General features: G+C 36.7%; 1 pseudogene across 1 annotated transcript; it reads right to left on the bottom strand.

The window, feature by feature from the left end:
- Positions 1 to 33,357: 33,357 nt before the first annotated feature.
- Positions 33,358 to 35,368, bottom strand: LOC306638732 (adenylyl cyclase-associated protein 1-like; annotated as a pseudogene). The gene has a single exon. The product of its transcript is annotated as an adenylyl cyclase-associated protein 1-like (transcript).
- Positions 35,369 to 72,089: the final 36,721 nt, after the last annotated feature.

Raw genomic sequence — 72,089 nt, 5'->3', positions numbered from 1 at the left:
TATTGATTGGGTTCTTTGTATTTTTGCTGTAAAGTTTTGTAAGTTCTTTATAAATTTTGGAGATAACTGCTGTATCTGAAGTGCATATGGAAAAGATTTTCTCCCACTCTGTAGGCTCTCTTTTCACACTCTTGATTATATCCTTTGCTGAGAAAAAGTTTTTTAGGTTGAGTCCATCCCACTTATTGTTCTTGCTTTGATTTCTTATGCTTTGGGAGTCTTATTGAGGAAGTCTGATCCTAAGCCAACATGATGAAGATTTGGGCCTACTTTGTCTTCTATTTGGTGCAGGGTCTCTGGTCTAATTCCTAAGTCTTTGATCCATTTTGAGTTGAGTTTTGTGCAGGGTGAGAGGTAGAGGTTTAATTTCATTTTACTGCATGTGGATTTCCAGTTTTGCCAGCACCATTTGTTGAATGGGCTATCTTTTCTCCATTGTATGTTTTTGGCTCCTTTGTCTAGTAGGAGGTGGCTGTATTTATGTGGTTTTTGTCTCTGCGTCTTCTATTCTGTACCATTGATCTGCCAGTCTATTTTGGTGCCAATACCATGCTGTTTTTGTTATGATTGTTCTGTAGTATAGTTTAATGTCTAGTATTGTGATACCTCCTGTTTCACTTTTTCTATTCAGGATTGTTTTGGCTACTTGAGGTCTCATGTTCTTCCAGATGAAGTTCATGATTGCTTTCTCTATTTCTATTAGAAATGTCATTGATATTTTAATTGGAATTGCATTGAATCTGTATAGTGCCTTTGTAGAATAGCCATTTTGACAATGTTAATTCTGCCTATTCAAGAACATGGGAGATCTTTCCATCTTCTAAGGTTTTCTTCAATTTCTTTCTTTAATGTTCTGTAGTTTTCTTTGTACAGGTCTTTCACCACTTTTGTTAGATTAATTCCCAAGTATTTTATTGTTTTTGGTACTACTCTGAATGGAATAATTTCCTAATTTCTCTTTCAGAGGATTCATCACTTATGAATAGAAATGCATTAGACTTACATGTATTGATTTTATATCCTGCTACTTTGCTGAATTCATTTATTAGTTCTAGAAGATTTCTAGTGGAGTTTTTTTTTTTTTTTTTTTTTTTTTTTTGGATCTTCTAAATATAGGATCATGTCATCAGCAAATAGTGACAGCTTTAGTTAGTTCTTCTTTTCCTATTTGTATCCCTTTAATTTCTTTGGTCTGTCTAATTGCTCTAAAAAGTGTTTCAAGGATGATATTGAATAGAGGTGGTGAAAGAGGGCATCCCTGTCTTGTTCCAGTTTTTAGAGGAAATGCTTTCAGTTTTTCTTCATTAAGAATGATGTTGGCCATGGGCTTAGCATAGATAGCCTTTATAATGTTGAGGTATGTTCCCACTATTCCTATTTTTTCTAGTGTTTTAAGCATGAAGGGGTGCTGTATTTTATCAAGTGCTTTCTCAGCATCAATTGAAATAATCATGTGATTCTTAACTTTAAGTCTATTGATGTGGTGAATTACATTTATTGATTTTTGGATGTTGAACCAATCTTGCATCCCTGGGATAAACCTCACTTGGTCATGGTGCACTATCTTTTTAATATATTTTTGTATGCAATTTGCCAGTATTTTGTTATAGATTTTTGCATCTATTCATTGTATTATTTAGTTCTATAGTTTCTTTGTTCAGTTTTTATTTGGAAGATCTATTCAGTGGTGAGAGTGGTGTGTTAAAGTCCCACACTATTAATGTGTTTTGGTCTATTTGATTCTTAAAATTGAGAAGGGTTTTTTTGATATACATAGATGCTCCATTGTTTGGGGCATAAATATTTAAAAGTGTTATATCTTGCTGTTTTCTGCTTCCCTTAAGCAGTATGAAATGTTCTTCTTTATCCCTTTTGACTAACTTAGGTTTGAAGTCCACTTTATCTGATATGAGGATGGAGATCCCTGCTTTTTTATTGGGTCCATATGCATGGTATGTTTTTCCCCATCCTTTCACCTTCAGTCTGTAGATGTCTTTTTCTATGAGATGGGCCTACTGAAGGCAGCATATTTTCGTGTCTTTCTTTTTATTCCAATCTGCTAGTCTATGTCTTTTGATTATCGAATTTAGGCCATTGACATTCAAGGTTATTATTGAGATATGATTTGTATTCCTGCTCATTTTGGCTTATTTTTGGTTTTTTACTTGTCCTTTGATTGGCTTTTCCTTTAGGGTAGTTCCTCCCTTTGCTGACTTGTATTTTTGTTTTTGACTTCCTCTTCCCAAAATATTTTGCTGAGAATGTTTTGTAGGGCAAGCTTTCTATTTGTAAATTCTTTTAACTTTTGTTTATCATGGAAAGGTTTTATTTCATTGTCAAATCTGAAGGTTAGTCTTGCTGTGTATAGTATTCTTGGTTGGCATCCGTGTTCTTTCAGAGCTTGAAATATATTGTTCTAGGCCCTTCTTGCTTTTAGAGTCTGGGCTGAGAAATCTGTTGATATCCATATTGGTTTCCCTTATATGTAATCTGACAGTTTTCTCTAGCAGCCTTTAACATCCTATCTTTATTTTGAACGTGAGGTATTTTCATTATAATGTGTCTTTGTGCGGATCTGTTGTAGTTTTGTGCACCTGGTGTTCTGTAAGCCTCTTGTATTTGATTTTCCATTTCATTTTTCAGGTTTGGGAAATTTTCTGATACTATTTCATTTAACAGGTTTTTCATGCCTTTGATTTGTATCTCTGTGCCTTCCTCAAACACAATAATTCTTAAATTCGGTCTTTTCATGATATCCCATAATTCTTGGAGGTTCCGTTCATGACTTCTTAACATCTTCTCAGTTTGTTCGATTTTATTTTCAAGATTGAATATTTTGTCTTCATTGTCTGAGATTCTGTCTTCCATGACGTCTATTCTGTTGGTGATACTTTCTATTGGGTTTTTAATTTGGTTTATTGTTTCTTTCAAATATTTCTGTTTGTTTGTTTTTTTTTTTTTTCAGAATCTCAATCTCTTTATTGAAGTGTTCTTTTGCTTCTTGCATTTTCTTTTTTAACTGTCTACTGGAATGGTCTTGCATTGCCTGCATTTGCTCTCTTATTTCATCTTTTGCTTCATGGATCATTTTAATCATGCATATTCTAAAGTCTTTTTCTGTCATTTCTACTGCCATGCTGTCATTGGAGTCTATTACAATAGCGTCTTTGTTTGTTAGGGACACATTCTTCCCCTGTTTTTTCATATTGTTTCTATATATTCCCCTCTAGACTGAAGATCAGAGATACTGAAGTTTGCCCCCTGCAGGCTTATTATGACCCTGCAGTTTTCCACTACCTCTCCTTTGAAGGGGAGATCAATACCAGTAGCACCCAATACAGAGAAAATGCAGCCCTGAACCAGACAGCCCCTATAAAGACTTTAACATTTTTAAAATAATCAGGATCAGTTCAATTACTATTTACAATATTTTTAGTTGTGAACAAGAGGATGGGGAAATGGTGTAGGATATAAGTGAGTAAATAGAGGTACTTGTCAAAGGGCCTCCAGTCTCCTGTAGGTGTCTCAGGAAGGGAACCGCCCTTCCAGTGATGATGGCCATGCCCTCAGGAATAATTCAAAGTGCCTGCACCAGCCTCCAAAGGAGCTGGGAATCCCTAGCTAGGATGCATTGAGTCAGCACAGAGGCAGGCGCAGTGTCCCTCAGCAGTAGCGGGGCAGGTGGGCAGGCAGGCTCAGCACTGGCCAACCTCAGTGTGGGGATTGGGCTCAGCGACATCCAGACCTCGATTCCATGATTTAATTAATGGAAGCCCATTCCTGATATTTATCAAGTTAATTAAAAAGCCACTATTTTCATAAACAATAAAGCCATTTCTATCATTTGTCTTATAAATTAGCCAAGCCTTTCATGTCCAGTGAGACCAGGTAATAGATATAAGTGTAGCTGTCATAGCTGCCCCTGGAGTGTGGCCTTTCTAATGTACCATGCGCTGAAAGCTCTTTCAAGTGTCCATTTTTAATTAAACTAACTGACTATTCCTAGAGTTGAAGCTTAAGCTGCCCGTGACATAAATGATGACTTATTATAGATAAAAAAGTATTTAAGAATAACGATAGACATGTAATAATTTCCAAATTTTAATAAAAAGTGATAGTTGTAGATAAGAGTTGTGTGTCCTTGGGACGGGGTAGAGGAGTAGAAAAAGAGGCAATAAGAAGGAAAGGTCAAGAACCGTGCCTGGGTTTGGGGTTTGGATGCTAAGCATGAAATTAACTGTAACAAATGTGCCCGTTAGGTATGGGATACTGATGGTAGGGAAGGCTGTACAGGTGTGGGGACTGGGAGTACATGAGAAATGATCTATTTTGCTGTGAACTTAAAGTTTCTCTTTAAACACGTGATTTCCTTAAAATAAAACACAAAAAGAATTGCATCTGGAACAGGTTTTCAGGGTCAGAGTGTTCCAGCAACTATCCAGACTATCCCCCACTTACCACCTCTATCATTTAACCTACTTCTCAATGCTTAGGTTCCTCATCTATAGAATGCTGAAAATAGAAAATACTGTATGAGATTGCTATCACAATTAATGATTTAATATTTTCTAAGCTATGGAATTTTGCCTAGCTATAGAAATGCTCAGTCACAAATGAAGAAAATATAATTTGGTTGTCAGTCTTATGCAGTTGCTCCCGATTTTAGAAAAAATAAGATAGATGTTCTATTTTTACTAAAATCAGGGGAAAGTGGAATTTGTTAATGAACTACATGGTAAATATACTTGACTTTCATGAGTCAACAAATTAAAAATTTAGTGTCCATAAGTAATACGGTATATTCAATGTTAAATTTAGTATTATAAAATTCAGAAAACTTTGGACTCCAAGAAAGGAGGCAGGATGATGGTGGTTATAAATATTACTTTCTTGTGTCTGGAAAGTTGGGAGAAAAGAGGCTGTAATGAGTACAGAATCTGCTATCTTGGGTGGAAGTCTACATTTTCTTCTTCTTGTTGTGTTTTCCAAAATTTTTATAACAAGCATGCATTACTTCAAAAATTCTAATAAAATAATGGATGTTTTATTTATAGATGAATTTTTAAAATAACATATATTTCTTTTTTAGAGGGGATACAGTAACCTATTGATTATTTAGATCATTATTTATTTTAAACAGAAACATTAAAATATAAATTCTGATTTCAAGCTTGATTAGAAATCTGCTCAAAATCACACTTAAAGAGCTGTATTTGTCAAAGTTGTTGTATGCCTGACCTGAGTGTGCAAAAGTTGCTGAGGCAGCTGCTCTGCTCTGGGAAGTTGCTAGGTTATTTCCATGGAAACAATTGTTTCAAATTATTAACAATGTAAGTTTGAGCTTAGAAGGCAAAGAGCTAAGGTTGGAAGAAAGAAAGAAAAGAAAGAAAAGAAAAAAACTGAGGATAAGAGGAGACATTTTCTTAAAATCAAGTTTTATTCTCACTGCTGGGTTTTGCTTTGTTTTTGTTTTGTTTGTTTCAAAGATCATGAGCATATCTATCAGTCAAGTCATTCATGCAATTCTTAGAAGACTCAAAGGACGAAATCTATACAAGTCACTGCTTTTCCCAACTTACTCAAAGGGTCTGCAGATTCAATAAGGAAGGGATACATGGAAAGTTTCCAGAATTCTCAAGGGAAATCCTAGGAAATCATTTGTACATTTACAAATTAATTTGTTCAACTCTTACTGAGCCTTGTTACATAAAAGTGAGCAAACCACAGAAATAAAATGTATGATCATTTTTCTCTAGGAAGTTCACCAAAAGTGAGGCAGACAAAGAATCAAATAGAAGGTGCACGTCAAGGTTAATGGGTTTGCACAGGAGGGCGTCAAAACCCTGTACTAGCAAAGGATATTTCATAAGAACAACATGGAAGCCAGAATTTGTTCACTACTATTTAAGCAGAGGTTGGCCCATGTCTGGAATATTATACGTTCAATAAATATTTGTTAAGTGAACAAATAAATGGAACTTATTCATCTAAAGTTTTAAAAGACGGCAGCTCATAGTGCATGTCCCAGTTGTGTTTCCAGGGTTCTGCCTGTTTTCAGAGTCCTTCATGAGAACATAGAAAGTACATATACGGCCACCAGCCACTGATCTAGTCATTATTCACTCCATATTTATTTGGTGACCATTTAGAGATCTTCCACTATGGGAATACTGTGGAGGGCTTGTGACAGGAAGACAATAAGAAAGGACCCCTGACCTCATGGAGTTTATTGTCTCTGAAGGAGGAAGAAGCCTCTGACTGCTATAATTTAAGGTTGCATATTATCCATCTGTTGAATAAAAATTGTTTTGAAGATACAAACAATGAAAGCTAATGTCTGTTGGGTACCATGTCATGTGCATTGTACTAAGCTGTAATGTGTTTTCTCATGGTTCTCACAACACTAAATGACTGGTGTCTTTGTTATTCTTATTTTATACATGAAGAAATCAAGTCTTAGCAATATACCCTGGGTCATACACATATGATGTGGCATAACCAAGACTCAATCCCACACTTAACCTTGACATTACATCAATTAATAGAGGACACATAAATCTCATGCTGTTTACATTGGGCTATCAGATTCTAAAAGGCTCATTTCAAAAACTCTTACAAAGATCCAGCCTTCCAATACCCATCTCCTATCCATGATTACAGGAACTCCAAGTCCACTCTGAGGTCATGGATTCTTCCTCTGTAAAGAAAGCAGGGCTAGACATGACAGTCCATAGAATCCAAAATTTGGGATAAAAGGAATTTGCTTCAATCACATTGCCCTTCCAGCATGGACCGGACTCCAGGCTGAAGTCTCTCCAATTCTGCCTGCCAAGAAGTCCACTTCTGGGAACTGTCCTCACCCCCATTTACCTGGTCACCATGGAAACTATTATGTTGATCTCTCATGATTCTGTCCAGTGGCCACAGTGGTCCAGGCTGGGGCACATGACCATAACTGTGCTAGACAGAGACATGGTGTGATTACTTTGTCCCCATTGGTCAATCGCTGTCTTTCTTAGTATGTTTAGAACTGGAGCCAGCAAAGATTAGATATTCTCTGAGTGCTCAGACTATAAAACGTAAGTGCAAGAACATCTGCTGCTAGGGCTCCACACTTACAGTCATATAACTTCAGCAAAAGAGATAATGAAGCACACTTAGAAGAAGACATTAAGGACAGGCTCCAGGCTATGATGGCATCTCCCTTTTCCTTTCTGTCATCTTAGCTCTGTGCTGCCTTTCGGAATGGGCAAAGAGAATACTTTTCAACAAAACAAAGTAACAAAACTCAGCCTTCCTGAGGCCCACCTGCATCTCCCTTTGTGAGTTTCCCTAAGATATCCCAAGACCCTTAAAATAATGGTTCCTTTATTTTTCTAGTTCCAGTTGTTTTTGCTTTTGCCACAGTGAACAATCTGGAGTGTGACTGGTTATCAGCCACTATGCTTCTGCAATCTTCCTTTGCCTTTGGGAGGAAAATTACATTGGCCTTGAATGAGAGATACTTTTCCTCTTGGGCAACAACTATGACAACCCCCACTTCCCCAGTGATCTACTGAGTGCTCCTTTGTGTTGGACATAGTGATAAACACCTGAAAACAGCATTTCCTTTAATCCTTGCAAGTACCCTCTAAGATGAGATGTTATTATAAAATTCATTTTGTTCCTGAGGGAAAAAAAAAACTAATTTGCTTTAGATGACAAAGGCACAAATGAGTAAGACATGACTAAGCTCGGCTTTGGCACAAGGCCAGTGTGATACCAGATTCTGTGACTATTTTCTTTTAGTATGCAAAGAGTGTTGATCAGAGAACACCTTCCCCACTCCATCTCACAGCACCCTTTATCTTTGGCCCCAAGTGTTGAGTTTCCTTGTAGACCAATGGATGTTGCTAACAACAATGGCTGGTTTCCATTAATGTGTGGCCTTTTCCTTCTGTCTTCTCTATTGCTTCCCATTCAAGGGGAAGGCCTGAGTTTACCTGTTCATGGTGCTGCTCCTCTGATTCAGTCCACTACTTGCCAAACAGGTCCTCTTCGTGGACCAGGCTGCTCCTCCCAGCCACAAGCAGCCTCATCAAGTTTCCAGGAATTCGAGATGTTGATGAATATAACAGACTCCATTTAGATCTGATTTAGCTGAGCAGCAGCTCCCTTTGGCTTCTCACTGTCTTAGTTCTTGCTACTCCTGAAAGAGAGAGAAAGGACTGATTCACTAAGACAAAGTAGTTGAACCCAGTATCCATGTTAACTGGGTTTTCACAAGAGTGAACCCCCCCCCCCCCCGCCTCATCTAAAACATAGTGGTATGGTTTCCCCAAGTCCAGAGAGTGACAATTGCTTAAAGTCTGTAGCTTCTCTACATGTGTCTGCTATAAAGCTCACATGGCAGATGCTATAGGTAGAACTTGCAGTAGATTCCTAACAGGGATGGATGCAACTGCATGACTTGGTCTTTCTCTCAGGCTCAGTGGATCTGCATATTAGAGACTTTCTGAAACCACTCAGCACTGATGCTGGATACCTTCCCAGACTCACAGAATGAGCCCTTCTGGAATATGATTGCCCTACACAAAGGGTTGGTCTTCCCAGTTGCTTTGCTCCATCCAGCTGGATCCTTTCCTTCTCCCAATTACTCAAGGTCCTGATTTTACCTTCCACTTCCTGGAAACGTGTTGATGCACCTAATTAGCCGAAAACACTCTCTGTTTAGTTAGACTGTCCATGCCAAGCAGAAAAATATTATTAAGAACAAGTCGTATAAACTCTTAAACTGTATCCCACATCCTGATTTGGGCTTTGGCAGGAAGTCACACGAACATGATGCAGCTAATGCTCAATTACACAGGAGCTGGAAGTCTAGACTTCAATTTCTTCTTTCTTTTACTCACTACATCTTTTCCACTTGTCTTTGGACAAACTTGGCTTTGCCATCACCTCAGATAGATGTTAGAGGGTAGAAATAAACTGTGAATCTATCAACTGCATTGCTATCAAGAAAGCTCTAGAAAAGATTTGGGCAGGAGATCAAACAATTAAAATGAAGATCAGGGACTTTAGTTATTGCCCTTTTCCTTGTTTCTGTCCCCATGTTTCCATGAAGAATGGCACAGCATATTTTATTTCATTCTGTCTGTACTACCAAAATTGAGCTTTCAGAAATCTGGTTTATTTATGTCACTTCAGACTTGGGAAATGTTACATTGAAAAGGGCAGAGCCGGTTATTAAGCAAGGCCTGCAGGGGTCATCTCACCCTCTCTGGCTTGCCTGTGCTAAAGGCAACAGATGGCTGCCTCAGAGCATGAACAAGCTTCCTCGGCCAGAAGCACCTCAGTGGGTTCCTCTGGAGAGTTCCTTAAATCAAGGAAGGATCACCTGAGTTCTCAGAAAATGTAAAAGTCCAGAAAGAGTAAACAATTCCAAATAAGAAGTTGCTTTTCACCAAACTATCACTGAACTCCTGAATAGCCTAAGATAGGGAGATGTTCTACTGTTTTCAAGACTACCTCCTTTTTAGCAGATCTAAGCCTCTGCCATAAGGTGATAGAATTCCTCCATCCAGTGCAGAGTGAGGTGAGGGGGTCCTGGGCACAACTAGCTTCAAGGTTTTCTGGCTATATTAGATGACTGGACAAAATTTCTCAGTTAAAAATTAAAGCATGCAAGGTATCTATATTTTAATATTCAAGAAACTTTCACAAATGATATATAGACTGAAGTAATGCAAAATAGGCAAAGACAAAATATATTTCTTAACTTTAAAGGTCCTTTGGAATTTATGTATTACATGAATTAAAAATAAATTATTTAAAACAAAGGATATAGAAGGAGGATCTAATTATGCAGAGGTATTAGACATTAAAGGATGAGTAGTTTTTAGTTTCACAAAGAATCCAGGAGCTCAGATAGGTCTTAGCAGTGTTTTCTTGTTCATGTCCTATCTCCACACAGGTTTTTCACTGCAATTTAGGCATTTAGACAGTAGGTGCATTTATACTTAAAATACTTTTTAAATTTCAATGAAGAGCAGGGTTGTCTTTAATCCCTCAAAACCTGCTTTATATTATACACTTTGCATCTCATGCTCAGAATAATCATGCCTCTATAGCCCTGTGTTAGGCAGTGTAGTATCTGGAATCATAGTATAGTTAGTATTAGAAAAAATGCATCTTATTAGTTGCCACTCATGATCACACTAGGAGTACTGAGATGGCTTCAAATATTACTTTCGGGTTGCCATTGTTTGTCTTCAACCCATAGATTCATCTTCCAATGAAGAGCCTGGGTTCCTTCCTTTTTGCATTTCTTGCTTCTTTCTCCATTTTCCTTCCTTTGCAAAGTATCATGTTCCCAATTCTCTTGCCCACTTCCCTTTGGGTCAAGGGGAGTGTTATTCTTTTCCTCTTGTGTTATAGGTAGACATTGGAGAAAAATCAGTATAGACAGGTCAAAAATCTCTATCTTATACTAATATTGATCACTTCCCAAGCATAACTTTGATGCAGTTTGCTGCTATAAAGTCCCCTCCTTCTGGGAAGGATAGGAAATAAAAGGTATAAGAATCACAGAACAAGGCATGGCCATACCTTTAAACTTTTAAATCAATGAAACCAATAAAAAAATTCTCAGAACAAATCTTGTCCTTCAGATACTGAAGTATTTTTAAAATACTCACAAATATTTTGGCAAAATGTGTACTTTAAATTTAAAACCTAAACATGGACATATATTTTAAAAACTATATACATCTTGACAGTTTATTTTGAATGGCATTGACATTACTTGCAAAAAATGTACCTGTTTCTTCTTAAGCAAAAATTTAGGCTCAATTATAAGGGCTTAGGGAACTGAATCAGCCAAACTGCCACTCCAAGAGCTAAACCTTCCAGCTCTTGTTGTGAACAATGGCTTGTGCTGAACTAATCTTTCTATCTATAGCCTTGTGCGTGAAGTCATTGCTATCAGCATTTTCTTCAAAGCAAGAGCCAAAGTCCTTGCATTAAAACAAAATATGTGCAAATTGAAATTGATAATTTCTTGTCATTTGATGTTCATATAGAGACCATTTGATGTAATAGAATGAGCACAGGAGTTGTGATTAAAGGATCTGGATTTAAGTGTGAGCTCTGGGTCACTTGATATCTTAACCTGAGTTTGCTTATCTTGAAAATGGGATAATAAGAATAAGATTATTTTGACATCCAAAAGAAATGCGGATTTCAACAAAGGAGAAAACAAACACATATCACAGAGATAAGGAAGGAGAGAAATTCTTTTGGTTCTTTTGCCTGCATGTTATATCTGAAGCAAGGACTATAGACAATTATTACATGACAAAGGTCCATGCCACTCAGAGTGCTTAACATGTATTATCTTGAGTTAATCCTGCTACCATTGTCCCAATTTTGCAAATGGGAAAAATGAAACAGAAAAAAATAAGTAATTTGGTCATGATTATGTAGTCAGTAATGACAAAGTCAAAATTCAAGCAAAAGTAATTTAACTCTAGAGTCTTGTTCTTACCTATTGTGATATTTCCAGTTATGTAAGCAAAGATGACTTAAATTTTCTGTAATGTATGAATAAAAGTTCCTGGCTATGGGTAGTATTCTAAGCTACTGACAAATGACATTTATGAAAGTTATTAGGGAATAACCACATAGTGCTAGACAAGCACTGGAATGCCTTACAGCACTTAATGTTAAGACTCACAGAGCAAATAAAAGTGTTGTGCAAATAATTTAGTACTTGGGATCTGGACCCTCAGGCCCTATCTTTTTTCAGGAACATTGAACTGAACCAGCTTCCCCTTGGATTCCAACTTGGTTTGTAATAGTAAGTAAAGAAATAAGACCATGATAATAGTCTATGATAATTATTTTTAAAATTTTTGATACCAGGGATTAAACTCATGGGTGCTTAACCATAGAGCCACATACTCAGCCTTTTTATTTGTTATTTTGAGACAGGGTTTCACTAAGTTGCTTAGGGCCTTGCTAAATTGCTGAGACTGCCTTTGAACTTGCAATCTTCCTGCCTCAGTTTCCTGAGCTGTTGGGATCAAGGCATGTACCACCGTGTCTGGTTGATAAAATTTTTTTTAAAAAGGATACTGATTTTATCATACTGGTGTAACCAATAAGTAGTCACCATTTGGACACTGGATATAAAACTACTTTAGTTAAACAGGTAAGAGAGAGAGGTAATGACCTCAGATTGTTGCATATTACATTATTATACACATTTGATGAGGGATTTGAGATTAGATAAAATTTATGAACTTTTCCTAATTTAAAATCCTTTACATTCTTTGCTCTAGAGATTCTCATGTTCTTGTTATTACTTATTCTGCAATTTTTCTTCACATTCCCTTCAGGCTGCCCCAGTGTGTAGTTGGTGCTTGATATGTAGTAGAGGCTCAATGATATTTGTTGAATGAGAAAATGAAAGCAAAAATACCACCATACCACAGTAATTAGGGTACACACCTGATATTAGCATTTCTGAGCTGAATTCTCTTGCTCTATGAGAGCTCTTTGAGATGGGCATTTAAAAGATGTCATCAGGTGTGTGTGTATGTGTGTGTGCACACATGCACTTGTGTATACACCTGGGTGTTTAATGTAGGAACATCTCCTGGAAAAGGTTAACTGCCTTTGTCTGGAGTTCAGGTTTGGATCCATGCAACAAGGATCATTTCCTGACTGTGTAAACACTGGTGCCCATTTCTGATTATTATCTCATGAAACCATGGTTAAGCTTTTGCCTCAGGTAACTATTTTCATTTTAAAATTAACTTGATACATAGCATTTCCTTGGTGGCCTCCTGGAAACCACACTAAAATAAAAGGTTGGTTTTATTTTTTATTAATTTCAAAAGCCCACAAGAAAAAGGGAAAAAAAATCATAGCAAGAAAAATAAAAAGATGAACATTAAGTGACTTCACAATAGAGAAAATCAGGGAACAAACCAAATTCATGAAAGTCTCAGGAGTTGGTGACAGCAGGTTCCCTAGGAATTAGTTTTAGTAAGACTAAAGAAAATCACTGGTTGAAACAATTAGATCTTCAGATTATTTGCTTCTCCCACCATTCTATAAAGTCAGACAATTATCCCTATCCCACCCTCAAAGAAGTCTGAAGATTATTTTCATAGAATGATCTAACAAAGAGTCTTTCCCTGGGAATCACTGGTCGGCATAGTTAAGGGTGGGAAAACCTGGCCAAAAGTGATGTTATTTCGTGAAAAATTATGTCGAGTGTTTATCACTTGTTCCCAGTTCAGCTCCCATTCCAATACTCATTAGGCAGGATTTTGATGAATGTGACCAGCTCTCCATTGATTCAGAATGTTTCATGTCCAAAGAAAGGAATAAAAGAACGTGCAAAGGAGGAGGAAATGAGCCAAGAAGTGATTCAAGAAAAATCCAAGGTCATGAATTTTTAAATGTCCTAAGTAGTCAGCACAATAAATGAAAATTGATCCACATTTAGATGTATTATTTTGAAATTTAAGAACACTGGTAAAAAAAAGTTACTAAAGATTATCAGAGATTAAAGACAGGTCACTTATGGAGGATAGCAGTTCAGAACAGCTTTGGACTTTTCAACAGCAACACTGGGAACTAGAACAAATCCATACCTTCTTATTTGTGAAGGAAATTCATTTTAAACATAGAATTTTATACACAGAAACTCTACTGAGTTTGAGGATAGACAGTAGAAAATTTTACATACCTATGTTCTCAGAATGTCTGCTATTCTAAGCAGTCTTTGGAGGAAGCCATGGAAAAATGTGCCCCAATACAAGGAATTAGACCACGAAAAAAAGGAAGAAACAGGATCTAAGGATCAGAATCAGGAACTCAAGATGAAGGCAAAAAAAAAAAAAAAAAAAATCCCCAGGTTAATGGTGAAGAGAGAACCCAAGAGGACTGCTGTGAAACACTGAGACCACATTTCACATTGGAACCAGGCCTAAAGCTGTGAGAACATGTCTCCAAGAAGATGAAATTGATGATGTCTACATACATCAGGAGAAGACTTCAGGTAGCTGGAGAGACTGTGCTGAGGAATTGATGCCAAGTGCATAGCAAAATAAGTAAACATAATACAATACAATTTTTAGCCTACAGAAAACAAATAAAATGCATGCAAGAAATGAAATTTTAGTATACTATAAGGCTTGCCTGTGAATAATGTTTTCATTATCATTCTAAACATCCAATGCTGGTTCAATCATGATACAATTTTTTCTAAAAAACAGAGCACAAAATGTGGTGGTGAGAGATTTAAATCCTCTTCCAGCGGACTCTAACTGTTAATACCAAAACCTCTCCCAAATCAAGAAGTGGTACAATAATGTGGAGGTCGATTAAAAAATTAACAGTCAAACCAATTTAGAGTGGTTATCTCTGACAAGTAGGAAATGGGCAATGGTTTGGACAGAGGAAGCATAGTTATAGTTTAATTTTGTTTTAAATAATTCTTATGGACATTTTTACTCTTCAAACTGTCAATATATATATTTGATAAAAACTAAAATTAAAAATGACTAGACAAAAATGAAGACCAGCCCAGAATAGACAGCACTTCAGCAAATAGGAATAGGATTAGCTGGATTTAAGGGAGGCTAACTGATTGAAGGGCAGCTTTACAGGACCCACGCCCCTACAAGGAGTAAAGTCACCACTGAGAATTCTCAGGCACCTTTTGGTACTAAGTGGTAAAACTATAATAGATAGGGCAGACTTGCACTTAAGTTCTCATTTCGTTAGAAAAAATAATTGTAATAAGAGAGTCTAATTATCACTATCCAGCATGGCTTCATCTGTTCTTCCTCAATCCTCCCAAGTAAGAGCACATTGAAGAGACAGGCGAGGAACATCTTTCAAAGTCATGACTTTGGCCATGAATACATCCAGCATAATAGGCAGAGACCTCTATGCTTCCCAGGATCAGGATTTTCTCATCCATTCGGCAGAGTCATTAGGCATGTAGATCCAATGAAAACAAGATTAGAAGTCCTGTTGTTGTACAATTCACTTGGAAAACAATCAGTAGTTGTGGAAGACCAACTCTGTAAGCTCTCTTAGATATGGAGATGCAAAGGAAGACAAGGAAGAAGAAGATGATTTCAATAACTTATTGACTTACTCAGCAATAAGGAAAACTTGTCCTTAGCCTAAGGTTCTGATTAAGATTAGGTTATAAGATTAACTGGATGGAGAAATATGTGTTCCACATGCTCTTAATATTCTTCTAGGGCTCTCATATTGGTTAACAAATTCCAAGAATCTATGTATGTAGGATGTCTACAAGGGACTCAAGCAGTATATGTATGGAATGGGGGAGGAGGGGGCAGGGCTAAGCAGTCATGATGTCATCATCCACGATTTTAAAGATAGTTCAAAGGAATTTTGTTATATAATTGTGATGCAACAAGGTTAAAATCAGTCACCCTCAGGCACAGTCAAAATAATCTAATAGTGAGATACTTTATTTCTTGGGCTCAGTAGTTACAGGTTGATGTTTGAAAGTATTTTGTAATATAGCAAACAGAGGTACAATTTATCTATTTTAATAGATGTAACCTATATTATTCTAAATATTACTATACCTCTTTAAATTGTGAATAACTATATGAGTAGAAGCTAACTCAGGAGACATTTAAATCTCTCTCCTGAGAGAAGCCCCATTCCTTAATACCAATCTCTGAGTTCAGTCTTATGTGACTTCAATCAATATCTCAGAATTGGTCATTATTTTAAAAGTGCAAACATTGTGGTATCACATGCAAGATTTTTTCCTAGCTGCTAGTCCTTCTCAGAATATTTATTTATCTCACATTTTGAAAATGATGCATAAGACAAACTCGCAGAGGGACTAGGCTGATGTTTTATTCATTGAAATTTGTTATTAACTTTGTATCAGATGTCTTTCAATGTATATTAGAAGCACTTGTGATAGAACTATTTTTCCAAAAATCACAGATGAAAAATAAGTTCAATTGCTTCTCCCTCTTTTCCTATACTCTGGTGCCAAATCATTGAAAAGAAAAGAGATAGTACAAGGAAAAAAAATTTAAACATTAGTGGTAAAATGAGTAGCTCTGCTGGAGAGAGAAAAGAAAGACAAGGGTATAAGCTAAGAATTCCTTCTCTTGACAAGAAAGAATATCCAAGTAGATGGCTGTCATGGTTTGGAGATGCAGTTTTTCTTTAGCTGAATTCCAGGTGGAGAAAATATTCAAAGACCCTCCCCCAGGCCCTGCTCCTGGGGCAGCCCTTCCATGGCAGTTTCATAAGCTGCCATGAGTTACATAAATTGTACAAAACAATTTCTTGTACCCACAAGGTCAGACTTACTTTCAACAGAAGTCAGACCCAACTCTTAATTAAAATTTAGCTCTCAGGAAAAAAGGAAAGTTCATGAGAAAATTATAATTTAGGAATGGTAGGAATTCTATATTCTAGCTGGGTTTAGGGTCCATTTTTTTATACCAAGAAAATTGTTCAACTACAGGTTCTCAGAATTAGAAGGGAATGTGAACTCCTTCAGTTGCTTCTCCTTCCTCACCTCTCCACCTTACATGACATATCCTCTTTCACATCCTTTAACAGATCAGACCCATGTGAATGCCCAAAATGTCAAGGTGTTCTTTATTCAGAATTCAGTAAAAGAAACCCTTTGACTGTGTTATGTAGGTAGCTCTTTCACAGTTTCAACTCCTGAGGAAATAAGGCAGAAGATGTTGCAATTAACTTAGAATAAGTTTAAGAAATTTGGTAAATAACCTTGTTTTGTCTGCCTTTATCCATTCCTAGTGGAAGGTAACACTGTTCTCTTTCTCATGGTCTCTGTGGAGCTATTGATCAAGGGGTCTTACCTATCCTACTACAATGGTGGTCATGTGACCTAGGCTAGCCCATCAGAACCACCCATCAAAGATGAGCTAGAATTGTTCAAACAATCCAGAACAATTCAACATCTTTGTGTGTGGCAGTGGGGAGGGAGGTTAATGTAGATATTGGGAGCCATGATGCTCTTGTGGAAACCTGGACATCCACCTTCATTACCACTTGGAGCATCCTGACAGAGAAGAAACTGATCAGAGAAACAATCAAGAGAAGGAGAAACAAAATACTGTATGAGCACTTGCATCTGACTGTTTTTCATTAAATCAGTGCATTGTCTTTTTATTGAGTCACTCTATACATTCCCTTTCTGAGGAATGTACTATAGACTGCCTTGCAACTCCCAAAATAAAGCACCTATCTAAAAAGACTGATGAGAGGCAATACCACTGAAAATAAATATCATGTGATAATATCTGGTAAAACCTATTATACTTCTAAGTGGGGTTTCAAAGAAACCCCAGACAGCCTAATTCTTACAAATCTTCAAAACAAGACCAGACATATCACTAGAAAGAAAAGCTACAGGGAACCCTAGCCAGCAGGGAGAACATGGGATAAATGAAAAAATCTCTTCAATCTCTGCTTCTGATAATTCCATAATAATTGTCTGAAGCTGTTCTTAATTAGGCTCAATTATGGGATTAGTTTGATTATATAGTGAAGCATTGATTTACAGAACATAACCACTGAAGGCCTAGGTACTAAATATAGTAAATGTGTTACAATCCTGGGTAATGAAATTGCAGCAGGGAGTAGAGGGGAATATTGATCTATTTATAATGAATTTATGTCCAAATTACTTTTTATTTCAAGTTAATAAGTATAATGTGGGTAGGGAAGAATTTATTTGGAAGTAGTGGTTCATTTCTCACAGAAATGTATTGGTTTGTTTGACTTGAGGACAAATTCAGTTTCAGGAGCCTCTGAACTTGCAGATTTCTGAAGAGACAGGCTTAACGAAGCATATTGGAGAAGATGTAACATTCTCCATTTCCTCCATTAATTTGGTACAAAGTTTTCTATAATTTCCCTTTAAGAAACTTCTCAAATTGGCATATGTGATAATTTGCTAGGAGGTACAAACACAGTATAATCTGGAAAGTTCATTAGATTTGTTTCATAGCTGCAGCTAATTCCTAGGGTGTATGTTAACCAGTAGTTCAAGTTTGAAAAGCTGAGGGAGGTATTACAGCTGAGGGAGGTATTGAAATATTGATACATATTTCAATCATATAGCAGAAGCAATAATATTGATAATTATTAACATTTGCCAAGAATTAGAACATGCCAGGTTCTGGGATCAGCAATTTATTCTTCTCAAAATTGTTAGCCACATTTTATAAATGAAGAGACTGATAAAATAAATAAGCCCATCTTCTGAAGCAACAAGTTTATGTTCAGTTTTAGAGGAAAATGTGCATTAATTTGCTTATGTCATTAAAAACATTTTTGTGGAGAATTGTATTAATGGTTTGAGTTCTTCACCATTCCTGTAGACATGACCTTTGCCAGTAACTTTTCAATTACCTCTTTTATAATGGTGCAGAATATGTCATTGCCCCTGACGTTGGGTTTGACCAAGTGACTTATTGTGGTTGGTGAAATGTTAGTAGGCAGGATATGAGCAAGGGCTTCCCCACATCGCTGTTATAATTCTGCTTCCTCACTTGAAAGATATAAGACAGAGATTCCAATTGAGCTTCCCCAGCTAAGTCAAGACCATATCCATCAACTTCCAGCTGCATCAGATGTGTTGGGGTAGCCCAGATAAAGATGAAAATTCCCCCAACTAACGGGCAGAGGGATGAGCTAATTTTTTTTACTATATGCCACTGAGTTTTGTTTAGTTATTCAGCACTAAGTGATACAATATAAAAACAAAAGGCATTGTAAATTAAATTCAAGAATGCAAGTTTTGCTTCACTTTCTAAGCCAAGTTATATGAAGTAAAACAGTTTGTACTTTTGGTAGGAAATTGCCACCTCATAGTGAGATATGTTTTACTGTGCAATTTAGGGGTGATAGAAAAATATGAGAAAGATTGATGCAGGCTTTGAGTGAAGGGGGAATCAGGGATAATGCTGCAGTATTAATTTGAATGAGCAGGTGGGAGTGATGTTTCAACAGAGCTAAGGAATATGTGTTAGATGGTAAATTAAAGTTGTTTGTTGAATACCTAAGTGGTGTTGTCCAGCAGATATCTGGATATAGTTAAAATCTACATTTCAAAGAAGAGATCTGGGCAGGATGTATGGTTTGGGAAATAATATAAAGGATATGTTAGGTTTGAGGTAACTGATATGCAAGTGAAATGCTACATAGTGAAAAACACAAACCAGAAGCTCACAGGTATGTCCTATATGAACTTGTGTCTGACTATGATTACTAAAAACACATAATTTATGACACAGAGGCCAACACTACAACAAGGCATGAAAGTTCCTCCATGATCTGACTATTGACACCTCCCATGGCTTCATCTTCCGCTCCTCTCTTAAATAAACCATATGATTCTTAAAACACTGCAGCTACTGCCTACCTCCATTCCTTTTTCATATTGTCTCTTCTTAGAATGCCTTCTCACTTTCCTTTACCCTCTCTTCCTCTGTCCCCAACTCTGTCCCACCAAGACTGAGACCAGTGGCCATCTCTGGAAATTTGACTGTAATCATTCCTGCCTCCCCACAGGGAATTCTTCCTGGGCTTATTTTCTCATGTATCAAGGGATTTTCTGGTTTGTGTTTCCCTGAGAATACGTCTCCCTTACCAGATGCCAAATTCCTTCGGGGTACAGACTCAAGCACAGTGCCTTGTGATTATTTGCTTAATCGATGTTTTTTTTTTGAATGAATAAATGAATGAATGAAAAGTGGTCAGTGTAGCGTTATAAGATGCAAAGTCAGGTGCTTGGTAGTAATTGAAGTTTTGCAGTAAATAAGACAACCACAAAAAGATGTGTGTGTTTAAGGACACATGGAAACAACATTTAAAAGGAGAGTAGAAGTAGAAGATCAAAGGAAACTAAGGAGGAGAAGGCAAGTATGGAGGAAGAGAGAGAACATGGTGCTGAGAGGAAAGGCAGGAGGGCAGAAGCTGGGGAGTAGAAGAAAAGATCCAGCTAGATTTACTGACCAAACTGTCATAGCTATTTCAGAGAGGACAGTTTCAGTGGTTTGACAAACACTCAAGGTGGATTGAGGAGTGAATAGAGGAAATGTAGCCATGGAGATGTATAGAATGATCTTTCAAAACATTTGATCAAAAAGGCTACAAGAGAGAACAGTAAAGTAAGAATAAAGGTCAGAATTTTTTTAAAAGAAGAAGAGATATAACTGAAGTGATAGGGGCTGCAGAAAGACAAGTACTTGAAAATTGATGGTTCAAGGTCTAGAAGGTGTTGGAAAACAATGGTACTGAGCCAAGGATTCCTGGTGCCCAATTCAGTGGCTTCTCAAGATTGTTTTTTGTTTTTGTTTTGTTTTGTTTTAATCATTCTGGCATAAGGAGAAAAAATTCAAGATGTGAAATAAGATTGTAACTTATGATTCCACTGCAGAAGTAGATGCCATAGCTAATAAATACTAAACTTGGTGCTGGTATGAGCTTGGAGCTGGTATTTTAGGCTGCATGGGAAGGCTAGCCTGAAAAGGGATTAGTGTACAAAATTCGGTGTCAGATACATTTTAATCCAATTCAGATCCAGCAGGTATTAAATTGTAGGAACTTCTGCAAGTTACTAAGTTTTCTCATCTGAAAAAAAGAAGGGCTTCACTCACCTCATGATGTAGCTGAAGTAGTGAGTGAGTCACATGTGTGAATGGCTTGTCCAGAAACTGGCACTCAGTAAATAATTTAAGGAACGTTAGCTATTCCCATTAGTCTTATTATTTCTGGAGTAAGCATAAAATCAGTACCCATGCAATCCCATCAATTTTTCACACCTGTTGGTATGTTTAACACATACTCCAAGAATTAGCTATAGCCCTTGCGAGGACAGGGATATGTTTTCTAGAATATGCACTCTAACAGAACAGATTCTAATAATTTTTCTCTCCCAACTTAGTATATGTAGGACATTGCATGATCCTCCTCTGTTGTTTCCATGGAAAGGGAGACATTAGGAAAGCACTTTGCCAAAGGCATTTTTTTTTTTTTTTCTTGCAAAACAGCAAGGAGGGAGCAATTGCCTCCTACTCTTCAAACCTATTGCTCTTTCAGGAAATATCTTTAAGAAGTAAACTAAGGCTCTTCATCTTAGTTCTGTCATACCTCTTACCTAAGGTTTGCAAAAATATTTCCAAAGCCCTTGGAAGATACCATCTTACTTGCCAACCACATCTGTTGAATACAGAGAAAAGTGATTCTCTTCCCAAAGTTGATTCAGCAAGAGCTAAGTTAATATCCAAGAAGGCAAGGGAATTAATTCTTTGCCCTTGGAAAGTGAACTCCCCCTGCATATATTATTTGAAAATAATTCCTAGTTGGAATGGAGTATTAAAGACTCCAGGGGCCCGTCCTCCACCATGTTAAGAGGTTGGAATGGAATCAATGTGAATGCTAAAATAAAAGCTGTTATTTAATGGAAGAAAAATTGAAGGTTTGAATAACTAGTATTATAGCCACAGCCTATACCTAAAAGCATGTTCATACAGGGCAGATACTGATTACAGCAACATGCTGTATTTGTGCAATCTAAGAGAAAAAAGTTGTTATTGAAAAGGGGAAGAGAACAGACCTTAGGAAATAAACATCAGACATGTTACAACTTTTCTTTCTTCATCTGAGTTTAGCACATTTGTAAGATGCCACTCTTCATAAAAATTGACAAAACAGTGCAGACATTTTACTTTTTGGAAAGTTGGATGTCATATGTCATGACTAACATTCATCAGTGATTGGTTAAATTGGGCAGTTGGGCCTGTGATGGCATGTCTGTTCTCAGCTTAATAATTTGTTTATTTAACTGTCCTTGTTAGAGACAATCCATCAAAAAAGGAGACGTTGGTTTAAAAATTAAACTTGAGAAAAAAGAGTAAATACAAATACAGAGCTTTTTGGTCAATTCCATTCAGTTTTCAATATTATTTTGAAGCATTAACCATAATGAAGGTAACAGATACTAATTAAATAAACAAAATACACACTATCATAAAAAGGCTAACAGACTCAACCTATTAATTTTCTGATGATTAGATTTAGCTTTCTTCTCATCCATTAGACATCTTTACAGTGTTCTGTAGATTTATAAAGTAGCCAGAGAAGTGGTCAATACTTGATAATTATGCTTCTTGAGCATTAAATATCTTGTAAACATGCTAAGCATACACAGATTGATACATATGATGATTGACTCCCACATTTTTTAAAGGTTTTTGGAAGGAAGGAGATCTTCAGAAGTGAACCTTCCCCTATGCTCTCCTGTAAGACATCGTTAAAATACTTTCACCCAGTGATAATGAAGGCTGCTCAACCCCTCCACAACAGGAGTGCCAGCTCCAAAACTGTCTCATCCCTCATTGTTCTACTCTAATTCTTCTATTGGCCTGTCTGTGCATTCAATCTTCCTTTAAGTTGTGTCCTTACCCAGTGCTTATGCTTGGGTCAGAACGTGCCCTGCTAAATCAGCCTACTCTCTTGGTGGGTAGAAGATTGTGAGAAGAAAAGTAGAAATGACCATCATTATTTTGTGGGCTCAGTACACAGCAGACATTTTGCTAATCATGTAGCATATATTATCATCATTTAACTCTTGTAGAATTGTTAAGTAGTCATTATAATCCACATTTTTAAATGAGAAAATTGAGCCTTAAACTAGCAAAGTAACTTGTCCTAAGGCATAAAGGGGAAAGTGGTAGGGCTGAGACCATGAAAACCTGCTCTTTTCACTTTATTCAACTGCCTTGAGGCATTCAGGATTTAGACCCGTTAACTAACTTGGTGCCAAAGATAATAGTAGGATGCTAAAGAAATATCTTTATTGGTTGATAGAATAATATGAATAGTAAAAGAAGCTAATAAATATTTGTAATTTAATTAGTCCAGGACTACAGCAATTTCAAAGACACCAAGATCACACAGCTCATAAATGGCCTAATTGGGATTTGAACCCCTGTTTATCTAACTCTGAAACCCATATCTTCAATTTCTGTGCCATGGTACTTTTTCTAAAGTCAATGTCCCAGGAAGAAGAAAAATTGATAAGAAGATCGGCATGGTTCATGACTGGGCTTTATTCTTCCAAATAAGGAATGTTCTTTTCCTCTAAGATCTGTCTCTAGTACAGCTTGTACTCCCAGGTTACTACTTGACTGGTTTGCCCTGATTGTTTAGACACTTAGCCATGTTCCTGTCATGCTGTTTGTCATTATTACACATCTCATTGGAGTTGATTTCTCCCACTAAGCAACCAGTGGATGCTCCATCAGAATCACCAACTAACCTTAGGAATACAAGGATCTCTACTGCTTTTGTGACTAGCTCTACGCACATTCATATTTAGATACATTTTCCTTTATCCACTTACTCTTCCACCCCTGTTTAGATGCAGGGCCCTACGGTTTTGTTTCTTGTTCTATTTTTCGTATAATGGTTAACTCATAGTCTCAGTCAGGATGAGTAACTACAAGTTAATATAACTTGCCATTTTTGGTAAAAGAAGAAAAGGAAGTAGTTGGCAAAGGCATTTATGAAGTGAGATAACCTTTTAAAAATCTGTAGAATGAGTTTGGAAGGTTTCCCTCCTTTTCTATTTCCTGGAATACTTTGAGGAGTATTGGTATTAGTTCTTCTTTAAAGGTCTTGTAGAATTTGGCTGAGAATCCATCTGGTCCTGGGCTTTTCTTGGTTGGTAGGCTTTTGATGGCTTCTTCTATTTCAGTGCTTGAAATTGATCTGTTTAAATTGTGTACATCTTCCTGATTCAGAATAGTATGAATCTATATCATGCAAAACCATAGAAATGAAAAGATGTACCTCATTTGTGTACAATGAATCAAAATGCAGTCTGTAAAAATAAAAAAAAATTTAAAAATGTTATGAAAGAATAAAATAGTATGGGAAAAAAAATCTGTGTATTGTGAACTGTGAGGGTGACTACATCCATGGACAATTGTGAGTGAAACCTGGACTATAAAAGCCATTATCTTCACCTACCAGGCCATGAATAAAATGTGAGAAGGAAACACATGTAAGTCTGGATTTCTTTTTTGCTTCTTCTGTGCCTTACACTTTGGCAGACTTGCCAATGGAGAGTAAAATATCCAAAGAGGTCACTTCAGGAAGGCAGAGGAACAAAGAGCCTGGATAATTCACACAACAAAAATTGTCTCTCAAAGAATCAGATGTGTGATGTGCTGCCTAATTATAGGAAATGGCAAGTTGAAAAAAACATGTAGTCACGAAACATCCCCCAGAAGATATCTGACAGTGTCTCAGAAATCTGTTTCTGTTCCAAAAGCTGTCAATTCTTAGCATGGGAAAAATAGGGAAGAAAATCAAATTTTAAGTCTGCTGGTGAGTCATGGAAATCAAACCTAATGGACAAGGAACTGCTTTCACCTGCATTATGACACTAGTTGTCTAAAGGAAATATCCTAATTATCGCCAGAACTATGTGTTTGAACGTTATTTTTTTATTAACATGTGGCCATTTATGGAGTAGTTTACCTAGAGCTACAGTAAATGCATTTCTTTTCCTTCCCTGGGTTCCCAGTTTATATGAAGAAAACAAGCTATGTTCCCCATTAAGATGAAAGGACAAGAGGACACTGAATATATAGTGCTAGAAACTTTAAACAACCTGAGGAAAAGTTTTGAGTGTCAGGCAGAAAGATCCCAAATTAAGGTCTCAGTTAGTAACACCTTGTAACAATGGTCAGGACTTTCATAGAGTGGTGTCAAGGCAGCAGTCTAGCCCATGAGAACCCAAATATCCAATGACAAAAAAGGGTTCAGAGATTGAAGATCAACCCTGACTACACATTGCAATCTTCTAGGGAATCCTAAAACTATTCATGCTTAGGTTCTACCCCAGATCAATTATAATTCTCGAAGTGGTCTTAAAAGCTTTCTAGCATGTGACTAAAGTTGAGAACTACTGGATGAAGTTCTGTAGTATGTGGGCGAGAAGGAGGTAATGAATCTATACTTCTTTTGAGGTTCTCTTGAAAGTCGTAGATCATTCATCCACTAGACTAATTATAGCTGATCAGTAAATACATGACAGATGCATGTAATGACCTACATTTAATGAGTACTATGAAAGATCACTCACAGATTCCCATGGGAGCCAATAAATCTCAGACTAATAGATGCTGGTTAGAGATCCAGCAAAACAAAACAAAACAAAACAACAACCAGATTTAGATGAATCCAGAAGCAACTGTATTTACTGTTTGTTTTCTTTGTTAAAGGCATTGGCCTAGAAACACTAGGGGAAGGGGTGCAGAAATATATTCAGCAGTCCCTTTAAGAGTTCGCAATCTACTAGAGGCATTGTATATGTACAGAAATACTACATTAGGAGAGAAAGAAAAATGCTTAGATGGTTAACACAGATGACTTCTGCTGCAGTGGTTCAGAAAGGCGAGAAGTCCTGTCCAGCTGGGAAAATGAAGGACAGTTCTACCAAGATGGTAAGATCCTTGTGTCAGAAGGGAGATATCAAAAGCACTGGAGTAAGTGTAGGGACCATTGCTGTGAAAACACCCAAGTGGGAAAATAGGCCAGGCACAATTAATGCCATGTACCTTTTAACAAATCTAGTTTGTCTGATTTTCTTTTCAGTCTCAAGTCCTGTCACCTTACCCCACCCTTATTTAAAGAAAGAAAAGCACAACCATATCTATAAGAATTATTGGAAATAAGGTGATAAGCAATACTGAACAAAAGGTTTTATTCCTTTAGTCTGAATCTGTACCTCTTCAAACATCATGGATTTGATATATCACATCATAGTATCACACATCCAATATCAGCTAGACTCATTGACCTCTGGTCCTCTGCAGTCCAGCATGATAGGTATGAAAGCTTGACTGATACTTCTAAATGTGGCTAATGTTTTTCACACATGTTCCTTAAAAAATGAAATAGTACTACCATTTTGTGCATTTAAATGCATTTGCATTTCATTCAAGGGAAATGAGTTTTCTGTTTTAATTTCATCTCAGTTCCATTTAATTAAAGTCTAGCTCATTTGTCTTTGAACACTTTCTTAAGTGCTGGAATTTTATTAAATCATTCCATGTGCATTTGAAATTTGGAGAATTTTCAATCTACGAATAAATGTACATCTTAAAGTGATCTATAAAAATGTATAAATGCATTCTACTGTCATGTACAATAAACTAGAATTTTTAAAATGTAAAAAATGATTCTTCAATCTGTATAATCCCTCTCCACCCTTAAGTTAATAGAATGTTTTGTAATTCTCAAAATATTTTTTCATGTATTATTTTACAGGTTTTTGTAATAGTTCCACCAGACAGATAAATCAGGTCCCATTTTCTGTGCTTTACAAACAAAAAACTGAGTTTCAGAGACATGAAGTGATTTACCCAAGGTCACAGACAATTAGAACTTGATCTCATGTTCACTAATGCTGCATATTTTAAATGTATTATCATTTAATTGTGCTTCCCTTGAATACATTTTGTCAAGAAAAATTTGCAATCAAATTCTTTCTCAAGTCTGCTGAAGAGCATATAATTTGGTTAGCATATATATTAGGAAATTGAAGCTGAATTCTAATCATGTTCCTATTATGTCACAGGCACTTGGGATGTACTTACTGACATTATTTTTAATCTTCATGGTAAGAGTTAATTTTATAGAAGAGAAGATCAGACTCACATTTCTGGTAAGTTTCTGCTCTCTCTAGTTCTCCTTCAGGCCATGGCCATTTTGGTAATCCCTCATCTAGCCTGTTCCCTGGACCCTATGGCGATGGGTCCTATCAAATCACCCCCAAATGTTCTCCAACAACATTATATTGATGACATTGAAAAACCAGTATTGATCAAATATTTATTCCTAGAAAACACCATATAGACACTTAAATACAAGGAGTATGAGTATAGTATTTGTCCTCCAGAAGTTTCCCACCCAACAAATGGTATATTGCATACATAACAGCAAAAAAATAGGGATAGATATGGTTAGAAATCTTCAGGGGATATTTTGTGACTACCTGTTTATCTCAATTTGTCTATTTGAGGTACACACACACACACACACACACACACACACACACACACACAGGTTCTTTTCCCAAATAAATATTTTTGCCTTTGGGCTCTAAATACCATCAGGATCAGAATAGGAAGAAAATCAATGTGGGCTTAGATAATAGAGTCTCTAAGAAAGGAGATGAAATTTAATGAAAGGATTCACATAATTGGAGCTGAATGAGAGGCAATTCTGTGTAGGAGCAATTCTAAGAAGAGTTATGAAGTCACAAACTTCATGGCACAGTAGGGGGCAATCCTGTTCTCTGTGATGATTTGTCGTGAAATTTGAAGTTTGATATGTTCACTAGATTCTAAGATCATTCTTGCATTTGATTTATCAGTAAGAATTAGATTTGGCTGCAAGTAAAAAAATTCAGTGGCTTGAGCAAATAAGGACTTCTTTTTCTTATGCAGAGTGTTCCCAACTTATACAGTTTTGACTTATGATTTTCATCTTTATCATGATGTGAAGGCAATATGCATTCAGTAGAAGCCGTGCTTCAAATTTTAAATTTTTATCTTTTCCTGGCCTAGCAATATGCCCTATGACACTCATAATACTCAACAATGGCTGACAGCTCCCAGTCAGCCACACAATTATGACGATAAGAAACTGACATTATACAGTTGTGTTGCCAGGTATTCAAGAAGTTGTATGAGCTATTCAACACTTTATTGGAAAATAGGCCTGTGTTAGAAGTTTTTGCCCAACTATGAGATAATATGTGTTCTGAGCATGTTTAAGTTTGGCTAGGTAAGGTAGGATGTTCTATTGGTTAGGAGTAATAAATGCAGTTTCAACTTGATAATTTCAACCTATGATGGGTTTACTGGGATGTAACCCTATTGTAAGTTGAGAAGCACCTGTAAAATACAACATATGATCATCAGAAAGTGGTTGTTGGTGCTGTTTCAGCTGCTCAATGATACTGCCATATAGTATGTTAGCTTTTATTTTTATATTTGTATTCATATGAAGGCTGCTTCCATTCAAATTATCAATCTTCATTTGAGGCAAGAGAATAGACTACAATAGCAGCATCTTTCCTTTTTCTCTGAGAAAGGCAAAGTGTTCCCAGAACTATATCTAAAAAGACTTCAACATAGATCTCATTGTTTAGAATCATGTTTTATAGCCCTCTCAACTGCAAGAAAGGAAGTAAAAATGAAACTATTTGTCATCTTTGATTTAGATCATATAAACATATAACTGTCCCAACTGAAATCAGGATTTTTCTAGAAGAAAAAAGGGAGAAATGAATATTGAGCAGGCCAGTAACAGTGTCTGTAGCAGTTGTAGTCTCTTTGATTGCAATAATAGAAATTCACTTCAATTCCCTCAGTTTATTGGAATTTATTGCACTAAATCCTAGAGAGATAGGCTGGGCAGTAGACTCAACAGAGCCTTGCTGGACCTCATGAATGTGGGAACTGGGATGCTAGTGAAGTACCACAGTAACCTCTTGGCATTGCACAGCTTTAGTGGTTGGGTAATGTTTCATTCTGCACCAGCAATAGGTGTATATTGCTTTCTATTCACAAATTCCATTTGAACCTCTATGTATCTTCTATTACTTCCTTTTCCTTCTCTCTATTACCATGAAATTTTTTCTTGAACTCCAATCTGACTTGAGTAACCAAATGAAATAGAGTGTTGCCCAGTTAAATTTGAATTTCAGATAAATAGAAAATGCATTTTGGCATGAATATAATCCAGGGAATATTTTTCTGGAAATGATTCAACAAAAATACTTATTTCTACCCTGTGCTGTTGCTTAAAGACAGCAGGTACAGTTTTACATCCATCTCTCTCTCTCTCTCTGTCTCTCTCTCTCTCTCCTTCTCTCTCTCTTTCTCTCTCTCTCTTTCTCTCTCTCTCTCTCTCTCTCTCTCTCTCTCTCTCTCTCTCTCTCTCTCTCTCTCTCTCTCTCTCTCTCTTCCGCCCTGCCAGAGATTCCATAGCATCTTATTTTCTAGGCACCAGATCATATTCCACAGGAATTTTTGCCTCCACAATGGCTGGAGTGTACACAGAATAAAAGGTTCTCTTCTATGGAATGTACACAATCCCCTCACATTCTTTTCCCTTTACTGAAATTCTTGCTTTTGTTAAGTTTGATCTCTTTATGAGAGCTCCAATTAATATAGAATATCTTTTAGGTGTAAAGAAGAGGTGGTAGATGCTGGACTTAATAAGGAGAATAAGACATGGTCATTAAGCTCAATATATCCTAAAATCTAGGTTGCTTTCCATTTTATAATCTACTGAAAAAAAAAATCTACTGATACTCTGATCCTGACAGTCTCCCTTCTGATTCTTTTAAATCCTGGTTTTCAAAATCACCTAATGTAAGGCAGCATCTTCATGAATCCCTTTTCTAGTTGCCTTTTTCTTGACTAACTCATTCTTTTACTCATCTTCTTTCTGCTTCTTTCCAACATCACTTTTCTTTTAGCTTCAGGACTGCTGACACCAGCAATATTCCTACACCAAAAACAAAGGCCATGCACTGCCCTGGCTCATTACACAATTATCATCACAAAGAGTAATGGCAGATGGACAACACAGTTCTTCTTGTCCAATCTTCTCCCCAGTGCAGCAGCCCTCTCTTCAGCTTCTAAGAAGGCTTAGTCTCTATGTCAGCTCCGTATGAGATAGATGACATTTCATAACTGGATAATCTAACTACGATAAATCATACCCACTGGTGGACTGAACATTCTCCTATAACATCCATCCTCAGAATACGCGCAACCTTTCTTCCTTGTGCAGTTGTTCTTACGTAGAAGTTACTCATCAGGTTCCTTGACCAGATTTCCTTCTCCCCTCATTTCTTTGACTTCTCCCTAAAATGTCCAGATTCCTCCACATCCCTGTTACCCTTCTTCACAATTACCTTCAGCTTAGCCATTCCCGCACAGAACATGAAGCCTTCAACAAATACTCTGCCATAGGAACGTTGCCTTCTAGCTCTGATAATTCATTACAATGAGGAAATTAATGAATTGAGTTTTTCCTATCTGAGAACAGGACATAGAGGAGAGAAAATGGCTCTGGAACTAGTTCAATTTGTGCTTGTGTTTCAACTCTGCTATTTATTATCTTGAGACTGTATACAAGTTTTTTTTTTTTTTTTTTTTTTTTTTTTTTTACCACTTATAGCTTCAACGTCCTCTTCTGTCAAATGTAAGTAATAATACCTGTCTCCTAAGGGATAAAGAAAAGTACCTAGTGTCCTGAAAAAAATGCTAAGTGAGGGCTTTGTAAAGAATTCTTTTCTTCTCCATTTATCCCCAGTTAGGGGAACACTGAACAAAATAACATACTCATACAACATCAAGAAAAAATTGCAGTTTTTCCCTGAATTCCTGATATGAGTGATAAGTTCATACTTAACGTTTCTCTGCTAATCCAGCTGCTTTTCAGAGCCCTAAAAGACAGGTCTAGGGCTCTAATGGTCACATATAACCTGCCATCCCTACTTTCTATTTAGAGCTACTAATTCAAATTGCCCTCCTTTGCTCTGGATACAGATGATCTCCAACCCTGCAAAATGTCATGGAGGGATTTCTCCTACATCACTCAATTCTGAAATTATTAGTTTCAACAGGCATTAGCCACAAAGAGAAAGGATGCTTGTCATTTCTCCTGTCACTTGAATAAACAGTATATGATACTGCCAGGAGAATGGATCATTACAGGTAGTGAAAGCAGCATACTAGTAACTAGATAATAATGGGAAGATAGCTTCTGCTTCTCAAATGACAGAGTTCACCCAGGGCTATTTTCTTAAAGGAGGTAAGACATTAATATTCTAGTACTTGTTTTACACATCCATGCTGAACCCAATCAATTTTTAAACTAAATCCATTTCTTATTGTATTTTAGGAGATCAAAGTCTCATTTTCCCCAGAGAAAATAGAACTTTAAATAGTTGTACATCATGCAAAAGAAAACTCTCTTATTCTATGCCCTAACCAATGTGATGTATGGTGAAAATCATCTCAGAGTCTCTGCTAAAAAAGTTTCTGTCATGTTCCTAAAGTCCCTGGTGATGAAATCTGCAAGTTCTATTTTGATATCAGTGAAATTTGTTTATTTGCTCTCCACCATCTCTTCCTCTGGGGAACACCTCGAGCTCCCTTTTCCACTTCAGAACAAATCCTGCTTGCAATGTGCCAGAATGGAAAGAGTTTAAGGAGGTGGTGGCCACATGGTGGCTCTGGGATTTGTTCCAAAACCGTGCCTTGAATGGTACTGACAAGAACTGTGTCCACTTGGGATTTGGGAAACAGTAGTAAGAGTAGAACTGCATTTACCCTCGGGCAGTTTCTAAGTGACATCAGAGCAGTCAGTCAATCCAGCCAAACATGCAACCCTGCTGTTTACTTGGCAACAGCTCATCCAAGCCCTGTCATATTAGAGCTGGGCTTGGAAGATGCTCAAAACTTGCTTATGAACTATTGGGCACGGGAGGCAATTTTCTGGCTGAATATATTGTCCTAATGGCTTGAGTGCCTCAGTAATGATCAATTTAAAATTTTGTGCAGACTGATAAACAGTGCATACACATTTTCTCTTGCCTGTTTTGTCTTCCAGTGGTGAGGCAGCATAGGTTATGCACAGAATTATGTCTGAATCCTGACCTTAGCTTTGCCACTCACTGGTGAAGAGGCTGTAAGCAATTTCTTTAGTCTGTCTAAGAATCACTTTTCAATTTATAACACAGACACAATGATACCTTTGGCATAGGTTTTGAGTATATAGGTTTTATATATATGTATTTTTATGTATACACATAAAATATGTATGTAAGTTTTGATGTTATACACACACACACACACACATATATATATATATATATATATATAAATCTCTAGACCTATGAGAAAGGTATATTCACACATAAAGTACTTAATCATTTACTAAGCAATTTTTTCCTCATGTATCCATATATTAATCCCTAAAAGGATTATAAAAGACTCAAGTAATATATGCAATTAATATACTCAAAGTCAGCCATATGCACTCAGAAAAAATACAGCTTGAGAAAGAATAACATGAGAAGTACTAAAAACTCTTAATTTCACACTCTACCTAGCAGTAAGGGAATGGCCACAGCCATGCTCTGGCCAATATATGTCTATAAAAGTACCTAGAAAGCAGCTTATGTAGTGTCCTTGAGAGAAGTTACATTCCTATTCAGCTTGTATGCCCTTCCCCCTTTTCTACCTACGATGTGAATGTGAGGCCTAAGCAGTCATATGGAGACTACAAGGCTTTCACAATGGGGACAAAAGTCAGTGTGCTAAGGATGACCAAGCAAAGAGGTCTCTGCATGGGTGAGACCCAGGGCAAGTTCTAAATTGTTTAGGTATGCTCTTGCTGCATGGGTCAAATCAATTTTTGCTTGATTTAATCATTAAATTATTTTTGTTTCATGTTGTTTTTATTATTCATCACAAGAAAATGCAATCATCACTGATATAGAAAGTGATTCTAACTTAAGTTCTTCCAGTGATCACATGCTTTGGAGTGAGATGGAAAATGTGATTCTGTCTTTTGAAGCTCTGCCGTACTGTAATCCTAGTTTTGTTTTGTTTTTGTTTTGTTTTGTTTTGTTTTGTTTTGTTTTGTTTTTTGGTATTAACTTTATTCTATTTTTTTGTATAACTTTAAGTACATAAAGTTTTATTTCCACAAGCCTTAGGAAATGGGTAGAAGTCACAGGACAATCTCTCCTCCCACCAAAAAGAAAAAAAAATTGCATATTTTGGCAAGTGTGTACCAGAGGGAGAGGGGAAAACTGAAATTTACATTAGCAATGCTGTGCAAGATCCTTATGTAAATCAAGACCCCAAACCAACCTGCAGTGGAGGTTTCAGTCCACCGCTCAATGGTCTGGACAGGAGCCCTACATTGTTGAGCACAACAGGCAAAAGGAGGCAGCAAAGGTGGATGACAGGCACCTAGCAGGGGAGGAGGAGGAGTGCCCCATTCCTTGGAATGGCGTGATGTTTTCTTTTAAAGTTATCTCTTTAGGAAGGTGCTGAGCAGGAATCCCAGAGAAAGAAAGGGTACAAGACCCATAGCATTGCTACTGTAGCTGGGACCATAGAACCTACGGTCTCTTGATTGAGGCAGACCCAAGATGGAATGCAGAATAAAGGAATGCTTACAGGAAACAAGTTTGCTTGGAAGACTAGATGTTGATCCAATGCAACCCTTGCCTCACTTGTTAACAGTGAAAAATTAGCTTGGTTGGAAGAAGTATCAGTAATCACACCAGCTTCTGCTACCTCCATGCTCCTTGTTAGAAAAAAAAATAACTAGTGTGCACATTCTGATCTGTTAATTCCTGGGACTGTTTTATTCTTCCCAAGGGACTGTGTGTTGAAAGAATAACCTCCAAGAGCTGAAAGCTAAATTGTACCAGTCCAGGTCCGCAGTTTCTTAAGAATGGACTGGCAGTGTGGCTGAGCCAATATGGAGAAGCTGCACCTTCCTGCAGAAGATCAACTGACCTGCTATCCCACCCCAAATCTCAGCCTGAGGTATATTTCAGTGAAGGCAGGTAGCTGGGCTTCTCAGAGCAGAGAAGCAGTTTAAGAGCAGAAAGGTAGAGGAAATCTAGAAAAGAACTGTATTGATAACAGATTAATCCCACGGTGTGAAGGGAGAGGGCAAAGAACGCACTGGCACTTTGCTTATCCAACAATTTCTGTCACTGTAGTGAACAACTTCTGCCCATTCCATAGGTCTTGAATTGCTCAGGGACTGGGAACTCATTAAAGTCACCGCCTTCTGTAGGAATGAGAATATTCATCTCAGAAGATTTAGCACTGACTATCTTACAATCCAAGGAATTTTTTCTCAGGTAAGCATGGCATCTGTTTTGTTAATGAAATGGTTGGCACTTTACCCATTACCTGAACTTTGACATTCCTACTATTGATTATCTCCACAATGTCCACCATGTCATCGAATACCAGACCAAGTTTCTTACAGTTATCTACTGTAATAGGGTTAATTTTGCCCTTGATTTGCAATGTCGTGTTGACACACTTGTATATGTGAGCTACCTGTTTCAGTTCTGTCGTCAATCACCAGGTTGGAAACATTCTCCTGATTTTCCACTCTCCACTTCTTGCCCTCTAGTTCAAGGAGAGGTGGCTCCTTTGTGGCTTGTTTGGGGGATGAACTGGTTTGGGGTTTAGGTGCAGAATATGGTTTGGGACTGCTTCATACTGGGCCACTCTGAGCTTTCAGGGCAGGGTTCTCCTGAATCTTCACATCATCAGATATGTGTTTCAGGGCATGTGTGATGCGCTCCCCCTGATTAATCTGTGCAAACAGTGCTGAGAGTGAAGTAGAGTCATCGGAGCCTGAACTGGTGGGGATTGTGGGTGGAGGTGGGCCTGGTGGGGGAGGAGGAGGACCAGATCTAGCAGAGGGTCCAGATGGCACATATGGTCCAGTTCCATATGTGCAAGCATTTGACTCATTGCTTGCCAGTCCTGTTGCCACACTTCTTTTGCCACAGGCCCCGTTTTGTCCCAGGCCAGTTCAGTGGTATGAAACTCCTTGATATAAGCCTGTAGCTTTGTCCATATACTCTGTATGCTCTGACCCAGTCCACATGTTTCTTATCCACCTCTTTATGCTCCTTGAGGACTCAGTTTGTATAGAACATGGCAGCATCATTCATTTCTTTCACATAGGCACCAGGTTTGGGAGCCATAGCCACACAACCCAGGGCTTGGATGCTTTCACTGACAGCAGACAGGTGATTGAACAACTCGCTTCCTCTATTCTTCTCCCGAAAAGTTATCACTTCTTGGATCTGCTCTGAAATGGGGGCCAACAGATCAGAAAACTTATTACCAGCTGGCTGCTGGCACTGAGAAACTGTAACCAGGAGAGCTCGCTCCAACTTAAGACCAGTGTGGACCATCTCTGTGTGTTTCTGCACATCTCCTTCCATCTCTTTACTGATCTTCAAGTACTCTGCAACAGGACTGGCAAGCAATGAGTCAAATGCTTGCACATATGGAGCTGCTCCTTTTGAAGGACTGTCTCCATACCCTAGGTGCATGTCAGTGGTATGGGATACTGCCTCCAGGCAGCCCACTGCCCTCGCCAATCTTTCTACCAAATTTTGCATGTCAGCCATAATGTACCACCTGCTTAAGAGTTTGGCCTCACCTCAGGACTGTGCTCAGCTGCTCTCCACTTATAGCAAGAACCCCAATTTTTTTTTTAATCCTAGTGTTTAAGGTTGATGTTTTTCAGTTTGGCCTCCAGTACAAGGAGTGCTCATCTGAAGGCCATGATCTGTTTTGATACAGGAGGAACTGTTGCCTGTGCTGGACTTGCTGAGCGATATATCAGATTCCAACATGATGCCTTACCAGGAGACTTCCACAGGTAGTTTTCTCCAGTAGGATTTTAATGTCATGACCTGACCCTGGGCTTAATTTTGAGTAAAAGTGGAAATAGTGCATCAATCTGGGAAACTGAGTTGGCAGTAGCCAGATACAGAGGACAAAGCAAATGAGTATGTGTGTGTGTGTGCATGTGTGTGCTTATTTGCATTCATCTAATCCTAGATGTGTAAAATTCCAAAACACAAAATAGACATAATTTTTTTATTTAAAAAAATGAAAAAAAATACAAAAAAGCTTAAAAATCTAGTCATTATTTTATGTATTAATGCAAGACTAAATAATTTTGGAAAAAACTAATCACAGAAGGATGTGTGCTAAAACAAAATATTTTATCTGCACTGGAGCTGCAGAGGCATTAACATTTAATTTTTAATCATGTTATTTTTATACCTCCTCTGTTATAAGAATCCCTGATTAGGGGTATGGCATAGTACAGTGTGTGTGTGTGTGTGTGTGTGTGTGTGTGTGTGTGTATTCATTCCTTACATTTAAAATGTAAGAAATTATACTCCTCTATATGTGAAATTTAATGAAATTCTTTAAAAGTATATTTTACTGAGATTAACACCCCCATATAATTGCTACCCCATGAGCAATATTTTTCAGACAGCAAGTTGTAATACTTTGCTGATCATGAAATCAATTCAGGTGACTGATTCTCATTTAAGAATTAAATAGAATAAAAATTACATATAAGACTACTATTGTCTGTAAAAAAAAGGCCTTCTGATTATAATTCCAATACATTTAATACTACATCTACATGATTACCCCAAATGACTAAACATATCCATACTAAATTTATAAAACCATTAAAATGTAGAATAAGATATTAGGGGTAAAGTTGTATGTGATTCAATTTATTAGGTAACAAAATGGAGACCTAACATCAAATCCTGGTATCTAGGTTTCATAGTACAAAACTGCATGTCTACGATTCTTTTAAAAATACGCGATAAATACCCAACTATAATGCACCAATAAAAAGTGTGGGAATACATAAACAATACCATGAAGTCATAGTATTATTGGCTATAATGCTAAATTAGAATTAAGAAGTATGGCATGTGTGATGTTTATTCTGATTATCACATGAGATGGTATATTTGATTTTATATATGCCATATGTGCTCATTGGGTCACAATGTATAGTATAGTATTTCTTGCTGTAGATTCCCTTCAAAGAAAGTTCAAAAGTCCAGTTCCAGGGGATTAGTGTGCACCCAGTTGGGAAGTGCCCTTTAGAGGTGGTGCCAGGGTGAGCAAGGGAGAGAACTTTGGAGCTGTCCAACTGCTGACACAAAGAGGAAGTGAGAGGAGGCAAGATCCATTAAGAATGCTGTTAGAGTGATCCTACACAGAGCAGCTGTGGTTGCCACGTTCTGGGGGTTACTACCAATCTGAACAGCTGTAGTTAGAATAGAAGAAATGAAGTCTCCTCATTCTTTGGTCTCATCCTTATCAGTCATCTAAGCATACGTTCTCAGTGAGGCAGAGTGAGATCAGGCTCTGTTCATTATGTGGGAAACATTTATTTTCTACCCAATCACACATCTTGAAGAGAAAAATTCATTGCACAGGTGATGTATTCAGTGTCTCAATACTCAATACTATGTCCTAGTACTATCATCCAAAAATCTAAATCTATAAATTTGTTTAAAAGGTACAATAAAATAACCAGGGCAAACTTCAACAAAAATCACTGTTAGATAAAAACAGAATGATTTTCAGACATCAAAATTTGGTTTCTAGGATTCATGGTTTAGTCCAAAACTGCATTTCTGTATATTTTAAAAACGATATTACAATATCATAATACTATTGTCTATAATGGTAACTTAAAATTAAGGGGGTAGGAAAGGCAAACAATTTAAAGTGATCCTAAGCAATGCTTCAGGCCTCATATTTCCATCCAGAAAATAATCTAGCACACTGCTGTCACATACAAAGCACTCAAAAAACTCTGAATTGGTAATAGTGCATTATGTGTAGCTTCAAAGATTTCCACCCAAAACTGGTGGAGATATATATAAATTATGGTTTGTTTGAGCCATTAAGGTAGGGAGGGTGCTTCTCTGGGTTTTATTGATGTAATATCTAGATTTGTTTGCGGCATTTTCTTTCCTTGTTTTCTCATATTGTTCAGGTATCAGTGGACCGCTGAGATATTGCAGATTTCCTCTATTGACTTACAATGTCCTTGAAGATTGCTATATATATCCCCTCTTAGCCTTCAGTAGGCTGAATTCTTGGAGGAAGTTGATAATGCGGTGCTCCACAAGGAAGCTGCCTCTCTAGGAGTGGTGGCCTCCAGGTGGGGTATATTCCCTGCTAGTGGGCAGAGGTGCCTCCACTTGTTGACCAATGATCATCCAAAGGGGAACTAGGCCGCGGGCTGAGGCAAGGCCTGTTTGGGCCTATGTCTCTGGTTTTACCGTCCTTTTGGGAAAACCTCACCTGCCAGGGAAGACTCACACAGAGGGGAGGTCTCGCTGGTCAGTTCCCCTCCTACAGGTTCCCCTCAATTTACAGCTACCGCCTGGGCTGGGCTGCCTTCCTCTGCAACTTTCCCAGGGGCCTAGACCTACCTCCTGGGCCTGGGAGCCTCACCCTTTGCAGATGAATCTCCTTAGGCTGCCCCTCCTCAGAGAATCTGCCCGCAGTCCTGGATCCTTCGCTCCGCCCCTAAATGTGTCTCTGTGCGGCTCTTCCACCCAGAAGCCTCCTAGATCCTGGGACCCTGCTCTGTACCTAATCCCCTGGCTATGTGGCCCCTCCTCTGAGCAGCCACCTGGGGCCCCGTACAATCGCTCTGAGTCCCAGAGACCCGCTGCACGCCTCTTCCTCCAGACAGCCTCCCTGTATTCCGGTGTGGTCACTAGGAGTCCAAGCAACTCACTGCGTGCCTCCTACTCCCCCCACCAACCACCTGTAGCCCTGGGCAATCACTCCGAGTCGAAGTGACCCTCCCCGTTCCTCCTCCTCCTCCAGGTAACCCCCCGGGTGTTCTGAAGCGGTCGCTCTGAGTGGCTCTGAATCCACGTGACCCACTGCACGCCTCCTCTGGGCAGCCGCCCTGGTGCGGCCACTCAAGACCAAGCGACCCACCGCGCTCCTCCTCCAGGCAGCCCCCCTGTGTTCAGGAGCAGTCGCTTTAAGTCCAAACCACTCACCAATCGCCTCCTCCTCTGAGCAGCCGCCTGGAGCTCTAATGCAGTCACTGTGAGTCCAAATGACCCGCCGCGCTCCTCCTCCTCCTCCTCCTACTCCTCAGGGCAGGCCCCGGTGTTCAGAAGTGGTCTGAGTCCAAACAGCTCGAAGCGCCACTCCTCCTCTGGCAAATGCCTGTAGCTCTGGTATAGTCACTCTGAATCCAAGCGGCCGCGCTCCTCTTCCTCCTCCTCAGGGCAGGCCCTGGTGTTCAGGAATGGTCGCTCTGAGTCCAAACAGCTCGCCGAGCAGCTCCTCCTCTGGCAACTGCCTGTAGCTCTGGTGCAGTCACTCCGAATCCAAGTGGCCACGCTCTTCCTCCTCCTCCTCAGGGCAGGCCCCAGTGTTCTGAGTCCACACAGCTCTCCTCGCTGCTCCTTCCCTGGGCAGCCACCGGAGCCCCAGTGGTTGCTCCGAGTCCCAGCACTGTGCTGAGCGGCCTCCTCTACGATGCTCCCAGTTGTCCGAGTTCACTGCTCCAGCGGGGGGAGGGGTGTCTTGCCGGCAGCTCTACTTCACAAATTTCCCTGCGTTCCGGGACCACCGTCCCATCCGGGACGCCTCCCCAATGGGAGAGACTCACCCGGCTGCTTTGAGTTGGTCCCAAATCTCTCAATATCTTCTCTTTTGAGCAACATGAAGTGCAGGCACCCTCTAGGCCGCCATCTTGAAAACCCTATTCTCAAAGGATGGAGGGGCTCTGATTAAGTGGTTAGATTCCAAAGTCACCGTAAGCCTCGGGCGGTGAGTGGCAGGGACTGGGAGCGTGCTTTTCTGGGAACTCCTGGGTTGAAATTCCCTGGTTCAAGAATATTCAGATCACCCTGGCCCCTGCCTTAGCTCACAACCTTAGGATCAAACAACCTCCCAGAGAGGGTGTAACAAAACACCAATCAACCTGTTCACTGCAAGACCCCTGCCACACTGAGAAACAAGCACTGAAATAAGACTCCTCTTTCTGAAACCGTATCCTTGCCTTTGATGTACTCCCCACTAAATAAAGAATTGGGGCCTTTTTCAGTTCGTTCCAGTTCCTATCAAGACTGGAAGACCCATGAGGTGCTCAGTTTTTTAAATCTAATATTTGGTTTTGTCTTATTTCTTATTGATTATTTCAGACTTTTTAATTTTCTCAAGCAGTTCACACCTCCTGAGCAGGAATGTGCATTGTTGAGGTGCTGGTCAACCCCTGATACAAAACTTTTTAATACTAATTAAGTATTATAGGCATTAACATTACCATTTCATACTATTGTTTATGTTTTAGAAATCACAGAATTACAGTTTTGGATTAAATTATGAAGTCTAACTATCAAGACTTCACGTTAGAATTCTATTTTGTTATCTAACAGAATTGTGAATCCTCTGAAATTTTCCCTCAAGTACTTTATTTCAACTTTACATGTTTTCTTGAACTTAGAATATTTTAAACCACTTAAAATAATTATGCTATAGTAGTATTAAGATATTGGGATTAAAACCAGAATGTTCTTCTTTCTCTCTCTCTCTCGCTCTCTCTTTCTCTCTCTACTGCCTCTTTCTCCCTTGGTCACCTTGGGTTGATCCTTAACTTATCAGGGGTTCATTTTCCTCACTTGAAATAGAATGTGATGAGATTATTTTAAGATTTTTACTTTCTGCCTGAAAAAAATCATTAACTTGAAGACAAACTTCATTTTATTACACTTAATGATGAGTCAAGACAAAGCAGGGATTTTACAGTCAGTTGCAGATCATAAATTCCTCCTTTCAAATTTAGGTGAAAAGATCTTAAACACAAACTTACCATTTTATTATTTCTGATAAATATATACAGTAGTGTAACTAGCACATTAATCCAAATATCAAATAATTTTATAATGCTTGGAAAATTTTCCTTCTGATCACTTCTACCCTTTTCTCACACCCCATTCAACAGTACACTGAACTTCTTGATTACTACCAACATTAATTAGTATTGCATATCCTTGGGCTTTATATAAATGAAATAACTGACAATATTCTGTGTCTGAATTCTTTCACATTAAAAATGTTTTGAAATTAGCCTATTTTATTGCTGAGTAATATTCCATTATGAGCATAATAAAATTGTTTATATACTGCTCTATTCATGAGCATTAGGTTATTTCCCTTTGTTGTCTAATGTGAATAAATCTGCTATGATATTACTGCTAAAGGTCACTTGGGGGACAGATATTTTCATTTCTCTTAGATAGCTAATTAGGAGTGAAGTTGCAAAATCATTGAATAAAATTTACCATTATAAAATAAACTGCCAAAGACTTTTCCAAATTAATCTTTATATTTTATACACCTTCACAAGATATATTAGAGCTATAACTGATACATGTGCATCAATTTGCCAAAATTTTTTGATGTATTTTGGTTCTAATTTTAGCCATTGTAGTATGTTTAGTGATATCTTTTGGTTTTTGGCTTTCCCAATGAGTAATCACCACCTTTTAATTATCTGTTTACTGCTAATTGCTATATGTTCTTTACTGATGTATCTGTTTAAATCTTTGACCAACCATTATTCTATTGTTTATAATTTTATCAACTATAGAAATTCTTCAATTCTAAATCTTTCATATTCATGTAATTTATTTCTTTGAATCTGATGTGTGTGCTTTGCATTTATACATTGTGTTCCTGTATATTTTTTGTTGCTGGTTTTTTTGTTTTGTTTTGTTTTGTTTTGTTTTGTTTTGTTTTGTTTTGTTTTGGGTTGTTGTTTGGAGGATGGTGAAATAGAGGTGATTACTTTCCTGGCTACTGTGGTATGAAACCAAGAAAGCAGATAGGCAGCTTCTCAGCAAGATGGGTTAAAAAAAAAAAAAAAAAAAAAAAGAGGGGGAAGGACTTTACTGGGAATTAATACTGGACATTCAAAGCACATCAGGGAATCAGGAGGTTGGGTATTATTATACCCAACAAGGAAGAAATCCTCAGGGCTGCCACTGGTGCTGGTCAAATCAGTTCCTCCAAGATCCAAGTGGAGAATAAGGGAATTAATAGAACCTACATTTTTAGGAAGCCTGAGCCATATCCGGCTACAGAGAGATCAGAAATCAAAGACACTGCTGGACTAACTTGAAAGGGATGGTGTACAATATTGTTGAGGGGAAAAGAAGCTGCATCTCTCCTGGCAGCCTGAAGAGGACAGAGGAAGGAGCCATTTTGCAGCCTTGCCACGAAGGCCAGCAGCTGTGGAGGACAATTCCTGTCAAGCCTGAAGTGGGCCCAAAGTGAATGCCTGATAAACACAAACCACATGACATAGAGAGTGTCTAAGTGATCAGGAGGGGTTCGGACATAGAGAGAGGTTCACACAGGGGAATACAGGTTGTGGAAACCCACTCAGCTCCTCCCCTCCCCCTTTAGCCTGGCAACTGTCAGAGACAGCTGGAGGGACCAGATAGAAATTCGAAAGGGCAAGAGTGGGAGTGATTGAGTATGGAGACTGAACCCAAGAGACCAAGAAACACAATGTCTATAGGGGACAAAGGGGATAAAGGTTTGACTCCTTCACTGCATGAGTGGAACCCAGGAGACATTCATGGGGTGCAGTCTCCCAACATGGACCAACATCTGCTGCATCCTGGAAGTGCACTGACTTAAAATTCTCAGGCCAATTGTCATTCAACTAAGAACCTGGAACCCACCTAGGCCTAAACCCCACCTTCAGGAGCTCTGCCTAAGGGATCTTCTGTCACATTACAGTGTCCCTACCCTGGGGGTGGAGCAGACATCACACTCCAGTCATCCCACCTGAAACTGCTGAGAAGGGAAGCCAAGAATATTTTGAACTGAAATGAAAATTATTATTTAACTTTTCATTAATAACTTAACATGAAAAGAAAAAAAAATAATTATCTGGACAGATGAAGGCTTGGGGTACAAAAAAAATGCACCATATTTTCAATGAAATGATATCAGGAAATTACCCAAACTTTAAAAGTGAAATGTAAAATCAAATATAGAAAGCATACAGGACCTCAAATACACAAAATTACAAAAGACCCATGCCAAGGCACATTATTATGAAAGTGCCTAAAATACAGAGTAAGAATAGAATTTTAAAAACTGCTAGAGAAAAACAACAAGTTACATTTAGAGGGAACTCAATCTGGATCTAAGTTTATTTCTCAACTCAGACCCTCAAAGTTTGGAGGTCTTCAAATAATATATACCAAGCTCTTAAAGAAAATAGATGTTAACCTAAAATATTATACCCAGCAAAATTAAGTTTCGTAATTGATGATGAAATACACTTCCATGATAAACAAAAGTTAAAAGAATTCACAGATAGAAAGCCTGCACTACAAAACATAGTCCATAAAATATTCATGAAGAAGAAATGAAAAATAAAAGTGAAAACCAGCAAAGGGAGGAACTACAGTAGAAGAATAGTCAATCAAAGGAGAAACTAAATCAAATTATAAACCAGAAATAAATCAAAATGACAGGGAATAAAAATCATTTCTCAGTAATACACTGAATATAAATGGCCTAAACTTATCAGTCAAAAGACATAGACTGGCAGATGGGATTAAAAAACAACACCCAACAATATGCTGTCTATAAGAGACACACTTCATAGACAAAGACATCCACAGACTGAAGGTAAAAGGATAGGAAAAACATCAACCATATGGATCTCATAAACAAGCAGGGGTTTCTTTCCTCATAACAGACAAAATAGATTCAAGCCAAAATTAATCAGAAGGGACAATGAAAACCATTTCATACTACTTAAGGGAATTATACATCAGCAAGATGTAACAGTGGTAAATATTTATTCCCCAAACAATGGAACATCTATGTACATCAAAGAAGTCTCAATTTCAAGAACTGAACAACACAATAATACTGGATTACTTTAACACATCTCTCATATCACTGGATAGCTCTTCCAAACAAAAACTAAATAAAGAAGCTATAGAAACAAAACATACAATTAGCAATTTAGACCCAATAGACATATAGAATATTTTATCCATCAATGACTAAATATACTTTCTTCTCAGCAACACAAAAATAATTTTCTAAAATAGATGGTATCTTAGTCCACAAAACAATTCTCAGTAATTAAAAAAAAGAGATAATGCCTTATATTTTATTGGATCATAATGGAATTAAATTAGAAATCAATGCTATAATAAAAAAAATAGAAGCTATTCTAACACCTGGAGATTAAACAGTATGCTATCAAATGACTAATCAATAGCAGAAGAAATCAGGGGTGAAATAAAAAAAAATTCCTAAATAGTGATACAACTATGAAAATGTCTGGGACACTATGTAAGTGTTTCTATGAGAAAAGTTCATTGCATTAAGCTCATGCATTAAAACGATAGAAAGTCAACAAATAAATAACCTAACATTACATCTCAAAGTCCTAGGAAAAGAAGAATAAGTCAACACCAAAAGTAATAGAAGATTGGAAATAATTAAAATCAGAGCAAAAATCAATTAAATTGAAACAGGAAAAGAATTTTTCAAAAAAATCAAGGAAACAAAATTTTAAAAAAATAAATAAATAAATAAAATTGATAATCCTTAGCCAAGCTAACCATGAGAGAGAGAAAACTCAAATTACTAAAATTTGTGATGAAAAAGGAAATATCACCACAGACACTACTGAAGTACAGATAATAATCAGAAACTATTTTGAAAATTTATACCCCAATAAGATAGAACAATTTGAAAACATCAACAAATTTTTAGAGACATATGACCTACCCAAATTGAATCATGAGACAGAAAATTTAAACATCAATTTCCAGGATAAAGGGATACAAATAGGAAAAGAAGAGCTCAAATAATCTCTATTTGCTGATGATATGATCTTATATTTAGAAGGCCCAAAAATCTCCACCAGAAAACTTCTACAACTGATAAACAAATTCAGCAAAGTAGCAGAATATAAAATTAACACCCACAAATCAATTGCATTTCTATACAACAATGATAAATTGGATGAAAAAGAATTTAGAAAAACTGTTCCACTCACAATAACCTAAAAAAAAAAAAAAACCCTTAGGAATTAATCTACCAAAAAGAGGTGAAAGACCTTTACAATAAAAACTATAGAATGCTAAAGAAAGAAATTGAAGAAAACCTTAGAAAATGGGAAGATCTCCCATGTTCTTGGATAGGCAGAATTAATATTGTCAAAATGGCCATACTACCAAAAGTGCTATACAGATTTAATGAAATTCCTATTAAATTCTAATAACATTCTACGTAGAAATTGAAAAAAACAGTTATGAAATTCATCTGGAAAAACAAGAGGTCCAGAATAGTCAAAGAAATTCTTAGAAAAACAAAGCAGGGGGGCTGGGGAGATAGCTCAGCTGGTAGAGTGCTTGCCTCACAAGCACAAGGTCCTGAGTTCGATCCCCAGTACCGAAAAAAAAGAAAAAAGAAAAACAAAGCAGGAGACATCACATTATCAGACCTTAAATTATAGTACAGAATTATAATAGCAAAAACAGCATGGTATTGACACCAAAATAGACATGAAGACCATTGGAACAGAATAGAAGATGTAGATACAAACCCATACAAATACAATTATCTTATACTATACAAAAGGTGCCATAAACCTCCATTGAAGAAAAGATAGCCTCTCAACAAATAGTGCTAGGAAAACTGGAAATCCATATGTAGCAGAATGAATTTAACCCTGCACAAAACTCACCCTGCACAAAAGCACAAAACTCAAGTTAAAGTGGATCAAGGACGTAGACATTAGAACACAGACACTATGCCTACTAGAAGGAAGTGTACATCCAACACTCCATCATGTTGGCTTAAGAATCAACTTCCTCAACAAGACTCCTAAAGTGCAAGAAGTAAAATCAAGAATCAGTTAGTAGGATAGTATCAAACTAAAAATCTTCTCCATGACAAGGAAAATGATAAAGAGAGCACAAAAGAGAAAATCTTTGTCACCTGCTCCTCAGATAGAACATTAGTTTCCAGGATATATAAAGAACTCAAAAAACTTAAAACACCAAAAACCAAATAACCCAATCAATAAATGGGCAAAGTAACTGAACAGACACTTCACAGAAGAAATGTAATGATCAACAAATATATGAAAAAAATGTTCAACTTCTCTAGCAATTAGAGAAATACAAATCAAAAACTACATTGATAGTCCATCTCACTCCAATCAGAATGGCACCAATCAAGAATACAAGCTACAGTAAATGTTGGTGAGGATGAGGGGGGAAATGTACATTCATAAATTGCTGGTGGGGCTACAAGTTGGTGCAATTATTCTGGAAAGCAGTATGGAGATTCCTCAAACAAAAATGGAACCACCATTTGATCTGGTTATACCAATCCTTGGTATATATTCAAAGGAGTTAAAATCACCATACTACAATGACCTAGCCACATCAATGTTTATAGCAGCTCAACTCACAATAACTAAGCTATGGAGCCAATCTAGTTGTTCTTCAGCAGATGAATGGATAAAGAAAATGTGATATATATACACAACTCAGTCATAAAGAAGAATGAAAGTATGGCATTTGCAAGTAAATGGACGGAACTGGAGACTATTATTCTAAGTGAAATAAGCCAATCCCCAAAAAACAAAGGTAAAATATCCTCCCTGATATGCAGATGCTAACATACAGCAAGCGGGGGTGGGGTGGGGAAGAAGAGACATTTAGTAGATTAGACAAAGGGGAATTAAGGAAATGGAGGTGGCATCGGAATTAGAAAGACATTGGAATGATTCAGATATAACTTTCCTATGTTCATATATGAATGCACCACCAGTGAAATCTACATCATGTACAACCACAGGAGTGGGATCCTAATTAGAATAAGGTACACTTCATGTATGTATAATATATAAAAAACACTCTACTCTCATGTATATCTAAAAAGAACAAATAAAAAAATGGTGTTCCTTAAAAACAGAAGTTTTAAAACATGATGACATATAATTAACCATGCTCTTTCCTTTTTGATTATTGCTTTTCATGTTTTCTCAAAGAATCTTTGCCCTCCAGATTTCCTCTAGAAGCTTTAAAGTTTTAGCTTTTATATGTTGGTCTTAGGTTTTATCAACTACATAAGATTTATATAAAGGAACTTTATTTTTCTATTGAAATTCCTTAGCACATTCATTGAAAATCAATTGATCATATATTAGTTGGTCTAATTATAGGCTCTTTATTCTGTTCCATTTATCTATTTGGCCAGATGTCAATATGGTATAAGGGTAATCCTATCTTAACTACAGTGACTTTATACTAAATTTTGAAATCAATTATTAAATTTAATATTCTGCTTATTTTGACTATTCTACATTCTTCATTTACCCATATAAATTTTAGAATTAATTTGTAAATTTCCACCAAAAAAATACACCTTCTGGGGTTTTGATTATAATTGGATCAAATCTAGAGATTGATACAGAGAGAATTAACAATATTAATACTCTGTTTGCTAATCAGTAAATATATCTGTCCACTTTTTAAGGACTTTTTAAATACTTTTTCAGCAATGCTTTATGCTTTTGGTATAGATATCTTGCACATTTTCTGTCAAACTGATTTTTTAGTTTTATGTTTGATTGTTAAATAGCTTTTCTTTCAGTTTCATTTCTCAATTATTATCTGTTGTATTATAAATATAATTGATTTTAAATGCTAATCTTATATCCTGTGACACTATTTATAGTAGTTTTCTTAGGATAACACTTATGAATCTCACACACACAAAAAAAGTTTTACTTCTACCTTTTACAACCTTATTCCATTCTTTGCCTTATTGCATTGTTCAGGACATTTTTGACAATATTGATTAAAGGTAGAGAGAGTAGACATTTTTGTCTTGATACTAATTTTAGGAGAAAGGCATTCATGTTTTACCACTCAGCATGAGGTTAGCTGTAGAGTTTTTCTAGAAGCTTTCCTTGTTTTTTAAAACATTGAAGATGTTTCTTTCTCTTCCTAGTTTCTTGAGCATTTGTCATTCAAGTGACAAAGTTTGGCCAAACTTCCTCCTCATTCATTGGTTTTTATTCTTTATTTCATCAGTATGTTGATTAATTTCTCAATGTTTGACTTGCATTACAAAGATTAACAGCCTCCCTCCATTTTGGCATAATATTTCATCCTTTTTATATGTTGCTGAGTTTGATTTCTTCATATTTGTTAGCAACATTTGCAATTATGTTAATGAAGAATATTGATCTGTAATTTACCTGTTACTTCTCCTTTGGGTTTTGTTAATGAGGTTGTATTGACATCATGGAAAATGTTGGGTTTTCTCTCTTTTGCTTGGGATCAAACCTTACTTCCTCTGAGGAAGTACCCCCAGACAGAAATAGGCAAAAGAAATTACCTCACAGATTTCCTGTCTTTCTTTCTATTTTTGAATGTAATATTTCTATATTGTTTACTGTTCAATAATTGAAAGTGTGTGTGTGTGTGTGTGTGTGTGTGTGTGTGTGTGTAAACCAAGGAATCCAGGTGAGAGATTATAGTCTCTGGGCATAAACACAAAAATCAGAAAAGGCACATGGAAGAAAGTACAGATAGTTTTACATTCTCCCAACCTAGGCAGCACAGTGTAGAGAGAGATACCCTCAACCTGGAAGGGGGAAAGGGAAGTGAACACAAGACTTTGTCCTGGACCCTGAGACTGAGCCAATCCCAGTTAAAGACCAACATTGGGAAGCCCCCAGCCTATGGCCCAGACTGTAGGCAGCCTGGTGAACTGGGTCTTCAAGACTGCTCCATTTCCAGAAAAACTCAATGGCTCTGGGATCTGGCCAGTTCCAGCATCAGGCCATTTCCCATGGAATCAGACTCCAGGATCAGGCTGATCTAGTGGCACCAGATTCTGGACTGCCCCCCCCCCCAAAGCTGTGATGGCACCCATAGACCCATAGACCCAGGCTTCAGTCTTTCCCCAGAATCAGGCTGGGTCCTACAGACCTAGTCATCAGGCTTTTATCCACAAACCCAGCATCTAGGCCAGTCCCTGTGAATACTGGATCCAGGACCACTCAGTGCCAAGCCAGCCTCTGAGCCACCAGGCTTCAGGTTTGCTTAGTGTCATAACCCCAAACTCCAGGCAGGCCTCTGCAGACCCATGATTCAGTTTGCCCAGAGTCGAGGCCTGTCCCAGTTGACCCAAGTGCTGGGTCAGCACCCACATAGTTAGGCTCCGGGATTTCCCCTTTGTCTCCAGATTCTAGGTCTCTCACTAAGGTTCCTGGACGCATGCCATCAACAATAATCTAGCTTTTCATCTAGCACCTGCTTATCCAGCCTCCAGGCTGAAACTACCAGATTAAGGCTTCAGACCAGGCCCCATGGCCTCAGGCTATCCTGGTGACTCCCAGCATCAAACAAATATCCATAATTCTGGATTCCATATCAGCCCTGAAAACAGCTAGACTAAGCTCCAGGCTAGTCCCTATAACCACAGGATCCAGAAACCAGGTTCATCCCAAGTAGATCCTGGTGCCAAGCAGAACCCATAGACTGATGTTCCAAGAGAGACCCTGAAGAATCTGACTATAAGCCATCCCCCATGGACATGGGTTGTGGGCCCATTCCAGTGGACCAGGTTCTAGGCCCATCTCAGCACCTGGTTGGCCTCTATAAAAACAGTCTTAAGGGATACTCTGATATTAGGTCCAATACTCATTAACTCAAGTTTCAGAACCATCCCTGAAAAATCAATTAGTGGTCCAACTCAATGGATTCAGAATCAGGACCAACCCCAATAGGACTGGGTACCATTCCAATCTATCCAAGGACTCAAGCAGTACATACCCTCATAACATGCCAGACAACCAGCCCATAATCTCTGAATGAGCTGACTGGCAAAGGAATTTCCTAGGAAAAGCAAACCTTTGAAGAATGGAAAAAGACCCCACTTCCTCAAATGTGCAGAAATTAACATAAAGCAACAGGAAACACATACACATTAAAAACATTAAAAAAAAAAAAAACTAGGCATAATACCACCAAAGAATATAAAAATCTCACAGTGGCTGACCCTAAAGAAATGGAGATTTTAAAAACTTGCTGATAAATAACCAAAAACAATTGCTTTAAGGAAGCTCAGTGAATTTCAAGAAAATAGAAATAATTCAATGAAAGGAAGAAAGCAAAAAATGAAAAGAAATTTAACAGAGAAGTTGAAATCATTAAAAAAAGAGGCTGAAAATTAAATGAATACAATGAAAAAAATGAAAAGAAAGCATCAACAGAATTGATCAAGAAGAAATATTCTATGAACTTGAAGGCTGGCTGTTTGAAAATATATGGAGGAGAAAAACAAAAGAAATATGAAAAAGAATTAACAAAGCTTATAGAATTTATGGAAGAGTATCAGAAGAGCAAATATTTAGGTTATAGGAGTATATAAAAGAAAAGAAAGACAAAGGAGGGCTAGGAAATTTGAATTTAAAGAAATTCAAAGAAATAATATCAGATGAAAGCTAAAAAGGAAAAAGAAAAGAAAGATGGGGGTATCTCATGAAACTCAAAGAGAGATTAGTAATAGAAAGGAACCAGAGGACAGAGGAGAAGGGACAGGGGAAATAACAGGGAATGATAGTGTCCAAAATGAATTGCTATGTTTTGTGTATGTACACAGCAACAAATCCCACCATTACATGCAACCACAATGCACCAATAAAAATATGGAAAAAAGAAATAAAATAGCAGAAAGCTGTTTAAAACTGGAGAAATATATAAATTACAGGTACAGGGAACTCAAAGGTATGGAAATTCTATTTTGATTCAGTTCAAATAAGAATATGTCAAGTAATGCTGAATCAAGTTACCAAAAATCAATGAAAAAGGAAGCAGCAAGAGAAAAGCAGCAAATAATATATAATGGAGTTTCAACAAGGCTAGCCACATATTTTTCAGCAGAGACTTTACAGGCCAGGAGAGAGTAGAATGATATATTCAGAGTGCTGAAAAACAGACAAGCAAAACCAAAAACCCCGGCCAACCAAGAATATTATACTTGGCAAAGTTATCCTTCAGAAATGAAGGAGGAATGAAGACTTTCCGAGATAAACAAAAGATGAGGCTATTCGTCACCACCAAATCTGTTTTACAAAAAATGCTAAAGGGAGCTGGGGAGGTAGCTCAATGATAGAGTACTTGTCTAGTATGTTTGAAACACTGGGTTCAATCTCCAGCACCTACACACACACACATGAGGGAAGAAGAAGGAAGAAGAAGAAGAGGAGGAAGAGGAAGAGAAAGAGAGAGAAGAGCTAAAGGGAGTTCTTTAGGTTGAAAAAAAGAATGCTAATTAGTAACACAAAAATGTGAAAGCATAAAACTCTCTGGTAAAAGTAAGTGCAAGTCAAATTCAGAAAATTCTAATATTCAAATTCAGAAAATTCTAATATTGTAATGGTGGTATACAAGTCACACATATATTTTGTATGAACATTAAAAGAAAATTATAAATTGCAACATCATAAGTTTTAAATGTAAGGTAGAGTTGGAGTAAATGTGTAGTGGGATTTTTTGCAACCAAAGTTAAGTCATTATCAGCGTAAGATAGCTTATTATTAAATGGTTTTATAAATTATATGGTAACCACAAAATAAAAATCTACAGTAAGTACACAAAAGATAAAGAATCAAAAGCAAAAAAACTGGAGAAAATCACAGAAGACAGCAAGAGTGGAAGAAAAAACAAAGGCTCTAAAAAAGGACCAGAATACAAGGACAGTAATAAACCCTTACATATACATAATTCTTTTGACATCCCTGTGTTCATGTAAGAATACACAACCAGTGTAACTCCATAGCACATATAACCACACAAATGGGAAGTCATACTTCATGCATGTTTGATATGTCAAAACATATTCTACTGACACGTATAATTAAAAAAAACAAATAAATTTTAAAAAACAAACAATTCTCTTGAATGTAAATGGATTACATTCTCCAATGGCAAGTCATGGAGTGTCTAAATAGACTTAACAACAAACAAGACTTACCCATATGCTGCCTAAAATACTCATGTCACTTATAAGTACATATATAACTAAAAGTGAAAGGATAAAAAGATATATTATATGCAAATAAAAAACAAAAGAAAGCACAAGTATCTATAGTTACCCCAGGTAAAATGGACTTTAAGTCAAAAATTGATAAATGAGATAGAGGTCATTATATAATGATTATGGGGTTATTCAACAGGCTTATATAGCAATAACCCTGCATATTATATATGTGATAATAAATATTACATATATTTTATATATTATGTATATTATGTGTATGTTATATGTATTTTATGTATGTTTTATGTATTTTATTTATGAATTATGTATATACACACATATACATTTAAGATTGGAGCTCCGAACTATATAAAACTCATGTAAATAAACAGGAGGGGAGAGAAATATTCTAGCACACTAATAGCAGGGGACATCAATAACCTGCTCTCAGCAATAGATAAATCATTTAGACATATAACCAATAAAGAATAACTGGTCTCAAAAATACACATAAGATTAAAACAAACCTAACAGGCATATACAAAATGTTCCATCCAGCAGCAACAGAATACAAATTCTTCCCAAAAACATATAATATCCTTCAGGAAAGATTATATGTTACACCACAAAACAAGTCCTAAAATATTTAAAAGACTAAAATCACACAAAATATCTTTTCCAACCACAACTGCATGAAACTAGAAATCAATAACAGGAGGAATCTTAGGAAATTCCAAAATATATGGAAAGTAAACAACATACTCCTGAACAACCAAGGTCAATCAAAAAATTAAAGGGAAAATTAAAAATATCTTGAGATGAACTAAAATGGAAATAAACAAATACTTATGGAATGCATCAAATTCAGTTCCAAGAAGGAGGTTTATAGCAATAAACAGCTACACCCCAAAATAAAAAATACCCCACAAAATAATAGGACAAAACCCATTGGTCAATAAGGAAACTATTAGACAGTGAACATAATCTGTCACAGTTTGAAGGTGAAGATAATTTTTGATGGTTAAAATTTGTTCAATGGCTTAGATATAATAGACTTATAGTAATAGTCTTGTAGTAACATGTGATGTTATAAAAATAATATTTTGCAATTATAAATGAAATGTTATTCTTGTTAATATACCCACATCCAAGTGTTTACTTTTAGACATTTCAATGAAATTAATAAAGTTGATTTGGGTTCAACAACAACAAAACATCTCAATAAACAAACAAACATTACACCTCAAGGAAGCAGATAAAATAAAACAGAACAGTTAGCAGGGATAACTAAATAAGGTTGGAGAAGAAATGCATGAATTGGAAACTAGAAAAATAACAGAAGATATTTTTTAAAAGCTAATAAGAATGTAAAATATACACAAAATCAATAATTATGTAGAGTAAGAAAAAAGGAGAGGAGATGCAAAATCAGCAATAAAAGAGATGGAACTAGGAGATCATAGAAATCCAAAGGATCATAAGATACTACTGTGAATGGTTGTATGACAACAAAATGAATAATCTAGAATAAGTGGATAAATTCCTAGACATACAATTTCAAAGAATCTCAGAGAAATAGGAAATCCACATGAACTAATAATAAATTGGTAAATTCAGTGTTTTTAAAAAGTCTCTCATCATAGAAAAACCCAGAACCTCATGACATCTACCAAACACTTAAAAAACTAATAACAATCCTATACAAACGTTTCCAAAAAATTAAAGAGGGAATACATCCAAACTCATCTTATTAGCCAGCATTAACCTGATACCAAAGCTGAATAAGAACACTATGAGAAAGCCAAATTATAGGGCAATATCCCAGAAAAAACAAATATAAAAATTTCCAACAAAATACTAGTATACCAAATTTAATGTGCATTAATAAATTCATTCACCAAAATCAAGTGGGATTCATCCCTAAATTTCAAGGATGATTAAAAATATGCAAATTTACAAGTATAATGTATCACATTAACAGAATAAAGGAAAAAAGTCATGTGAGCAATTCAATTGATGCAGAGGAAGCATTTGACAAAATTCAGCATTCATTGAAATCATGGCATTTACCAGTAAATGAATGGAGCTGGAGAATATCATGCTAAGTGAAACAAGCCAATCCCAAGAAAACAAAAGCCAAATGTTTTCTCTAATATCAGATGCTAATTCACAATAAGGGCAAGAGTGAGGGGCTAGGGAAGAATAGAGTTACTTTGGATTAGGCAGAGGGGAGTGAAGGGAGGAGAGGGGATATGGGTAGGAAGAATAGTAAAATGAATCAGAAATTATTACCCTAATGTGCATATTAGGGTAATATTATTAATGTGCATATGACTGCATGACCAGTGTGATTCTATGTTATGTACAACAGATGAGAAGTTATTCTCCACTTATGTATGATGTGTCAAAGTGCATTCTACTCTCATATATAACTAATTAGAATAAAATTTTAAGATCTTTAATAAAATTATACATTCATACATGATAAGAACTCTCAACAAATTAGGTATACAAGGAATTAATCTCAATATTAATAAAGGCTATATGTGACAAACCCACAGCTAACCTCACACTTAAGAGTGAAAAGTTGAAAGTTTTTCTTCTAAGATCAGGAACAAGTCATTAATGCCCACACTTGACACTTCTATTCAACACAGAACCATACATTCTAATTAGATAAATTATGTAAGAGAAAGAATTAAAAGGCATTCTAATTGGAAAGGAAAAAAATAAATGGTCTGTTTACTGATGAAATATTATGTATAGAAAACCCTATAGACTTTAACAAAATACTATTAGAACTAGCAAATGAATTCAAAGTTGAAGTATATAAAATCAACATACAAATATCAGTACCATTTTTATATTCAAAAAACTATCAGAAAAACATCATTAAACATATCCCATTTACAATTATTCCAAAAAATATTTAAGATTAAATTTAAGCAAAAAAGTAAAAGATCTTTACATTGAAAACTATAAAATATTGAAAAAAGAAATTGAAGAAGATACAAATTTAAATGTAAAGAAATTCTGTGCTCATGGACTAGAAAAAAATATTGCTAAAATATTTATATTACCCAAGGCAATTTACAGATTTATATGTAGTTTCTATAAAAATTTTCAAAATATTTTTCAGAAGAATCATCAAAAACTTTCCTAAAATTCATGTGGGACTCCAAGGTAACACACACACACACACACACACACACACACACACACACAAACACACACACACACACACTATATATATATATATATATATATATATATTGGTATATATATATACCAATACAGATATCAGCAGATTTCTCTGCCCAGACCCTAAAAGCTAGAAGGGCCTGAAAAAACATATTTCAAGCTCTGAAAGGAAATGGATGCCAACCCAGAATCTTATACCCAGCAAAACTTAACTTCAGATTTGACAACAAAATAAAATCCTTCCATGATAAATAAAAGCTAAAATAATTTGCAAATAAAAAGCCTGCACTACAGAACATTCTCAGCAAAACATTCCATGAAGAGGAAATGAAAGCAACAATGTAAGTCCTCAAAGGGAGGAGCTACCCTAAAGGAATAGCCTAAAAGGAAGCATAAATCAGTAAAACATAACAATCATAAATATTTATGCCCCAAACAATGTCACATCCATGTACATCAAACAAATTCTTCTCAATTCCAGAACCCAAATAGACCATAATGCATTCATACTAGGTGACATTAACATACCTCTCTCACCATTGGACAGATCTTCCAAACAAAAATTGAACAAAGAAACTATAGAACTCAATAATGCAATCAATAATTTAGACTTAACAGACATATATAGACTATTCCATTCATGAACAAGCAAGTACACTTTCTTCTTAGCAGCACATGGATCCTTCTCTAAAACAGACCATATGTTATGCCACAAAGCTACTCTTAGAAAATACAAAAAAATTACTACCTTGTATTCTATCAGATCATAATGGAATAAAATTAGAAAGCAATGATAAAATAAAGGAAAGAAACTACTTCAACACCTGGAGACTAAATAATAAGCTATTGAATGATGCATGGATAACAGAAAACATCAAGGGGGGAGATTAAAAAAATTCTTAGAGGTAAACGAGAATAATGATACAACACATAAAAATCTCTGGGATGTGATGAAAGCAGTACTAACAGGAAAATTCATTGCACAGAGCACATTCAATAAAATAAGAAAAAGTGAACAAATAAACAATCTTACATTCCAACTCAAAGCCCTAGAAAAAGAAGAACAGATCAACACTATAAGTAGTAGAAGATAGGAAATAATTAAAATCAGAGCTGAAATCAATGAAATTGAAACAAAAGAAACAATTCAAAAAAATTACCAAGACAAAAGTTGGTGCCTTGAAAAAAATAAACAAAACTGATAAACTCTTAGACACACTAATGAAGAGAGAAACTCAAATTACTAAAATTCATGATGTAAAAGGAAATATCAAAAAAGACACCATTGAAATACAAAACATAATTAGAAGCTACTTTGAAAATCTATACTCCAACAAAACAGAAAATCTTGAAGACATGGACAGGTTTCTAGAAGCATATGATCCACCCAAACTGAATCAGGAGGTCATACACAATTTAAATAGATCAATTTCAAGCAATGAAATAGAAGTTATCAAAAACCTACCAACCAAGAAAAGTCTCACCAGATGGTGAGACCAGATGGATTCTCACCTGAATTTTACAAGACCTTCAAAGAAGAACTCATTCCAATACTCCCCTAAGTATTTCATGAAATAGAAAAGGAGGGAACCCTTCCAAACTCATTCTATGAGACTAATATCACCCTGATACCAAAACCAGACAAAGACACATCGAGGAAAGAAAACTTCAGACCAATATCCCTAATGAACACAGATGCAAAAAGTTTTATAAAAAGCTAGTGCACTATGATCAAGTGGGTTTCATCCCAAGGATGCAAGTTTGGTTCAACAACCAGAAATCAATAAATGTAATTCACCACATCAACAGACTTAAAGTTAAGAATCATATGATTATTTTGATGGATGTAGAAAAAGTTTGATAAAATACAGCAACCCTTCATGATCAAAACACTAGAAAAAATAGGGATAATAGAAACATACCTCAACATTGTAGAAACCATAAATGATAAACCCAAGGCAAACAAATATTCTAAATGGAGAAAAACTGAAAGCATTCCCCTAAAAATTGGAACGAGGCAGGGATGCCCTCTTTCACCACTTCTATTCAACATTGCCCTTGAAACTCTGACCAGAGCAATTAGGACACACCAGAGAAATTAAAGGGATACATATAGGAAAGAAGAATTAAAACTACCACTATTTGCTGATGATATGATTCCATATTAGAGGATCCAAAAAATTCCACCAGAAAACTTTCAGAACTCATAAGTGAATTCAATAAAATCAGGATAGCAGGATATAAAATCAATGCTCATAAATCTAATGCACTTTTATTCATAAATGATGAATCCTCTGAAAGAGAAATTAGGAAAACTACCACATTCACAATAGTCTCAAAAAAATAAAATATTTGGTAATTGATCTAACAAAAGAGGTGAATACCTCTACAATAAGAACTACAGAACACTAAAGAAAGAAATTAAAGAAAACCTTAGAAGATGGAAAGATCTCTCATGTTCTTGGATAGGCAGAATTAATATTGTCAAAATGGCCATACTACCAAAAGTGCTATACAGATTCATAGCAATTCCAATTAAAATCCAATGACATACCTCATAGAAACAGAGCAAGCAATCATGAAATTCATTTGGAAGAATAAGAGACCCAGAATAGCTAAAGCAATACTTAGCAGGAAGAGGTGAAGCAGCGGGTAGCGCTATACCAGGACTTCAACTATTCTACAAAGCAATAGTAACAAAAACGGCATGGTATTGACACCAAAATAGACAGGTAGATCAATGGTACAGAAATAGAGGGCACAGAGACAAACCCACATAAATACAATTATCTCATACTAGACAAAGATGCCAAAAATATGCAATGAAGAAAAGATAGCCTGTTCAATAAATGGTGCTGGGAAAACTGGAAATCCATATGCAGCAAATGAAATTAAACCCCTATCTCTCACCCTGCACAAACTCAACCTCAAAATGGATCAAGGACCTAGGGATTAGACCAGAGATCCTACACCTAATAGAAGAAAAGGTAGGTCTAATCTAATCATGTTGGCTTAGGATCAGACTTCCTTAACATGACTCCCAAAGCACAAGAAATAAAAGTAGGAATCAATAATTGAAATAGATTCCAAACTAAACAAGCTTTTTCTCAGCAAAGGAAATAATCATACAATGTGAAGAGAGAGCCTACAGAGTGGGAGAAAATACTCCAGAATCTATAAAGAACTCAAAAACTTACACCAAGAATACAAATAACCCAATCAACAAATGGGCTTTGGAATGAGCACACACTTTACAGCAGATCTACAAGCCATCAACAGACATATGAAAAAATGTTCCGCATCTCTAGTAATAAGAGAAATGCAAATCAAATTATCCTAAGATTCACACTCACTCCAATTAGAATATATATTTAAAGAATACAAGCACCAATAGGTGTTGGCAAGGGTGTGGGGGGAATAAACTACAATCACACATTGCTGGTGGGGTGCAAAATTAGTGCAGCACTCTGAAAGCAGTGTGGAGATTCCTTAGAAAACTTGGAATTGGAACCACCATTTGACTCGGCAATCCCACTCCTTGGCCTATACCCAAAGGTCTTAAGATCAGCATACTATAGTGATGCAAGCCACATCATGTTCATAGCTGCTCAATTCACAATAGCTAGATTGAGGAACCAACCTAGATACCCTTCAACTGATGAATGGATAATGAAACAGTGGTATGTATCACAATGGAATATTACTCAGCCATAAAGAATAATAAATTATGGCATTTGCAGGTAAATGGATGCAGTTGGAGAATATCATGCTAAGCAAGATAAGCCAATCCCAAAAAAAACCAAGGCTGAATGATCTCTCTGATAAGCAGATGATATACATAGTGGGGATTGGGAAGAATGTGAGAATGGAAGAAGGATGGATTGTATAGAGGAAAAGAGGGGTGGGAGGGGGTGGGGGGCAGGAACACTAACAGAATGAGACAAACATCATTACCCTAGTACGTGTACAATTACACAAATGGTGCAAACCTACTTATATACAACCAGAGAAACAACAGTGTATCCATTTGCATACAATGATTCAAATAAATAAATACTTTTTTTAAAAAAGAGTTCAAAGTCAGGCTCCCAGCAAAAGTGAGCTCAGTGAGATCCGTTTCTAACAATAAATACAAAAAAAAAAACATAAACAGGGCTGGGGATGTGGCTCAGTGGCGAGTGCCCCTGAGTTCAATCCGTGGTACCTAAAACAAAAAAAATAAAAATAAAAATAAAAATAAAAAAGCAGACACACACACACCACACAAACACACACCACAAATCTTGAACAAAAAGACAAAACTGTATCATCAACCACTACCTGATTGAAAACTACTATAAAGATATAATAATGAAAACAGCATGGCAAGGACATAAAGCAGACACCTAGACCAATGGAACAGATTACAGGGTCCAGAAATATTAGTTACATGCTACAGTCAATTGAGTTTTTTGACAAGATGCAAGGGAAAATGGGAAACGACAATTTCTGCATTGGAATAACTGGTTATTCACACACAGAAGAGTGAAATAAGACTATATACTTACATAAAACTTACCGTAGATTAAAGACTTAAAGACCCGACTGGTAATAAAGATGAGGAAAATAAGAGGACATGCTCTATGATATGAGTCTGGGCAGTTATTTTTTTGGTATGGACCCCAAAGTACAGGTAACTAAACTAAAAATAGATAACGGGAATAAACAATTACTGAACAGTAGTTTTAAGATATTGATTAGGGAATGCGGGAGTGTGAATGAGAGAAAGGAAGTAAATGAAATGAGCCTCATTGCTCTGGATATGTGAGGAGGCAATTTTTGGACCATGACATGGGGGAGGATAACATAGTGGAGGCTGATTTTTGTTTGTTTTGTTCATATGGTTAATATTGGGTTTTGAATGTTACGCTAAACTTGCTTTTCTGGAATAAACCTCATTTGATCACAATTCTTTTAGTTTATTGTTTTATTTTCCTGTTGTTTGTTTTATATTCCATTTATTTATATTGATCTTTATTTTTCTGTTTTAAATTTTTTGTTTTGTAGGGTTTTTTGTTTGTTTGGTACTGGGGCATTGCACTCAGGGCACTTAATCACTGAGCCACATCCCCAGCCTTTGTTGTATTTATTTTAAAATTTATTTTTATTGTAAACAAAATGGGATGCATGTTGTTTCTGTTCGTATATGGAGTAACAGCATACCATTTGCATGATCATGCATTTAACTAGGGTAATGGTGTGTTGATTCATTCTGCTATTTTTCCTTCTCCCCCATCCCGCCACCCCTCTTTTCCCTCTATACCTTTGTTGTATTTTATTTACAGACTCTCCCTGAGTTGCTTAGAACCTTGCTAAATTGCAAGGCTGGCTTTTGAATTCTTTTTTTTTTTTTTTTTTTTTAATGTCTAAATATTTATTGTTGAACACTGAGTTTTTTAATCATTATTTGATATCATAAATAACAGGCTTTGAATTCTTTATCCTCCTGCTCAGTTCATGAGTCACTGGGATTACAGGTGTTCAACACCACACCCAGCTTAGTTTTAGTTTTGATTTGTTCTTCTTTCTAGTTCTTGGGTTTTTAGTACATGTCTAAACTTACCAAAGCCTACCTTTAGGTGACAATGTACTACATTAATTATTGTACAAAAGCCTTACAGTGGTTACCTTCTAATTATTCCTTCCAACCTCGTGCAATAAATTCAACTCAGTTAATTTTATATGTGCTATAAGCCATATATTATGTCCATTGTTAATTTTTAAATCATTAATCTTTTAAAGAGATATAAACAAAAGGAAAATGCATATCTATTCTGTTTACCCTATTATTATTTCTAGCAGTCTTCTTTTTTTCATATATATTTACAATTCTATTTGGCATTATTTTCTTTCTATCTGAAAGGACTTTAGTTTATATTTCTTGTAGCAAACATCTATCAGTGATGAATGACTTCTACTTTTCTGGACCGAAAAAGTCCCTCATTTCTGAAAGATACTCCTGCTGGTTACAGAATTCTTTATCTTTCAGATTAGTTGTTTTTTTCTCTCAGCATTTAAAACATTACTTTAGCTGGGTATTGTGATATGCCCCTGTGATCCAAGCTACTTGGGAGGCCAAGGCAGGAGGATTCCAAGTTTGAGGCTAGCCTGGGCCATTTAGTGAGACCCTCAGCAACATAGAAAGACCTATCTCAAAATAATAAAAAGGGGCTGAGGATGTAGCTCAGTGGTGGAATACCCCTGGGCTCAATTTCCAGTACCACAAAAAGTAAATTAAAATATTACTTCATTGTCTTCTTGCTTATATTGTTTCACATGGGAAATGTGCTATTATATTAATCTTTGTTCTTTAGTACATAACTTTTTATCTGGTGGAAGATTTTTTTTTCTTATCAGTTCTCAGTAATTTGATGATGATGTGTTTTGGTAGAGAGTTTTTCATTTCCTTGGGATTTATTCAGCATTTTGTATCTATGGGTATATAGTTTTCCAAAAGTTCAGAAAACTTTTAATTACTTCTTCAAATTTGTTTCTGTACTATTTTCTGTTTTCCTTTGGAACTCCAATAACTCTATTTTAGGCCAGTTGAAGTTGTTCTTTAGGTCATCAATTCATTGATGATTTGTAAAAATTTTTCTTTGCTATGTTTCATTTTGAACAGTGTATTAATCTGTTTTCCATTATTATTACAAAATATATGAGGTTGGGTAATTTATAAAGAAAGGAGCATTGTTTAACTCACAGTTCTGGAGGCTGAAAATCCAAGCTCAGGCAGCATCCTCCATCTGTCCTCAGGTAAAAGTCCACCTGGCTTAGAATAGCATGGTGGGAGGGTGGGGCGAGTGTGGAGAGAGACTGAATAACCAGACAGAAATTAAGAGATTGGGAGGGGCTTACTCTTCATAATGACCTTCTCATGAGAAACAACTGAGGCCAGAATTGAGGACAGGCAGTTAGTGTAGATAAGAAATCTGGTGGAATGGAGGAATGGAGGCCATCAGAGTCAGGGAAATTGTAGACCACCCCTGGGAGATTGGAATGTCCCGGTCTCCAGAGCCCATTTGATCACCAACATTACCTGCCTAACTGTCCCTCCCAAAATGTTGCAGGCAGGGAATTGCTAATTAAAGTCCCCTGGGCCCCTACTTGAATCTCCATTTGACCCTTCCCCCTGCCATCTGCTGCTCACTTGTTTTTACTATGTCACCAGTAACTCCTGGGCCTAGTCACCTAGGCAGGAAGGAGAGATAAGGGGGGAGAGAACAGAACAAAGGAGACCCTAATCTATAAAAGATGTGGGTGCACTCACTTTTCGGGATTCTAGAACATCAGCCATGACCCCCTTCTCCCAGAAGAAGTCAATATTACTACTTTTAAATAAAATCTGCTCAATATGCTTGCCTTGGTGTGCTTGTCTGGTTGTTAGACTTCAACACCTGAGAAGGAAGAACTCGTCACTGGTAAACTGCGGTATCACAACAAGTGTTCCATGAGAAGTACATTTATTCCTTCTGAGGGTAGCATGTTCAATGAATAAATTGCCTCCTACTGGGCTCTGCCTCTTTAAGGTTTCTTTATATCCCAACATCACCACATTGAGGACAAGCTTCCAACACAAGAAACTTCGGAGGACACACTATATCAAAACCATTTCTGTTGCTATATATTTAGGTTCACAAATTTATTCTGCAGTGTCTAATCTGCTGTTAATCCTATCCAATGTATTTCTTCTCCTATGCTGTGGTTTTCATCTACTAAAGATTGATTGGGTTTTGTCATAATCTTCCTTCTATTTACTTTTCAAACACATGTGATATCATTATTCTATGTGTTAATGTCCTTACCTATTAATTTGTGATATTATTAGATCAATTTAAGTTAATTTTTCTCAGTAAGAAAATCTTAATTTTCCGCTTCTCTGTGTATATAGCAACTTTTTATGGGAATGCCACACGTTGTGATTTATTCTTGGATACTGAATATTTTGTATTATATAAATATTCTTAATCTTTGTTTTGAAATGAAGTTACGTTACTTAAAACGATCTGATTCTTTCACATCTTACCTTTAAGATTTATTGGGTAGAATCTTAGCAGTGCTCAAACAAAGGCTAATAGGTTTTCACTTTTCAGGCAGGTTCTCTGTGGAGTCTACATCATACCCCATGAGTCACAGGTTCACCAGTCTGGCTGTGATAATAGGCACTTTGAAAATCCAAGCCCTTTGTGGGCCGTGGGCAGTTTTGTCTATATTCCCAGTGTCAGTTTATTCACATGCATGCACAAATAAGTACTCAAATAAAATACTGGAATGAGACCCTCTGCAACTTTCAGGGCTCTGTTTGGGCAGTTATTAGAGCTCCAGTACAGTGTCTCATGAATTCTAATCAGTTTGATCTTCATGGACATTCAGTTCTTCTTCTCATTCAAGGAGTCTTTCAGGTTCTTTCTGGTTCCACTTTCCTTCCTTACTGTATCACCTGGAATTTCTTCAAGGCCTTAGAATGAGATAGTTGTAGGTGTCACCAAATTTGTTTCCCATTTCTCAGGGACCACTATTCTTCATCATCGAAAGTCCAGTATCTTGAAACTGTTGTTTTATTTGTACTGTCAATATTTTTATTTGGTAGGTTATTTGTGTTTCCCCTAAATAGCCAGAAACAGAAGTCCTCCCTTCATTAGATTTCTATTTCACCAGTGTCCAATGTAGTGCTCATTAAATGTTTAATAAATGAAAGAGTTAATGACAAAGATATTGTCTGTAGTTCCAATATCAACATTATATTAAACAAGGGCTACTGAAACCAAAAATAGTATTAATTTCCAGAATAAAACCTAAGAACTAAGGTACTTCTACCAGTGGGTGCAATATTCAGATCTCATTAGGCAAGAGCACTTCACAGAAACTTGCAAAGATATTTCTGCATGCAAGATGAAGAGAAAACCTTTTCTCTTCTGAGGAAAATTTTATAAGAAAATGAGATGCATTAGTCTTGTTTTTCCTCCCTGTTTCATGTTAATAGCAGTTATACATCTGGAACAAAAAGGAAGCAGAGGTGAATGAATTTTCCCAGGTCTTGGCACACAAAAAATACCAGAGATAGGGGAAAATACTCTATTCAATTTCTGCACATATTCATCAGGTACAGAAAATCAGCCTATTAACAGGTACTGATTCTCTTTTATTCTTTCACTTCTCTTAGCACTTTCTAACTCTATAAGGAGAATTACTTTCAATCTGTTAAAATATAAAATGTACGTGTGATTTCTATGAAATCTGTGTAGCCTGTATTAAAAGTATTGTCTCATTTTCTAATAAATATTTCTGCTCATAAGGATCTGAGCCTAATAAGCATGTCAATTCTGACCACACTCAACCTTACACAATGAAGCTTCAGCAGATCTTGGTATGAACTGGGGAGCAGACCTGGAAACGTTGTGCATTTTGGTAATAATAGGCTTTATTATTTAGTTATACCCCAAGGGAATTTTGCCCTCAGATTGCTAGCGAAATAACTTATGCTAATATTTGCAAAAAAGATTCAAAGTTTTACTTTTCTTTTATACTTTGCTATATTTGGCTTCATACTTTGAGGAAGGAAGATATTTATTACAACCCTTTGGCTATGAGCAGAGAATCGACAAGGCTGTCGTAGAATGTTGGGGAGAATGGCCTGTTACCTGCCCACGGCAGGGAGGGACAGTTGTTAGCTATTTTTTAAATTAAACTTCCATGAGCCGCTCAACTTCAAAGTGCTTGGGGCTTGGAGGCCCTAGAAGACTTATGGTACCACAGCATGACTGTCTCAGAAAGTGTAGTTAGTCCAGTCATAATTTTCTTAAATTATCAGTTACCTTTTTGGGTTAGCTATTACAGACTCAGCTGGAAGGAGCTTGCTGGTTTGACTGAAACATTGGACTTTAAGAAGTTCATTTTTTATGCCTTCTGTAGGTCATAACAGTCAATCCAGAGGTGTTGTTCAGAGAAACTATTAGTTGACAAAATGATTATCCTTTCTTTGGGTCTAATGAAGAATCTCACCCTGGCCTTGATCTCAGAATCTTCTGAAGATCGATCATAAAACTGATCAAGGAAAATGGTCTCTGGGGACAGTGGGAATATGAGTTACTAAATAAAGTGTTGACTTGTTGTCCCCTGGGCTTACTTTTCTATTGGAGCTCAGCTACCACTAGAAAGGCAGGCCCAATTTATTAATTTTATACATAGGTGCTAAGTGCTCCCCACCTGGAAAGCACTTGACTTTGTTTTGGTGATTATGGTCACAGTCATGGCCTCTGCCTTTGTTGAGCTTACAATCAAATAGAAGTCTTAATGAAGTAGTTTCAGCTGTAACAAGTTTTGTGAAAGATAATTATGGGTGCTAAAACATCATAGGATAAGGGAAACTAATACAGTCTGGTGGGGACTGAAGTGGATGACGGCCCCAGTCTGCTGGAGAAGTGCCACTTAGGCTGACTTTGTATGTGGAGGAGTCAGGCATGTGCTCAATGGTGAGTTGCTTCTTCCTTTCCCATGCAAGTAACACAAATTGGAGCTGCTTAGAGAAACAGTCACTCATACCAGATAAGAGACTTTATGCACAGGAAGATAGGGTCTGAGCATTTAACATTTGTTGGTCAACCCCACTAGCTGAGTACAAGCTGAGGGCTGAGCTTCATTCTGAGATATATGGGAACAAAGGGACACATGAGTTAGTTGAATTCCCACTGTGTCCCCAGCACAATGGTGGTGTGTCTGGGGTCGTAAATGAATTATGGGCTTATTTGAGCCATCTCAAGGCAGGGGCATTGCTCTTCGGAGAACTCTGTGAAATTTCACAGACTTGAGACTGCTCAGATTATGCTGATACCCCATCATTGACTCAGACAGTCCTAGGTTCAAATGCAGCAGCCCGGAAGTAAGGGAGGTGGGCATAACCCACTAAGCCCCAACCAAGTAAGACCCAACCAAGTTGTTTTGCCTTCTTCATCCTGTTTTCCTCAGGAAGTTCTTCACATTGAAGCCCATTGATATTCCTATCCATATAAATAAAGCCCACAGACTCCATTTTGTTGTTATATCCAGTCTCCACCAGAGCTGATCCCCCCAGTCCCACCAATTGACTTATTTCTGTGTCTTGTCTTTATTTCTTAAATTTCTCATACCTTTAATATTTCTAATCTGACTCACTGCCCTAGCTTGGGGAGACTGAGTAAATACATGCGGGTCAAGACAGTGGAGTTTATAAAAGTTTTAGTAATAATGACAATAAAATATATCAAGTAAATATCTCTATTTGATCAATGAGGAAAGTAAAGCACAGGGAGCTGGCTGGCTCCATATTCACAGGCAGTGTGTGAGATTCATGGGATTCAAACCAGATCTCCAGGTATTCCATGTTGCCTCTCAAGACCACAAAGGGAACAGAATCAAACATTAGATCATGAATTGATTGATTGACTGATGTAGTTAAAATCCCTAAAAGAGAAAAATAGTCAAACATTTGCCCACTTTTTTGTATGTTTCTCTCACTACTGAGGCAGAGACCTGCTTTCCTTACTGCTTTATATCCTGTGAAAAACTGAATGGCATGTATTAGATGCTCCATAAATATTTTTATAAAAGTATGTATAAGATAGAAATGATAGAATGGACATGGAGACATGTCCATACAAACAAGTGACTGGAACATAAGATAAACAATAACACTGGTAAAAGAAATTCATCTATATTCCTAAGGAAATTCAGAGGAGGGAGACATTTCTTCTGACTTAAGGAATCAGGAAATTCTTCACAGCATAGGACTTAGTCTTGGATGGTTTTGAATACCATAACAAAGAAAAGGGACAATCAAACACATGAAGACTAAAATCTAACACCATGTATAACAGAAGCAAGGAATTAATTTGACTATAATATAGTGTGGTATGAAAGAAAATTCTGGGATTTTAGCCTGAAAAATTTCAGACTCTCTGTTGTTGGAGAGAGAAGATGCTGTGAATTGATACAGGAGAGACAAAGAGATGAAAGATGTTTTTTTGAGTATATATTATAGTATAACAAACCACCCAAAACTCAGTCAACAATAATCATTTACTTAGCTCCCAAATCTTGGGCAAAATCCACCAAGGGAAGTCTATTCACCAAATAATAACTAGATGGTTGAAAGATGGGAAGGAAGTTCATTTGTATCTAGAGGTTGACACAAGCTCATACTTGGGACCTCAAAAGGGGCTGTCATTGGGAACACTACCCCACAGTCTCTCTATGTGGCTCCAGGCTTCCTTACAACATGCTAGCGGATTTCAAATGTAAGGATAGCAAAGAAGACCAGGTGGAAGCTTATTTCTATATCATAACTCAGCTTCTGAAGTCACACAGTGTCACTTTGTTTTATAGTCACAAGTCCACCCAGATTCAAAAGAAGGGAACAAGACCCCCTCTCAACTGGAGGAGTGTCATCATATTTAAAGCAAAGAAGTGGTATGCGATATTCTCAAAATCTTTGGAAAATACAATTTAAAGGTGTTTTAATTGAAAATCTGCTGTATACTGTGACATAAACAGAGATGAGTGAAACAAAGATTTGTTCATGCCTCTGGGACAAGGTTGATCTCTTGGCGTCAGGGAATGAAGTAGTTGCATCTCTGTGTTGGAGGTGGATAGGAGAAGATCACATACTCAATAATGGTAAGCATCTCTATTGTTGTAAGTCCTCATTCAAGTTTCACTGATCATGTAGATGAAAGGAAGAATCCACTCTCATTTACTCACTGATTTGCACAAACAAGCGTGTGTATTTAAGATGCTTAATCCAAAATTTAGTGGGGGGAAAAAATCTGTTGTTGAAAGAAACAAGGCAAAAATATGGCCCAGTCAAGTTCTAAGGAATGTCTGGGCAAGCACTACTTGCTATTCTGTAGACCAGATTCACTTCTATCAAATTTTTGGGATTCTGGGCCAATATCCCTAAACCTAGGTATGTTCCTCCAGAGTGAGGCAGAAGGTACAGAGAAACCCTTCCATTGACTACAGTTATGGTGCTCAGATATCTGCGCACAGTGGTGCTCTGTTATTTCTCCTGTAGCTTCAAATCCTGTGTTAATAGATGACTGTTTTATTTGGAGTAATTAAGTTCAGTCTGCATTATTCCATAATTTCTTCTCTCAGACTCTTACTCATTCTAATATAAGCTGAGCTGAGCTGACAGCCAGGGAAATCAGGAGAATCCTCACAGGTCTGGTAGAAATCAAATCAACCAAAGAAAGAACTGACTGGCTGAGCGTGCATGTCAACTTTGGACAGAACTGGGGCAGAGGTGCCTCTGAAGGTGAGAACAAGGAGAATGGTCTGGCAGGAGATGTCCACAGGGAGGAGGCTGTGAATACCAGTGTCCAGATCTTTGGCAGCCTGAGGTCTCTGCACCAGAACAGTTATAAAACAAGTGTATGTATAAAAAAATCCTGACCCTCTGTTGGATACTCCCTTGGCTCACTGCTGAACTCAGATGGGTTCCACTTCTATTCAGGCCTTGTCTTTGTTATGCTTCTCAGCTTTCACAAGTCAACAAAACCTCACATCAGACTGGCTTGTCTGTTCCACCCTGAAAGACTGTATTCAGCTGGCAGCACCTATTAACTGCTCCTTGGGGGTTTACCCTATGCTCTGCCTACATGGCAGGAGTCACTACTTCTTCCCACCTGAATACAGGCTAACCTTTACACAATAAGACTTTCTCCCCTTTACACTTGGTCCTTTCTTGGTCTTAGAACTCCAGAGTCTGCCTTCACTGTCCCCCAAAGGCATGCACCTGCGGGCCTCTCTTCTCTGTTCACTGCCATGGGCATGACCACTTGTTAATGAAATTCCTATTAAATTCTAATAACATTCTACGTAGAAATTGAAAAAAACAGTTATGAAATTCATCTGGAAAAACAAGAGGTCCAGAATAGTCAAAGAAATTCTTAGAAAAACAAAGCAGGGGGCTGGGGAGATAGCTCAGCTGGTAGAGTGCTTGCCTCACAAGCACAAGGTCCTGAGTTCGATCCCCAGTACCGAAAAAAAAGAAAAAAGAAAAACAAAGCAGGAGACATCACATTATCAGACCTTAAATTATAGTACAGAATTATAATAGCAAAAACAGCATGGTATTGACACCAAAATAGACATGAAGACCATTGGAACAGAATAGAAGATGTAGATACAAACCCATACAAATACAATTATCTTATACTATACAAAAGGTGCCATAAACCTCCATTGAAGAAAATAGCCTCTCAACAAATAGTGCTAGGAAAACTGGAAATCCATATGTAGCAGAATGAATTTAACCCTGCCAAAACTCACCTCACCCTGCACAAAAGCACAAAACTCAAGTTAAAGTGGATCAAGGACGTAGACATTAGAACACAGACACTATGCCTACTAGAAGGAAGTGTACATCCAACACTCCATCATGTTGGCTTAAGAATCAACTTCCTCAACAAGACTCCTAAAGTGCAAGAAGTAAAATCAAGAATCAGTTAGTAGGATAGTATCAAACTAAAAATCTTCTCCATGACAAGGAAAATGATAAAGAGAGCACAAAAGAGAAAATCTTTGTCACCTGCTCCTCAGATAGCACATTAGTTTCCAGGATATATAAAGAACTCAAAAACTTAAAACACCAAAAACCAAATAACCCAATCAATAAATGGGCAAAGTAACTGAACAGACACTTCACAGAAGAAATGTAATGATCAACAAATATATGAAAAAATGTTCAACTTCTCTAGCAATTAGAGAAATACAAATCAAAACTACATTGATAGTCCATCTCACTCCAATCAGAATGGCACCAATCAAGAATACAAGCTACAGTAAAGGTTGGTGAGGATGAGGGGGGAAATGTACATTCATAAATTGCTGGTGGGGCTACAAGTTGGTGCAATTATTCTGGAAAGCAGTATGGAGATTCCTCAAACAAATGGAACCACCATTTGATCTGGTTATACCAATCCTTGGTATATATTCAAAGGAGTTAAAATCACCATACTACAATGACCTAGCCACATCAATGTTTATAGCAGCTCAACTCACAGTAACTAAGCTATGGAGCCAATCTAGTTGTTCTTCAGCAGATGAATGGATAAAGAAAATGTGACATATATACACAACTCAGTCATAAAGAAGAATGAAAGTATGGCATTTGCAAGTAAATGGACGGAACTGGAGACTATTATTCTAAGTGAAATAAGCCAATCCCCAAAAAACAAAGGTAAAATATCCTCCCTGATATGCAGATGCTAACATACAGCAAGCGGGGGTGGGGTGGGGAAGAAGAGACATTTAGTAGATTAGACAAAGGGGAATTAAGGAATGGAGGTGGCATCAGAATTAGAAAGACATTGGAATGATTCAGATATAACTTTCCTATGTTCATATATATGCACCACCAGTGAAATCTACATCATGTACAACCACAGGAGTGGGATCCTAATTAGAATAAGGTACACTTCATGTATGTATAATATATAAAAAACACTCTACTCTCATGTATATCTAAAAAGAACAAATAAAAAAATGGTGTTCCTTAAAACAGAAGTTTTAAAACATGATGACATATAATTAACCATGCTCTTTCCTTTTTGATTATTGCTTTTCATGTTTTCTCTAAGAATCTTTGCCCTCCAGATTTCCTCTAGAAGCTTTAAAGTTTTAGCTTTTATATGTTGGTCTTAGGTTTTATCAACTACATAAGATTTATATAAAGGAACTTTATTTTTCTATTGAAATTCCTTAGCACATTCATTGAAAATCAATTGATCATATATTAGTTGGTCTAATTAGGCTCTCTATTCTGTTCCATTTATCTATTTGGCCAGATGTCAATATGGTATAAGGGTAATCCTATCTTAACTACAGTGACTTTATACTAAATTTTGAAATCAATTATTAAATTTAATATTCTGCTTTTTGACTATTCTACATTCTTCATTTACCCATATAAATTTTAGAATTAATTTGTAAATTTCCACCAAAAAAATACACCTTCTGGGGTTTTGATTATAATTGGATCAAATCTAGAGATTGATACAGAGAGAATTAACAATATTAATACTCTCTTTGCTAATCAGTAATATATCTGTCCACTTTTTAAGGACTTTTAAAATACTTTTTCAGCAATGCTTTGCTTTTGGTATAGATATCTTGCACATTTTCTGTCAAACTGATTTTTGAGTTTTATGTTTGATTGTTAAATAGCTTTTCTTTCAGTTTCATTTCTCAATTATTATCTGTTGTATTATAAATATAATTGATTTTAAATGCTAATCTTATATCCTGTGACACTATTTATAGTAGTTTTCTTAGGATAACACTTATGAATCTCACACACACAAAAAAAGTTTTACTTCTACCTTTTACAACCTTATTCCATTCTTTGCCTTATTGCATTGTTCAGGACATTTTTGACAATATTGATTAAAGGTAGAGAGTAGACATTTTTGCCTTGATACTAATTTTAGGAGAAAGGCATTCATGTTTTACCACTCAGCATGAGGTTAGCTGTAGAGGTTTCCTAGAAGCTTTCCTTGTTTTTTAAAACATTGAAGATGTTTCTTTCTCTTCCTAGTTTCTTGAGCATTTGTCATTCAAGTGACAAAGTTTGGCCAAACTTCCTCCTCATTCATTGGTTTTTATTCTTTATTTCATCAGTATGTTGATTAATTTCTCAATGTTTGACTTGCATTACAAAGATTAACAGCCTCCCTCCATTTTGGCATAATATTTCATCCTTTTTATATGTTGCTGAGTTTGATTTCTTCATATTTGTTAGCAACATTTGCAATTATGTTAATGAAGAATATTGATCTGTAATTTACCTGTTACTTCTCCTTTGGGTTTTGTTAATGAGGTTGTATTGACATCATGGAAAATGTTGGGTTTTCTCTCTTTTGCTTGGGATCAAACCTTACTTCCTCTGAGGAAGTACCCCCAGACAGAAATAGGCAAAAGAAATTACCTCACAGATTTCCTGTCTTTCTTTCTATTTTTGAATGTAATATTTCTATATTGTTT

Source organism: Sciurus vulgaris (assembly GCF_902686455.1).
Source record: "Sciurus vulgaris genome assembly, chromosome: 11".
Classification (NCBI taxonomy): Eukaryota; Metazoa; Chordata; class Mammalia; order Rodentia; family Sciuridae; genus Sciurus; species Sciurus vulgaris.
Note: the sequence above shows the minus strand (reverse complement) of the source record. Positions and strands in the feature narration are given on the sequence as shown.